Source organism: Eschrichtius robustus, chromosome 11 (assembly GCF_028021215.1).
Source record: "Eschrichtius robustus isolate mEscRob2 chromosome 11, mEscRob2.pri, whole genome shotgun sequence".
Lineage (NCBI taxonomy): Eukaryota > Metazoa > Chordata > Mammalia > Artiodactyla > Eschrichtiidae > Eschrichtius > Eschrichtius robustus.
The window spans coordinates 106,879,410-106,946,820 of NC_090834.1; the positions used below are offsets into that span (position 1 = coordinate 106,879,410).

Consider the following 67,411-nt stretch of genomic DNA (forward strand, 5'->3'; position numbering starts at 1 on the left):
TCACTGACGTGTTCCATGTGCCTAGAATAGTGTCCCGCACATAACTGATGTTCAACAATTATGTGCTGAATAAATGAACAAATACATTCATACAAAGGAGTGATTACAACAATTGACTGGAATTTAGGCTGTTTGAGGGAGGAACGTAAGGACATAAGAGGGATGAGGGGCTGCAAAAGCGTGGCAAAATCAATGGATTGTAGGTTCCAATGGGGTCAAAAGTTTACTGGAGTTGGGGTGCTAAAGTGAGCTGGAAAGATAGGGGTGTTGAATAGAGAGTAGGATGCTTGGGATTGAGATTATAGGGAGACGGTTGCTGTCATTATTGGCAGTGAAAAGATTTAGGGGACTTCTGTGGCAGTCCAGTGGTTAGGATTCCACGCTTTCACTACCGAGGGCCAGGGTTCAATCCCTGGTTGGGGAACTAAAATCCCACAAGCCAGGCAGCTCGGCCAAAAATAAAGATTTAGATCAGTGCTTCTGGTAGAAACCTAACATGAGCTGCATATGTAATTTTAAAATTTCTAGTAGCTACATTAAAAAAAGTAAAAGATACAAGTGAGATTAATTTTAATAATATATATCCAAAACGTTATTTCAACTTGTAATCAATATAAAAATTATTAATGATAACATTTCTTCCCACACTAGGTCTTTGAAATCTGGTATGTTTTTTTTTTTTTTTTTGGCTGTGTTGGGTCTTCGTTACTGCCCCAGGGCTTTCTCTAGTTGCAGGGGCTACTCTTCATTGCGGTGCACAGGCTTCTTACTGCGGTGGCTTCTCTTGTTGGGGAGCACGGGCTCTAGGCGCGTGGGCTTCAGTAGTTGTGGCTTGCGGCCTCTAGAGTGCAGGCTCAGTAGTTGTGGCGCATGGGCTTAGTTGCTCCTCGGCATGTGGGATCTTCCCAGACCAGGGATCGAACCCGTGTCCCCTGTATTGGCAGGCGGATTCTTAACCACTGCGCCACGAGGGAAGTCCCTGTATGTGTTTTATACTCACAGCACATGCCAATTCAGACTAGTCACATTTCTTTTTTTTTTTTTAGTTCCCTGACCGGTGATCGAACCTGTGCCCCCTGCAATGGAAGCACAGAGTCTTAACCACTGGACCACCAAGGAAGTCCCCAGACTAGTCTCATTTCAAGTGCTCATTGGCCACATGTGACCAGTGGCTCCCATATAGGACAGTGCGGCTCTCCAGTATAGCTATGGGAGTGAGTGACTGGGATGAGATGGAAGGCAAGATCATGGGAGAAGATGGGTTCAAGGAACTGAGAGGCCTGGCACCTGGATCATCCACATGTATATCAAAGTCTCTAAGAATTAAAATAGGAATAGGATGGAGAGAGTGACAGCAAGCCAGGAGCCAGAATTATCAAGAAATGAGCCATGCATGGGTTAGGAGATATCTGAAGCAAAGTGGGTGGTATAAGCTAATAACTTGAGCTTAAACCCAAGTATTTGAAAGGAGGAGGGAGGAAGATGTCTATCAGTGGCCATGGGGGAGGACCCCTACCCCATCTCCAGGCCCAATGGTGGGAGGGGTGTAGATAGCCTGTGGGACATGGGGCAGCGAGCAACAGTGATCCCAGGGAGGGCAGAGTTTCTGACAGAGCAGGAGGGTTAAGGACCATTTGCAGAAGGGGGCGAGGACACGGGAGATTTTGCTGAAGATGGACCATCAGCTCTAGAGCGCATGGTGAACAGCTACCAGCAGCTGAAGGTGGACATGGGATCAGCTAAAGGGATGGCCAGAGCCATGGAGAACCTAGAGGCTTCAGTCCCTGCGGTGAAACTGAGCAACAGGGACAAAGAGTAGGACCGGTTCTGATGGTCTTGAGGCAGGGGTAGGGTGGTGGGCCGGCTGTGAGTGTGATAGCACGGAGAGCAGGGCTTCCTGCCAAGGGTAGGAAGGGTTCTGAGGCTCCAACTTGATTCCCATTGATGGAGGCAAGGAGGCTGGAGGAGGGTGGTCCGTCTTGATGCCTGCCAGTAACATGTATGGGCATATATGGAACACTGACATAACTTTATGAGAGGAGGGCAGGGATTCAAAATGGGAATTCAGCCTCTAATTTACCAAAAAAAAAAAAAAAGTGTATTATTGTAATTAAAATTAATTTAAAATAGCATCTGCTATGTAATATCTTGACAAAAATATTAAATCTGACTTTAATGAGGAAACAATCAGGACAAATGCAAATTGCGGGTTATTCTACACTCTGCGCTTCCACTGCAGGAGAAGAGGGTTCGATCGCTGGTCAGGGCAGTAGGATCCCACATGCTGTGTGGTACGGCCGAAAAAAAAAAATAAAAAGTTAATATCATGAAAGATGGCCCAAAAAGGTGGGAGGAGAAAGTTGTTGTAGATTAAAGGAGATTCAAGAGACACAAGAACCAAATGCAACATGTGATCTAGAATTGGATGCTCAATTTTTTTTTTTTTAATGCTACAGAGAACATTTTTGACATAATTATATCAGAAACTGGGTGGCTTAAACAGAAATGCATCATTTCACAGTTCTGGAGGCTGGAAGTCCAAGATCAAAATGTCAGCAGGATTTGTTACTCCTGAGAGCTGTGAGAGAATCTATTCCAGGCTTCTCTCCTAGCTGCTAGCGGTTTGTTGGCAAATCTATGGCATTCCTTGGCTTGTAGAAGCATCACCCTGATCTCTGCCTTCATCATCACAGGGTGTTCTCCCTGTGTGTGTGTGTGTGTGTGTCTGTGTCCAAATTTCCCCTTCTTTTTTTTTTTTTCTCTTTTTTTTAAAATAAATTTATTTATTAATTATTTATTTATTTACGGCTGCGTTGGGTCTTCGTTGCTGCACGCAGGCTCTAGTTGCGGCGAGCGGGGGCTGCTCTTCATTGCGGTGCGCGGGCTTCTCATTGCAGTGGCTCCTCTTGTTGCAGAGCACGGGCTCTAGGCACACAGGCTTCAGTAGTTGCAACATGTGGGCTCAGTAGTTGTGGCTCGCGGGCTCTAGAGCACAGGCTCAGTGGTTGTGGCACACGGGCTTAGTTGCTCCGCGGCATGTGGGATCTTCCTGGACCAGGGCTCGAACCCGTGTCCCCTGCACTGGCAGGCGGATTCTTAACCACTGCGCCACCAGGGAAGCCCCAAATTTCCCCTTTTTTAAAGGACACCAGTCATATTGGACTAAGGCCCACCCTAATGACCTCATCTTAACTACTTACATCTGCAATGACTCTAGTTCCCAATAAGGTCACATATTGAGGTATTTGGGAATAGGACTTCATTTTTTAGGGGTCAAAATTCAACCCATAACAGATTGATACAGAGTATCAATATTAAATCTCTTGAGGGCTTCCCTGGTGGCGCAGTGGTTAAGAATCCGCCTGCCAATGCAGGGGACACGGGTTCGAGCCCTGGTCAGGGAAAATCCCACGTGCCGTGGAGCAACTAAACCCGTGCACCACAGCTACTGAGCCGGTGCTCTAGAGCCCGCGAGCCACAACTACTGAGCCCGTGCACCGCAACTGCTGAAGCCTGCGTGCCTAGAGCCTGGCTCCGCAACAAGAGAAGCCACCACAGTGAGAAGCACGCACACCGCAATGAAGAGTAGCCCCCACTCGCCTCAACTAGAGAAAGCCCGCGCGCAGCAACGAAGACCCAACGCAGCCAAAAATAAATAAATAAAATAAATAAATTAAAAAAAATATTAAATTGCTTGAGATAATAATAGTGACTTCTGGTTATTCCTTATTCTTTTTTTTTCTTTTCTTTTTTTTTTTGGGCCACACCATGCAGCTTGCAGGATCTTAGTTCCCCGACCAGGGATTGAACCTGAGCCCTCGGCGGTGAAAGCACAGAGTCCTAACCACTGGACCTGCCAGGTCAAAAAAAAAAAAAAAAAAATGACGTGGACTGCCAGGGAATTCTTGGTGGTTCCTTACACTTTTTTTTTTAAAATAAATTTATTTATTTATTTATTTTTGGAGGTGAGAGGGTCCTGAAATATGGGGTGGTTTGTTTTTGCTTGTTTGTTTTAATTTATTTATTACTTATTTTTGGCTGTGTTGGGTCTTCGTTGCTGCACGTGGGCTTTCTCTAGTTGCGGTGAGCGGGGGCTACTCTTCATTGTGGTGGCTTCTCTTGTTGAGGATCATGGGCTCTAGGCATGTGGGCTTCAGTAGTTGCAGCACATGGGCTCAGTAGTTGCGGCTCACGGGCTCTAGACTGCAGGCTCAGTAGTTACGGTGCACGGGCTTAGTTGCTCCACGGCATGATGGTTCCTTATTCTTAAGAGACGCCTGCAAAGTATTTAGGTGCAAAGTTCAGGTTGTCTGCAACTTACTTTCAAATGTTAGCAAAATACATGCTATGTATACACGTTTATATGGGTAAAGAAGTAGAGCAAAAGCAGCAAAATGTTAACAATGGTGAATCTAAGTGAAGAGTGTAGGGGGTTCATATTCTTTTTTTTTTTTTTTATATTTATTTATTTGGCTGTACCAGGTCTTAGTTGCGGCACGCGGGGTCTTTTAGTTGCGGCATGCAGGCTCTTAGTTGCGGCATGTGGGATCTAGTTCCCTGACCAGGGATTGAACCCGGGCCCCCTGTATTGGGAGCGCAGAGTCTTAACCACTGGACCACTAGGGAAGTCCCAGGGCGTTCATATTCTTTCAATCTTTCTGTAGGTTTGAAATTTGTCAACATAAAACTTCGGGAGAAAAAAAATTTTTTTAAGGTAAAACTGTGAAAATCTTTTGGCTAAATTATTGAGGGGTGCCAGGGAAACAGCCATTTCTCCAATTTGGTGAGGATGGCTGGAGGCCCTAGCTTGTAAGAGGCCTCAGTGTCCCTGCCCTGGGCCCTCTCTTTGGGCTTCTGCATCTCCATAGGCAAACATTTCCTGAGTGAGCTGAAGGCATTTTACACTCATTGTCTTGCCAAAGTCTCACCAGAACCTCCCATGAGATGGATGTTATGATCCCCACTTACAGATGGGGAAACTGAGGCTTAGAGAGGTCAGGTAAATTGCCCATGACAGCAGAACTAGACTGGAATCAAGGCTGCACTCCTAACCAGGCCCTGGAATTTCACGGGCACCCTCCAATCCCCATCTCTAACCAGGCCCCTTTCCCTACCTTTAGGGCCCTCCACGAGCCTTAGGGCACAGCCTGCCCTGATCCCAGCACGCAGCCCTTATCCTCCTGCCTCACCCAGCCCAGCCTCAACGCCTGGGTCCTGCCCAGTCATGGACACCCCAGATTAGAACACGTGAGACCCCTCCCAGACCTCCCCTCCCCCTACTCCTCTCAGCAGTCTCACCTGGGTGGGGCAGCAGGATGTGCTCTTCAAATCCACTTCCTCCCGTCTCCACCCTGCTCTGGACCCCAAAGGCTGCCCTCTAGACCTGCAGAAACTCAGCTCCAGGGGGCCTCTGGCTGCTGCTTGGGTTTGGACAAAAGGAAGCAGGAGATGGGAGGGAGGGAGGGAGGGAGTAGAGTGAGGTGGAGGAATTAATTTCCTGGGCTGCCTTCCTGCTTGGCCATGGCCAAGTGCTTCTACTGAGAGCCATAGCTCCCGCAGGGTAACACCTGCCTTTTCCTGCCTGGCTCCCGCAGAGTAACACCTGCCTTCTCCTGCCCGGCTGACCCGGGGGTGATACCAGCTCCTCACTGCTGTCGGGGCTCAGGGCGCCGCCACTCCTTGGTGGGTTCCTCTGATGCTGCCCACACTTCTGTAAACCGTCCCTTCGCTTTTTTTTTTTTAATTAATTGATTAATTTTTTGGCTGAGTTTGGTCTTCGTTGCTGCATACAGGCTTTCTCTAGTTGTGGTGAGCGGGGGCTACTCTTTGTTGCGGTGCGCGGGCTTCTCACTGCGGTGGCTTCTCTTGTTGTGGAGCATGGGCTCTAGGTGTGCGGGCTTCAGTAGTTGTGGCTCGCGGGCTCTAGAGCGCAGGCTCAGTAGTTGTGGCGCAGGAGCTTAGTTGCTCCGCGGCATGTGGTATCTTCCTGGACCAGGGCTCGAACCTGTGTCCCCTTTATTGGCAGGCGGATTCTTTTTTTTTTTTGTCAAGTCTTACATCTAATTTGGAATTATACAAAGTTTTAGCTTACTGATTTCCAGGACTTTTTTTTCTTTATTCATTCATTCATTCATTCATTCATTTATTTATTTATTTTTGGCTGTGTTGGGTCTTCGTTTCTGTGCGAGGGTTTTCTCCAGTTGCGGCAAGCGGGGGCCACTCTTCATCGCGGTGCGCGGGCCTCTCACTGTCGCGGCCTCTCTTGTTGCGGAGCACAGGCTCCAGACGTGCAGGCTCAGTAGTTGTGGCTCACGGGCCCAGTTGCTCCGCGGTATGTGGGATCTTCCCAGACCAGGGCTCGAACCCGTGTTCCCTGCATTGGCAGGCAGATTCTCAACCACTGCACTACCAGGGAAGCCCTGGCAGGCGGATTCTTAACCACGGTGCCACCAGGGAAGTCCCGTCCCTTTGCTTGTAAACTCTCCTCACTTACCCCCATGTGAACATCATCCGATTTGTGAAAATACAGGAAGACAACCTGGTCCTTAGCTGTCTCTGATGCCCCCACTCCTCCCTCCATTTTCTAAACCCCAGGAAGACAGATCCAGGCGGGGAGGCCAGCAGCTTACAAAGTTGTCTTTATTGGTTTCTTACTGCCTCACAGAGTGTCAGGGTCTATCCCTCCCGGGAATATGGCATTTGAGGAGATAAATACTTATTTTGCTCCCTACTCATCAGTAGGGGGAGGTTTAATAAAAATAGTAATATAATAACAATAATAATGACTGTGATCAATAATAAAATGCCCCTATGATCCCCTAATACACAGGTGGTTGAAGCTTTGAGAAAAAGGACCCCTCGCCTTTCTGCGAAGGGCCAGAGTGTGCCTGGAAACCCGTAGGGTGCCCATCTCCCACCAAGTAGCCCTTATAAATACCCCCCCATCCCATCCCTGGCTCGGAGTTATCTTCCTCCTGGACAGATTAGATGACAATGTCAGTTGGCTCGCGGAACCCCTCCCTCTTCCCACCCCCACCGACTCCCCCCCAGACAGAAGGCGCCTGCGCGTGTGCTCTCCCAGCTCCCTCTCCCTCCACCCCTCTCCTCTGGCCTCTCTCTTCTCCATCGCTCCTCCTTTACCCTTCTCTCCTCCTCTGGATGGCTTTCACCTCCTTCCAATCACTATCCCCTCCTCTTGCACTTCCTTTCCTCCCCCTTGCCTCTCTCACCTCCTTCACCGACATCCTCTCCCTCCTTCTCTACCTCTTTCTCTGGATTAGAGCCTGTCTTTCCTGCCCTGACCTTGAGCAGAGACTGGGATATGCCCCAACTCAACCTCCTTGAGGGTTAGACAGTCCACAGCCAAGACCCCAGACTGCTCCCAGGAACCCGGCCCCTCTCTGTCCCTCTTCTGGACTCTTGCGCACAGCACTCCTGGGGCTTGGCCCTGGAAGTGAGAGCTCTGGCAAAATCACCCCTGGACACTGGCGCAGAGGGGCCCCCAGGGCAGAAGGGGGCCATCCTATTCCCCATGGCTAGCACAGGCTGGGGCTGGGAGCAGAGCGAAGGGCGGGATGAGGGCTGGGAGTCAGATCCCACCCCACCCCGGCCCTGTCCTAGCAACCCAGGCCATGGCTGCCCAGCCCAGGCCCTCCCTGAGTCCAGATTTCCACACGTCCCGGACCAGCCGGAATATGGCGTTCCTCAAGCTCTTTGCTCCCTCACATCTCTCGGTCCTGGGATTGGGGGTTGGGCCCCGCCGGAGGGTGTCAAGGGGAGCTCTCAGATTCAGGGGCCGGGGGGAGGCTCCGGGGCCGTTCTGAGACCTGGAGTGGAAACAGAAAGAAGTCAGGGTAGAAAGAGGAAGGCAGGGGACTTCCCTGGTGCACAGTGGTTACGACTCCGGCTGCCAATGCAGGGGACACGGGTTCGAGCCCTGGTCCGGGAAGATCCTACATGCCGCGGAGCAACTAAGCCCATGCACCACAACTACTGAGCCTGCAAGCCACAACTACTGAAGCCCGCGCGCCTAGAGCCCGTGCTCCGCAACAAGAGAAGCCACCGCAGTGAGAAGCCCGCCCACCACAACGAAGAGTAGCCCCCGCTCGCCACAACTAGAGAAAGCCTGTGCGCAGCAACGAACACCCAATGCAGCCGAAAATAAATAAATAAATTTATAAAAAAAAAAAAAGAAAGAAGGAGGAAGCAGGACTCTTCCCTCACCACGTCAGTGCCTCCCAGAGGCTTCCCCAGGACACATCCCTTGCTGCGGCAGGGCCATCGGAGGAGGTCAGATGTGAGGTGGGGTAGGGGTACGTGAGAAGAGCCTGAGGAAATCCTACTGAACTCTGGAGCCCAAACCAAAGCCCCTTTGTTCATTCACTCCATTCTACATTCAATCAACAAATAGGCTTTACTCCAGGCAGAAGACAAACTTGACCCCCACAATCAAGGAACCCAGACGAAATTCACAGCACAGCAGGACCAACAGTTAGGAGGTGGAGGGAGGAGGGCGCCAAAGGTGGCGCCAGCCCCAGGGCGGCAGTGACCACGTGACCAGGCAGCCAAGTGGTCTCTGGAGAAGGTGACAGTGGTGCAGAGCCTTGAAGATGGCCTGGGCCTTAATCAGGTGGACGACAGGAAAGGGCATTTCAAGAGAAGCAGGGGAGACAGCAGGGGTAAGGGCCTGGAGGTGGGAAAGAACATGGTGGTCCCAGGGCTCTGAGTGGCTTGGTGTGGCTGCAGCGGGGGCGGCAGTTGGAGATGTGGCTGGAGGGGGAGTGGGAGCCTTCCCAAATCCTTAGATCTTCCTGGTCCCCAGCCAGAGTGGACTGCTCCCTCCTCTGACCTCTCACCCACAGGAACTCCTAGAGCGGGAAATCCCTGGCAGTCCAGTGGCTAGGACTCTGCACTCTCACTGCTGAGGGCCTGGGTTCAATCTCTAGTCAGGGAACTAAGATCCCGCAAGCCATGTGGCGTGGCCAAAAAAAAAAAATCCAAGAGCTCCCCTGTTGTGGTGCTCTCCCCTTGTGCCAGGTACCTCCTACAGGTCTCATAACAATAACCTCATTTTACAGGCGCGACAAGCTCAGGGAGGCTGGGCACCTCGCCCGGGGCCACACTGCTGGGACAGTCAGAGCCAAGACAGTCAGACCTAGGCTGACCTGCCTCCAGGCCCCTGCTGGGACCCACTAAGGGGCGAGACAGGGGAGAGTCAGCATCTCTTAGCATCCAAGGCAGGGATGGGCTCAGCTTGTTCTCTGGCCTCAGGTCCCAGCGCAGGGCCCAGCACGAAACAGAAATGCCTGCCTTTGAATGGGGAAAGGGAAAGCCCCCACTGGCTCACCTGTATCAGGGAGGCCACGGGGCTCAGAGATCCCTGGGGGCAGGACACCGACTCGCTGGACAGAGACGTCCAAGGCTTCCTCTTCACTGCTCCAGGAGCAGGATAAGCAAGGGGACAAAAATCCAGGATCAGGTCTGAAGGGTCCAAAGGGGATGGAAACATGGGGGAGGGACGCAGAGGTCGTGGAGGCTGTGAGGCTGTCCTTACTGTGGTCCGCGTCTCCAGCGAGGCCGTCACTGCTCATGGAAGCTGGGCGCCGCGAGGCCTCGGAGAAGCTGTGGGGCCGCTGCGGGCCAGAGCTGCGGGCACCTAGGCCCTTCTCTTCCGGAGCCTGTTGGGGACAGTGTGGAAGGCTGGAACCAGGTCAAATGAACTGCATACGGCCTGGACGCCCTGAGGTCCCGGGTCCCAGGTAAGCAGAGGCCGGTGATTGGCTCAGCCTCACCAGGGAGGCTTGGGATTGGCTCCAGAGGACTCACACTCACTGGGGGCAGGTCCCTGGCGCTGGGCCTTCCGTCTGCAGGGCCCACGTGCACCAGGTGGTTGAAGTTGGTGGGCGTTGAGATGAGCTTGGAGCGCACAAAAGGGTCCTTCAGCATCTCCCTACAGGGGGAAGGGGTGAAGGGAGGAAGGCTGCTAAGGTGACACCTCCCCGCCCTCTCCGGGACGGGACGAGGAGGCTCGTGCTTCGCCCCGCCCCCAAGAGTAGGAGGTCCCGCCCAGCCACCGCACCACGCACGCGCACCTGCGCTGCTGCTGCAGCTGCTCCTCCGACACGCGGAAGAAGAAGCGGCGCTTGCTCTTGGTGCGGAACAGCTGGCGCCGGCTGTTGTCGGTGAGGTTGGGGATGTCGAACTCGTCCGTATCTGCAGGAGAAGCAGAAAGCTGGGCGGTGCTCACAAGATCCCACGGCGCCAGTCAACTGGTGCTCAGGGTCACACCCCTTCCTCCCACCCCCACTCTCCCTCACCTGCCAGCGGGTTCCTGAGGTAGGTCAGGCGGACCTTCTCGGTGCCAAAGAGGAACAGGGAGCCCTCTGGGTTCAGGGGTCGCACCTGAGGCAGCAGGCACAGAGGTCACGCCATACTACCCGACCGCACCCCAGTCCAGCCCCAGGGATCTGAGCAGGCCCTCACCTTCTTGAGTGGCACCGTCTGGACCCATTCTGCTCTCCTCACATCAAACACATCGATGGCATTCTCGCTAAACACTGTCAGGTAGGGGGCTGCGTAACCTGTAGAGTGGGAAGCTGTGCTGTGCAGCCCCAGGCAAGTGAGGCACCTCTCTGGGCTTGTTTCCCCCTCCCTATCACAGGGAACACCCTGTGCACTGTCACAGCACCGTAACTTCCACACCCCACCAAAGGTCCTTCTTCTCCCAGGTGCCCCACCCAACCTCCATAGCAAGTCAGAGATAACAATCAGGGAGCACTCACTCTAAGCCATGTCAGGCCTAGTTCTAACCATGTTGCATATTTTTTCTCCTTTAATTCTCAAACAACTCCGGGCAGGTAGTATTATTGCCCCTAACTTACAGATGAGGGAATGGAAACCCCAGAGCTAAGTCTCACTCCGTGGTGAGTGAGAGCTGGGAATTGGCCCCCAGCAGTCTGGACCCAACCCACAGGCCTCACCCGAGACGGGCGATTGTTCATGAAAGGAGCGCTGTCCCTCTCTTCCAGGCTGTAGCCCATCACACCAGCTACCTGTGGACATTTGAAACTCCCCTGCTGCCCTGTCCATTCATTCATTCATTCCTCCAAACATTCATAGCCTCTGGGGTGCGCTTGCCTGGGCTGGGTGCTGGATGTGATGAAGAATTGCAGGCCCCCCACACACAAAAGGTGCAGAGAGCCAGGGCAGAGGTCTGAACAGAGGTGGGGCAGCAAAAAGGAGCAAAGGACCGATTGTGGGGGGGAGGGAGGGAGCGTGAAAGCTGTAATGATAATGACAGCAATCATGGGGGTCATTTCTGGAGGGCCTACCAGCTCTAGGCCCTGAGCTGCCACTGGGGCTGGACTCGGTTAAGAGTTTGCCAGGTACGAAAAGGAGAGTACTTCAGGCAGGGGAAGAGCATGAGCGAAGGCATGGGAGGAAGATCCCGTGCAAGCCACCAAGGGTGTGGTCGGGCAGGAGGACACACGCTGGCCTCCAAATCCAAGCTCAGGAGTTTGGGCAGGGCCCTGTCTTCCTCCAACGTGTGGGCTACACTGCAGGTGTCGGGCCCCACCCAGCCTGGCCCTCCAAAGGCCTCACCCCAACCCGTGGGCACTGCTGGCCACAGCAGCTCTTGGATGCGAGACTTGCGGCCGGCGCTGTCCACATAGACCCCGGCGGTGGTGAAGAGCAGCAGGAACTCACTGAGACTGAGCTCCACAGCGCCCAGGGCCTCACCCAGGCCCCCGCGGGATGGGAGCAGCTCCTCAGGCACCAGACTGGCTCCCAGCGCTAAGGGCGCAGCCTCGTTGAGCAGCGGGTAGAGGGTGAAGGTGCCGGCCGCGCCCACGCACAGCCGGTCACCCAGCAGCCCCAGGCTCTGCACAGGTGCTGGTGCCTGCAGCTCGCGGATGCGGCGCTGCCAGGGCCCCGGGCCTGGACCCAGTTGGTAGCAGAGCACCTGGCGCTTGACTGCGACACAGAGCACGGGGGTGCGGGCCTGCAGGATGCGCCCGGCTGCCAGGGCCTGGCAGCCTCGAGACTCGGGGATCTTGGCACCTGATGCCTCCACATTCTCCAGCTCGGCCAGGGCAAAGAGGCGCACGCTGGGGCCGCGGCCGCACAACACGACCAGAAGGCCCGCGGTGGGGGTCACAGCCAGCCGCTGCACCCGCCGGCACTCACCCACCTGGAAGATGTCTGTGGGGTTGGCGAGGAAGAGTGTCACCGGCAGGTCGGTGAGGAGCAGCCCGGTGCCCGGCCTCCTCTGTCCCCTGGGGCTGACGCGCACCCCGCCCACCCTGGTAGGTACCGTTGCTGTGCAGGTGGATCACAAACAGCCCCTCCTCAGTGCCCAGAGCAAGCCGTTTCTGGTCTGGTGGAGGGAGGGAGGGAGAGGGTCAGGGGTCCAAAGGCCCATCCAGAGGCAGGAGACTGGGCAGTTTGCCTGCCCTTGCTAAGCTTCGGTTTCTCCTGAGGACACTGCCCCTGCATCACTGGACCCTTCTGTCCCAGAGTCTGGACTGGCTCTAACAGGGAAGGGCCACGGGGACAGGAGTCAGGGTGAGAGGCCCCCCACCCCGAGCTGTGGGATTTGGGGTAAGTCTCGTCACCTCTTGGAGCCTTGGTTTCCCCTTATGTAAAACGGGGATAATAGTGGCAACCTTTCTCACACAGCTGCTGTGAAGTTGTGAAGAGATGAAGCAGTGCAGGGTGAGTGTTAAGCTCACAGCAATCCCTGCTCGATAAATGCCCTTGTTCCCCGGCTCCAGACTGACACAGGGGACCTGGAGGATGCGGGCAGTGGCTCCTGTAGCTCCCGTCCTGAGGGATGGCAGGGAGAGGTCCCAGCCCGCCGGGGCAGGGCCGGGGCAGGGCCGGCTCAGGGCCTGGCTGCTGGGGGAGGCCAGGGAGCCTCCTCTCCTGTTCCCCAGCTGTCCGACACGGAGGCCCCGCTGTGCACCAGGCTCCTGGCTGAACACAGCAGCCCCGCAGGAGACAGTGTGAGGCTCCCCCATGGTCACCTGGCTGCTGGTAAGAGTCAGGAGCGGAACCCTCCTTTATCTCTTCCTAAAGCCTCTGCTCTTTTTGCTCACTTGAGATTCTTTGAGAAAAAGCAGAAAGGAGGGCGCAGAGAAATGAAGCGGCAGAAGCCAGGCTCCCAACCCTCAGCCCAGGTCCCTCACCACACACACAGCCGTGTCCAGAGGAGTGGCGAGGAGGACACATGTGCAGGAGGGTCCACAGCTCAGGGCTGCAGGGGCTGGGCAGTGACAGCGGCCCTAGTGACCGTGGCAGGCCGGGACTCCTCCCCCGAGCCTGCCTGGGCGGCGCCCCCTCTGTGTGAGGCTCACCGATGATGGCGGCGCAGAGCGCGTGGGGCAGCAGCGGCAGCCCGTTGTCGTAGGCCTCCTTGAGCGTGTACACCGGCCGGGGCCTGGGCCGTGCGTCCAGCAGCAGCTGCTGCAGCTCGCCCAGCACCTGCAGCCAGCGCTCCCGCTCGCCCTCGCTCTCCGCCAACAGCAGCACGGTGCACGTGGCAGGCGGCACCGTCAGCTGGGAGGCCGTCACCTGTGGGCGGGGACTCAGGCTGGAGGGCAGAGGGCCAAGAGCCAGCCGTCCTTCCTCCCGTCCCTCTCTCCATCGGCTGATGCTTATTAGCACCGGCATTGGCTTGCCCAGGGCACTGCTAGGTGCTGTCTTGCAGCAGGTGATAAGCCAGGTGAGGTGGTCAGACAAGCATGGGGATGACTCCAGAGCCCGGGGACCAGTGCCATCGGAGGGGAAGGATGGGGCATTGTGGGACCACAGGGTGGGGCCCCCTCACCCAGGCTAAGCAGTGAAAGACGACTTCCCAGAGGAAGAGACGTTTCTGCCGGAGCCTGGGGGATGAGTGGAGTAACCCGGAGTGCTGGAGTCGGGGAGGGGCAGGGAGCTGGTAGGGTCAGAGATGTGGGGCCTCAAGGCTACGGTTAGGAGCATCCTGAGGGCGATGGGGAGCCGCAGAAGGGTCCTAAACGCGGCAGGACACAACCAGCTTCATATATGGAAAACTGCACTGCAGGATGAAGTGTAGCTACACGGACCAGAGCGGAAGCCACTGTAGCCGTCCATGTGGAGGCGAGGGGGGCGGGAGGAAGGGGGCAACCATGGAGATGGAGAAAAGTGGCTGGAGTGGGGACAACACAGAGGCAGACAGAGGTCTGGTCCATCACCCCACCCCCCCACCCCGAACTCACCCTAAAGATTCGGGGCAGGTCCTTGGATTGGGCGTGGATAACATCCGAGGCCAGGACAGGGGTGGCCGAGAACTGCGGGTCCCTGGGAGGTTCATGGAGCCGGTCAGAGGTCGCACGGCCCCGGCTGCCCCCTTGACCCACACATCCCCTGCCCCAAACTACCGCCTGGCACCCACCTCAGATCCAGTGCCTGCAGGAGGGCCCCGCTGGCTGGGCTGAGCCTCGGGTCTGGGGCATCAAAGAGCAGCAGGCGCGAGTCACTGAGGGCAGCAAACACTCGCTGCCAGCCCCGCCGGACACCCGAGGGCCGTGGCACCTGGGGGGAAAGCAGGCGTGGGAGGGCCTGCCAGGGCCCAGCCACCCACGCCCGTCTTCCCCCTCCCCCAGTGCTGGCTCACCGACAAGAAGCCCTCGTAGGCGGTGCCCGTGCCCGTTTCAGGGTGCACTCCCAGGGCCGTGTGGAGGAGGTCAGGGGGCACGGGGCAGGGTGGGGCCTGTGGGGCACAAGTCGAGTGACAGAAGTAGCCGCAAGCTGTGGGGAAAGCGGGAGCCGATGGGTGGTATGAGGTGGGGTGCGGGCAGCCTGGACCCGGGACCCTGGGCCCTCCTAGCCCCAGCTCCCCTCGGGCCATGGTGACCCCTGAGCTGGCACCGATTCCCCATAAAGTGAGAAAAGAAAAAGAAAACGGAGCAGTGGGAAATGCTGACCGGGAGGCGCCAGTGGCCTGGCCTGAAACTGCCTGGGTGTGGCAGGCTCGGGGCCACTTCCGTTCCCCCCACCTAGGGGCTGTGGCTGGCGCGTGGGAGGCTGGTGTGCAGGGGGGTGGAGTGGGTGAGGGTCTCACCGTCACAGCCCAGGCCCTGGCGGCCCAGGCCCAGCATCAGCGAGGTGCAGTGGAGACACTTGGTGGGGGATGGGAAGCTCCGGGGGCGCAGCGTGTGTGAGCCAGGCTGGGGAGGGGGACACGCCCATTACCCATGCCTGATCGCGGCCTCCGAGGGCCTCGCGCTCCCCGCCCCCCCCCGGCCGCACTCCCCCCCAACCCCGCCACCCCGGCCACCCTGAGGTTCGCGCAAGACCAGGGAATGAGCCAGGTGGCAGTGTGAACTCTGAGCCCCAGCGAGTCTGTGGTCGTACTCAAAACTTATTGCCGCCACCGCCAGCCCCACTGCAGTCTGCCAGCCAGGACGCACGTGGGGGGAACCCAAGCGGGTCCTTGGAAACCTGGCAGAATGGCTTGGTGCCCCCGCTCCGCCCCGCCGGGCACTGACCTTTGCAGGAGGACCTTCTGCAGGGGGTGTGGTAGCAGCAGGCGTTCTGGGGAACACAGTCTGCAGGGGAGGGCGAGCAAACAGGTGAGCCGTGCACAGGCAGAGGGTGGGGGCCCAGCCTCCCCCAACTGCGGGTCTTCTGTCGGTCCTCACCCCCAGGCGCAGGCTGCGGCGGCCCTCTGGCCTCAGCTCGGGCTCCAGCCTAGGCTTCAGGGCCTCTCCTGAGACGCCGGGGTCCTTGGTGGAATCCTTTTGGGGAATGGGACGGGGGCAGAGTCAAGGTCCCTGTGTCCTCCCCTGGGACTCTGCCCCAGCCAGCCCCGTACCCGTTCTTACCTCTGAGCTCCGGAAGGACAGGAAGGGAATCAGGGAGTTTGAGGGCTTGGTGTCTGCAAACAGAGGGCACAGGTCACTGGGACCAGGGACTCCACCCTAACACTTGTCACTGAGGAAACCAGGGGCCAGGGCGGGGACCTCAGTTTCCACCTCAGTAAAATGGGGAAATGACCACAGGCCGGGAAGGGTTGGGGGGCTGGCATACAGCAGGTGCTCAGTAAGTGCTAGCTAACAGATAGTGGGTTAGGCAGCAGAGTCTGGAACAAACTCTTGTCTCCACAGCCCGGCCAGGTTGTCGTGGGACTCCCTTGGTGACCTGGAGCAGAGGACTTGCTCTAGGACAAGGCACACAGACGGCCACTCACCCCCCGGCCCATGGGCCCGCAGCTCCTCCCGGAGGGTAGCCAGCTCCTGCTGCAGGCCCTGGTTCTGCCTCTCGACCTCCTGCAGACGGCTGGGGAGAACCAGGCAAGAGCTCGCCACAGGCCTCTGCATGGGTCCTGGGCCCCTCGCAGTGCCTGCCCGTGGTCTCACCTCTCAGCCCGCAGCTGGGCCTCCTGCACCTGCGTCAGCCGCTCCTGCAGGCCCTGCTTGGCCCGTATCTCGGCCTCAAGTGCTGACTGCAGCTCCAGCCTGGCTGACGCCTCCATCTTCTGCAGCCGCCGTGCCTTCCACTGGTGATCCTGGTGGCCAGGGGCAATCAACGTAAGATGCCCCGAGGGCCTGGCTACCTCAGAGGCCCTCTCCCGCCACACCACCTGGCCAGGCTCAAAGCCCCAGCTCTGCCCCTGACCCGGTGTGAGTTTAGGCAAGTCCCTGATCTTCCGTGAGCTAGTGTCCCTACCTGTGGAGTGCGGCTCCTGGCACCCCTCCCCCTGGGTGTCCCCGGGGCTCACCAGCGGCCGGGCAGGGAGAGTCTGGGTGCCCACGTTCCGCAAGGACTCCAGCTCCTCGGCCATCTTGGTGGCCAGCGCCTGCAGGTAGCCTCTTGACACCTTCTCGTCATTCACCCTGATTGGGAAGGGGGCTCAGGGTCAGGGGCCGCGCCCTCAGCCCTGCCTGGGCCCCGCCCCCGCCCCGCCCCTGCCCCGAGCCCCGGGGCCCCCACCAGCTGAGGATGTCCGCGATCTGGGCCTCCCAGTTGCTCTCCGTCTCCCGCTGCTCGCCCTCCAGTCTCTGCTTGCTCTGCTGCTCCCGCTCCAGCTCGTCCACCAGCTGGGGGCCGGGTGGGAGGGAGGGCTCAGCCCCCAGAGGCCCCAGCACCCCTGAGGCCCACCCGTGTCCACCCTCGCTCGCCCACTATGGCTGGCCTGCGGCCCTGGCAGCCCTGCCTGCCCGCCCTGCCGGCTCCCCGCCTCTGTCCCACCACTGGCCTGTCTCTCCGGCCCTCTGCCCGCCCTGCTCACCCGCTGCTGCTCGCGGCTCAGCTGCTGGTTCTCCTCCTGCAGCCGCCGCAGAGCCGCCTCCTTCCCACTCGGCCTGCGGGGGGGGAGGACGACTCCGTGACGCCCAGCTCAGGCCCTCGCCCTGTCCCCTGCCCCGGCTGCCCAGCTCACCCGTGGCCGCGGGCCTGCTCCAGCTGCACACGCAGGGCAGCTACCTCCTGCCTCAGCTGTGCTTCCTGAGGCCTGCTGCCCTCAGGCAATCCTGTGCCGTTGGTCTCAGAGGCGGTGTGGATGGTCTGCAGGACATGGAGAGGGCTCAGGGCAGGGGCCCAAGGAGCCATGGCCCACCCTACCCCTGGGGCCTGGCCCTGAGGACCCTGAGCGGGGTCAGGCCAAGAGAAGTGCCACTTGGCAGGGGGTAAGGCCCCACCACCTTGATCTGGGGAGCCTCCTTCTCCAGGCTTCGTTCCTGCTGTCTCTGGAGCTGCGTCACCTCCTGGCTCAGGGTGGCCACCTGGGCCTGCAGCTGGGATGGGGTGCAGAGGCAGCCAGTGCTGACCTTGTCCACCCCAACTCTTTTTTTTTTTTTTTTGGCCGCTCCTCGCGGCATGTGGGATCTTAGTTCCCCGACCAGGGATCAAACCCGCGCCCCCTGCAGTGGGAGCGCAGAGTCTTAACCACTGGACCGCCAGGGACGTCCCTGTCCACCCCAACTCTTGGCCTTGCTCCAGACTCTCAGGCTCTGCCGGCTGCAGCAGGAGTGGAGGCATTGGACCCTTGCCCACCCTACCTGTTCCCTCGCTCAGGCCTCGGCCAGCCACAGAGGGGGTGCAAAGGCACTTGGTGTTCCCGGCACCCCGAACCAAGCTCCCCAGCCACACCAGAGGTCCTGGTGGCAGGGCCCTGTTGCTGTCCCCACCCACGCCCATCACTCACCTCCCTCTGGGCATCCCAGGCTTCCTCCAGCTGGGAGTTCAGGGCCTGGGTCTCGCTGGCCATGGCCACCTCTCTCTCCTGGGCCTCCTGCAGCTTCTGGAGCAGCTCCTCCTGCCACCCCTGGGCCCTGCACAGCTCCTGCTCCTGCGCCCGCAGCCCTGCCCGAGCCTCAACCAGCTCCTGGGGTCCAGGTGGGGGTGGGGAGGGCAAGGCCTGGAGTCAGGGCACGGACCCCCTTAGCATCGAACTCTGGGCCACTCACCCACCTCACCAAGCCCTACCTGGAGGAGCTGGTCTCTCTCCTGCCGCAGGTCACTGTCCTGGCCTGAGCTACCAGCCGGGTGCCCGTCCACCTTGCTGTCCCTCAGCGTCTCTGCCAGGAATTGTCACTGAGACCCGCACACACTGAGAGCCCAGCCTCAGCCAGGAACTCTATGTGCAGTATCTCACGGAACCCTCACCCCAGCTTGGCCCATTTTCTACATGCAGACTCAAAAGAATCTAAGATACTTCCCTAAGATCACACAGCACGTACCGAGCAGGGGCAGGACTGGAACCCAGGTTGGACTCAGGTGTGCTGGGAAAACAGCTCAGCCCCCAAGCTGAGGGTAGAGGGGAAAGAGACGGGGTGCTGGGGGGTACCTGACAGCCTGTCCTGCAGAGTCTGCACTTCCTTCCGTAGCTGCTCCAGCTCCCGATGGTCTGAGGGGGTCTGCAGAGCCTCTGCAGTGGGGGGCACCCACAGGTGAGGAGCTCGTCCTGCAGCGGCAGCCCCCGGGGCAGACCCACCCTGCCCAGCCCAGCCGGCTCCCCCGTACCTTGGAGCTTCCGGCTCAGCTCCACCTTCTCCTGCTCCAAACAGCGGAGCTTCCGCTCCAGGGCAGCCAACTGCTCAGAACTGCTCTCAGGGCCCAGACTGGGGAGAGCAGGGCAACAAGAGTTGGCAAAGACCACCCCCCAGCCTCCTCCATTTTTCTGCATCCAAACATGCATTCACCTAAGAAACACCCACTATGCACCAGCTCTGTACCCAAGTTTGGGCTCTGTGCTGGGAAGAAAAACAATCAAGACCAGACCCTGCCCTTAGGAGGCCTCAGGCTGTTAGTGTGGGCAGCAGCCCGGAGCAGTGGTTCCAGGGTCCCCGGGCCCTGGTTCAAGCCCCAGCCCTGGCCCTTACAAGCTGTGTGACCTTGAACATATCAGAATCTCAGTTTTCTCACAGGAAAATGCAGGTGATGCTAGGGGCTCTTCCAAGGGCCGTCAAGAGGACTCAGTGATAAGGGTCCAGGGGACCCCACGCCCAGCACATAGTGAGCGCTCCACGAGTGAGGGTCAGACGCATCCGCATCTGCTTACACTTTGCAACTCCCACTCCCCCAGGACCTCGCTGCAGTCTCAGACCAGCCCCATAAATGGAACTGGGCTGAGAGCATCCTGCCCATTTTATAGGGGTACAAAGTGAGGCTTGGGGAGCAGTACTAGGCCTCTGGCTCTGAGTCCAGTACTCGCCCAGCCAGCCGTGGAGGGTCCTGTGAGGGCCAAATGCTGGGGCAGGACCCATAGGAGGCATAGCCCCACCAGGACCTTGAGGGCATGGGGGGGGTTGTCCGGCTGAGGGCTCAGAGCACACTTCCCGAGCACCTGTCTCATGCGGATACCAGGTGGGCCATTCAGTTACTTTCCCAGGGTCCTGATGGGCTACGCTCCTGGTGTTCTCCAGGCCAGCAGACCCCAGCTTCCCACCAGGTGTGTGAGGACTAGACTCACCTGCCTGAGGTATAGGTGAAACCCACGAATGGCAGGTGGTGGCCTAAGAAGGTCCCGTGGGAGGGTGGCGGCAGGGTCCCCTGCAGGAGGAGAAGGAGAGGTACAGCTCTGTACCTGTAACAGGTACAGCTCCAGGTGGAGGCTCGAGACCCAGGAGACCCCCTGGGACTGAGTGCCGACCTCCTCCTGCTCAGGTGAGAACCTAGAGGGATAACACAGCCCCCCCCCCAAAAAGACTACAACTCCCATAAGTCTTTGAGGTTCCAGCCTCCCAGGTGCTGCTGGGAATTTTCTTTCTTATATGATTTCTAATTAACAGGATGACACCTGTGATCAAAGGACCTTAACTTGGCACAACCCACCTCAGTGCAGGTGAACCAGCCCAGGTGAACCATAACTCCCATGAGTCTCTGGGGTCTGAAGGCCTCATCCCCAGCCCAGCAACTGCTTTGGGAAACTTCGCGGTGCGGGGGAGGGTCCCACAGCCACTGAGATTCAAGGCAGTTTCCCCACTGCTGTGGGCCCCTCCACTCACTGGATGGTTGAGGGTGTCGTCATCCACGTCGAAGTTGGAGGTGTCCATGGGCCCGCGAACCTCGGGGATGTAAGGGGCAGTGCTCGTCGCCAGCCGCTCCCAGTCCACACCTTCGAAGAAGGGGTGGTTCCGGAAGTCGTCCAGCCCTCCGTGGCCCAGACGCTCCTCCTGGCGGCACAGCAGCTGGCGGATCAGGTCTTGGGCACTGGCCGGCACATCGGGCGCATCTGGGGGGAACTGCAGGTGGTCCTGCAGGCCCGGGGGAGGGGTGCAGGTGAGTGTCCAGAATCCCACCCTTGCCTCCGGGCATCTCCAACCTCGCAGACTCAGGAGTCCCGCTGCCTTCCCAGAACCCCAGGGCCTGGTGGCCAGACCTCGTGGTTCATGATCTTGCCGTAGGTTTCCACCAGGGATTCAGCGTAGAAGGGCGTCTCCCCAAAGAGCAGCTCGTAGGCACAGACCCCCAGGGACCACCAGTCACACTGTGGGCCGTAGTGGCCCCTGCCCTCCTCCATGGCCTGCAGGATCTCAGGGGAGATGTAGTCGGGCGTCCCCACTGCCACCGACGAATCCACCTGTGGGTGGTGGTGTTGATGACGCCATGACCATAGCCTCAGGCTCGGCCCCTCACCACGGCCTCAGGTCTGGGCCTAGCACCCCAACTCCCTAGGGCTTGGCTGGCCCGGTGCCCCCACCTGGGCCCCAGGCCTAGCCCCTCCTTCCCCTGGGAGTCTGATGCCACCTGCACTAGGCCTGGTGCCTCCCGTTCCCCTAGGAGTTCTCCCAGCCAGGTCTCCTCCGTCCCCATCTAGGGCGGGGTCCCTTACCATGCCACTGTTGTTGAGCCGTAGGCAGGAGCCAAAGTCGGCCAAGCGGATGTGCCCGTTCATGTCCAGCAGGACATTGTCCGGCTTGACGTCCCTGGGGGAGGACAGGGAGAGTGAGGGGCTTGATCTGTGCATGTAGATGTGCATTTAGGCACATGCCTGGGTGTGCGAGTGTGTGTATGCTCGCTCATGTTCCTGCATCCACACGTGAGCAGTGTGTGTGCCCACGTGTGGGAGGGGGGAAGGATGATGGCCAGGCCTCCTGGCTCCGAAGAAGGAAGGTGGTTAAGTTGGGGAGAGGGACCCATAAGGACGACCCTTGGAGGCAGCTGAGTGTACCGTGGGGGACACAGGAGTCAGACTCCCCCAGTGCAACCCACGGCTCGGCCACCCACTGGCTGAGTCACCGTGAGCCAGGTGCTTACCTGTGCTAAGCCCTGACTACCTCCATCTGGAAAATGGAATGATAGCAGCTCCCATCACACAAGGTTTTGGGTGTGAGAATTCAAAGGTTCTGTGCATACGAAGCACCCAGCACAGGGCTTGGCACTTATGTGGTCAGCTGCCCCCAGAGCTGTCAACAGGGACTGAAAGTGCAGCAGGGGCTTTGGGGACCCTACCTGTGGACGTAGCCCAGCTGATGCAGCGAGTGGATGGCCAGCACCATCTCGGCCAGGTAGAACTGGGCCATCTCGGGCGGGAGACGGTCCTCAAAGCGGCTCAGCAGAGTGAGGAGGTCCCCTCCAGCGTAGTAGTCCATCACCAGGTACTAGAAGGTGGTGGGCAGGGGGCAAGAATCAGATGGCGGGGGGGCACCTGCCCCAGGGACCCATCTCCCACCCGCCTCACAGGGGTCCCACAGGGCTCTGGGAAGGCAAGGCTGTGTCTCCCAGCAGCTCTGGGGCAGCCAGCTCCCAGCCAAAGCTCAGGCAGGAGGCCCTAGGCCTGAGCTGGTGGGGAGTGGAAGCCTTTCGGTCCCAGTAGGAGGGTCTCTCTCTTCCTGGATCAGTGCTTCTGGCCCCCAAAAGCCTTCTCCTTTGTCCCCAGGTAACCCCCTCCAGCTTTGCTGAGCATCCTCACCAGGTACTCCTCATCTTGGAAGGCGTAATGCAGAGCGGTCACCCAGCGGCTGTCCCCCTTCACCAGAACGTCCCGCTCCTCCCGGAAACAGGCCGTCTGCAACAGTTTTGGGGCACAGGGGGTAAGGGAGGGGGGTGGGATCGGAGCCCAGGAACCCCACCTTGCCAGCTCAGGGGATGGAGGAAGATTCAGTAAGTCTAGGAATGTGGATCAAGGTCACCTGTGTGAGCCTGAGCCCGTGCTTTATGGCTCTGGGCCTCAGTGTTATCATAAAGAAAATGGGGGGACTTCCCTGGTGGCGCAGTGGCTAAGAATCCACCTGCCTATGCAGGGCACACGGGTTCGAGCCCTGGTCCGGGAAGATCCCACATGCCGTGGAGCAACTAAGCCCATGCGTCACAACTACTAAGCCTGTGCTCCGGAGCCCGCGAGCCACAACTACTGAAGCCCGCGTGCCACAACTACTGAAGCCCGCACGCCTAGAGCCCGTGCTCCACAACAAGAGAAGCCACCAAAACGAGAAGCCCGCGCACCACAACGAAGAGTAGCCCCTGTTCGCCGTAACTAGAGAAAGCCCACGCGCAGCAACGAAGACCCAACGTGGCCAAAAAAAAAAAAAAAAAGGAAGAAAATGGGAACAACTCTGCTTGTTCTAAGAAAGGCTTATTGTGTGGAAGGGATAGGAGGAATACGCGCTGCCGGGGGTGGATCCTCTTCCTGTTCGCAGCCATGCCCGACCGCTTCCCCTGCAGGTCCCGGAGGTCTGTAGCCACCCAGAGTTCCCCCAGACGCAACACTGACCTCGGCCCTCTTCAGCATCTCCCACTTGTGCAACATTTTCATGGCAAAAATCTGGCCACTGTCCCTCTGCCTCACCACAGCGACCTGAGGCCACAGAGAGCACTGGGATCAGTCCAGCCTGGGTGCAAACGCCCTCCTACCCCCCACCCCAAGGCCCTTTGCTCACCTCCCCGAAGGCCCCTCGGCCGATCACCTTCAAGATCTCAAAGTCATCTCTCTGCAGCTGCAGCTCTTTCACCTTTGCTATGAAGGGGCTGACTGAGGGCACACAAAGTGGGGCTCAGAGAGCCTGCAGGGAGGCTCTCTCTCACCTGCAGCTCCCACAAGGCCAGGGCAGGGATGACCTTCGCAGGGATGGCCTCTGGCCAAGGGGTTGACAGGCGCTGCAGCCCATTCAGCCACGGTCAGGAAGCATGGAAGGTGGGGTCCTGGCTTGGCTGACTACCTGGCCCTCCGGAATCCATGGTTCCCTGGACCCCTGTCCCCAGATTCCAGGTGGCCTCTATCCCAGGGGCTGATGGGATTTGTAGTTCTCCCCAGCCTGGGGGCTGACCATGGCTGGCCAGGTCACCCTGGAATGATGGGGATACCATTCCCACCTCCAGCTCACAGTTCTTGGCCCTTTAGCAGGACCAGGCCAGGGCCTGTCTTGGGAAACTGGACCGGCAACATTCCTTGTCCCCAGAGAGGCTTCTCTGCCACTGAGGAGCTGTGGGTCCCTCTGTAGGCACAGAGGTACCTGGCTGGAGTGAGGCCTGGGGCGGCCCCGGAGGATAGGTAGGGCACGGTTCTACGGGGCTCTGGGCGGGCAGGCTCTGTGCTCCCCGTGTGGGGCCTCCTCAGGCCGGAGGCACAGTGAGGTCTGCCCAGGTTCTCACAAGACTCAAAAACAGGGCCAAAACGCCTTTCCCTGGCGCCCGACGCTGGCACCTGAGGGTGTGAGCGCTCAGGATCTCCTCCAGGCCTGACCAGCCCTATGACTCTGAGCCCTGCCTCGCTCTCTGGACCTGCATCTGGCCACGAACCTCCTCCTTAGAGCCCCTGACACTCCCAGGAGGGACATGTCCAGCCACTCCCCGGCCCTTCCAGGCCTGGAGGAGCCCCAGGCCTGTGGGAGGGAATTGGGGCCTGGAAACTTAGGGAGGTGAGGGGGCGCAGCAGGGGTTGGGGGCAGCTACAGTCTGGCTCCTTGCCTCAGTTTCCCCCTGCCAGCAGGTAAACTCCCTGCCAGCTGGGCAGGTCTGTGGTTGGGACAGAGAGCTGCTCCACAGGTTTATCAGGCAGAACCCCCCCAGCATGGGTGGTGTGGAAACCTCATTACAGAAATTAATTGTCTTTTTCCTGGGTCCATGTGTGCAGCTGGGGAGGAGCAGCTGCAGGTCTGCAAGGGGGAACCTGAGGTGAGGGTGGCTATCCATCAGCCAGACAGGGGCCAAAACCTGGGGCCCATAGTCGGGAGGACCCAGGCCCCCAGGACAGGCTGCCCAGTCCCCTTGCCTTGCTGCAGGGATGGGGGCTCTGGGCAGGAGCAGGGACAAGTTGGGGCAGGAGCAGAGTGAGTCACTGCTCTGTGAGTTACCTGGGGAGATGTCAACAGACAGGCCCCCACGCTGGGGTCCAGGGCAGAGGTGCCAGAGGCAGGCAGGGAGGAGCACACGTGTGTGTGGGCATCACAGGGGGTGATGACAACAGTCAGACACACACACATAAGATGCAGGAGTACCGGGGAGACAGGTGGGCAGCAGAGGCAGGGGCCCTCCGACTGCCCTCACCCTAGAGGAAAGGGCTGGCACTGGACCCAACTCACTGGCATGTCTCACAGGCCCCTAACCGTGCCAGGTTGGGCCTCGTGCCTGCCCAGATCTCAGGAGTGCCAAGAATGCTAGTCGCCCACTGGGCAAACACTCGCCTCACCCCGCCCTCCAAGCCAGGCCCCCATGGCCTTCCCCCATGGCCTGGCCGGGCGTGACCAGGGAGCCCTGGGGGTGGCACCAGTGCCCACACTGGATTCAGGGTCATCCCGGGCCAGCCACTCCCAGTGACTCAGATGAGTCAACGCCAGGAAGGGGTGCAGACCCACCTCCATCCAGCCCCCTTCCCCAGCCCTGGGGAGCAGCCCTCAGGAGGCCTGGCCAGCCGCTTGCGCACAAAGGGTCTGAGGTTGGTTCCTGTGTCCAGTCTTGGGTGGTCTGGTGTGCAGGGAAATGGAAGCGTGGGGTGGGGTGGGCGGCGGATGCCTGCAAGTGTGCACTACCTATGGATCTGTGAGTGGAAGCAGACAAGTGTGTATCAGATCCAGCATGGGTGCGGGGGTCGGCAGGGTTCCCTGGGTCTCTCCAGGAGTTGCACGTGAGTGTCTCAGTGTGTCTGTGGAATGTGGGAGCCAGAGAAAGCATGTGTGTCAGTGGCTCACATGCACAGGGGTCTCCGTGTGAGAGGCTGTGTTCTCACGGGTCATGAGGTGACTGTGTGGAGCGTGTACTGTGTACATGTGTCTGGGGTCTACACCTGGGGCCAAGTTTCTGTGTGTCTGAGATGTGTGTGGTGCACACGTGCCAGGTTCTGGGAGTGGGAACAAGTGTGTGTGTGTGAATCTGAACGAGGGTAAAGTGTGCAGGTGACTGAGAGGGCCGGAGTCTGGTGGCACGTATCAGGGCCAGTGCGGGTCGTCTGGGAGCGGGGGGAACCTGTGGGAGTGAGGCTCCCCGCGGGAGGGTCTGTGGGCGTGGAGCACGGAGGGAGAGGCTCCTGGCGCGGTGTCCCTCGGGCCACCCCCCCACGGTCCCTCCCGGGCCACTCACCCCAGTTCAGGAACTGCGCCACGTTGCGCTCCCGCCGCAGGGGGGCGCTGCTGAGCTCTTGGTGCAGCCCCAGCAGCAGATCCAGGAGGCCGTCGAGCCCCGGGCCGCCGCCGGCCTCGCACCGCGCCAGCCGCTCCAGCGCGCGCAACCGCCGCTCCATGGCTGCGGCCGGAGCCCTGAGCCCGGGCTAGAGTCGAGCCGCCCGCATGCCCGCCCGTCGGTCCGTCCGTCTGTCGGTCCGCGCGTCCTCCCCCCACCCTCCCGCCCTCCCCGCTGTCACCTTCCTCCGGAGCCGCCTGCGCGCCCTCACCTGGGCGCCGCGCCCCACCCTCCGCCCCGCCCCCCGACGGACGGGCAGGTGTGCGCCGCCCAATGGGAGACGCGACTGGAGGTGAAGGTGGGAGGGCGGAGGCGCGCGGGGGCGGGCCCAACTCCCGGCCAGGAAGTGGGGGGGCGGGCCCCGAAGAGTAACTCCTGGGCGGGGCGGAGCAAAGAAGGCGGGGTGGGGTGGGGAGGGGGAGAGGGGTAGGGTGGGGGAGGGGGAGGAGAGGTGGGGGAGGGGTGTCCCATCGCGGCCCGGACGGGCGCACTTATCCTCTCGCGGCCCCAGGCCCAGGCCCACCATGGCCCTCGCCTGCCCCTATCCTAGGTGGGGGATGCGCAGGGCACTGCAGCTTCCCTCGCCCCCCTGGAGCAGGGGCAGCCTCTCCCTCAGCGCGGGGAGAGGGGCTGGGGACTCCCGCGGCCCCGGAGCCGGATGGGAGTTGTAGTCCGCTCCCTCCCCGGGATGCCGGCCTCTCGGCACCCCCTCCAAAAAACTGGCTAGTTTCTGATTTAATGTTGTTTGCATCGTTACAGCCGACCCGGGAGACCGGTAGGTGAGGCAGGTATGGTTACACCCATTTGGCAGATGGACACACTGAGGCTTGGGAAGGACGAAGGTGAATTGAGGGGCTGAGGGTGAGGAAGCCTCGCAGCTAGACCCTGGAGTGGGGCGGGGCTGGTAATGTCACCACAGGCTTTTTAAGCCTGGGAGGCCCGCCTGGAACGTGAGGGCCAAGGAGAGGTCGAGGCTGGGCTGGAGGAGGTGGGAGAGGGGAGGGACTGACTCTGTCCAGTGATATTTCTGACTTCTGTCCAGCTGCCTTCAGCTGGGCTGGACCAGACGCCATGGGGCTGTGGGGCTGTCCAAGAGGAGGGACCAAAGGGTGGGGCATTTTAGTGGCTTCAGACAACAAATTCTTCCATTAAAAAATCTCTTTGGAGATTTGCCTCCTGCCTCAGATGGGGACCTTCTTGAGTCCGTACAGGGTTAATTTGCCAGTGTTGAGGGGGGAGGCGCTCTATGAAGTTCTGAGGAGCTGAACTGAGCATCCCTAGCAGCACACTGGGGGCTTCCCCCAGGGTCTCCCATTTGATCTCCTCAGAGACCTGCGCCGTGGCAGCACCCAAGTTCTGTGCAATGGGCTGTCTCACCCAAGTCAGTCAGGTGGCGGGAGGGGAGCCAGGATTCAAACCCAAATCTGAGGATGCTGTCATTGCCTCTGTGTCTCCTGGCAGGGGGTGAGGGACAAGGGTCGGGATGGTGTGTTGAGCCCTCCCGGCTCTCACCTGAAGCGTTCTAGGCCCTCCTTAAGGGGGCGGGGCAGGGAAAGGGCCCACAGGAAGGGTTCCCACCCTCCGCAGCCACAGGAGGGCGCCAGAGACCAGAGGAGGGCCAGGTGCTCAGGACAGGACCAGGTTCCATTTCCTGGGGAGCAAAAGGTAGGGAGAGGGTCCAGGGTGGAAGATGGGCCATTCCTCCTCTGCCCCTCTTGGACACCCTGATCCCCCGCCTCCACCCTACCATGTCCCCCAGGATCAGCAGTCAAGGGCCAACTGGAGAGGCCTCTGGGTCCCAGCTCACTCCCTGTGTGACCTTTAGCCTCTCTGAATGCCAAGTTCTCAAACAAGTCCATCATCCCCTGGCCTTTCAGACTCTGTCCCCACATAGTGCAGCAGAGGGAAAACAGAGCCCCAGACAGCAAAAACTGTGTCCTGCTGGGGTCTTCATGGGGCGGAGCTGGGACAGGCCCTCGGCACTCCATGCCCATCTGGTACATGATTCTATTTGGTCCTGTATTCGTTTTTTGTCACATCCTTGTTCCAAGCCTCAGTTTCCTTGTCTGTAAAAGGGGGTCGGGTCAGACTCCCTACCCATTGCTTTGCAGTTGTAAGGCCAGAATGCCCCTCAAGACTCATTCTGTTCCAGCCTCGACAAGCAGCCAGTCCTCCCCCGCTGTCAGAAACAGCTCCGGCACTTGGGCCTGCTTTGCTGAGCAGATCTGTTCTCTGATCCTGTGTGTGGGGCCCTGGACCAGCGGGTGGGTGCTCCAGGGATGAGTGAGTCTGAGCAGGAGACCTCCACCATCCCCTTCTTCCCACCGCGTCCTTATTCACACTCCTCTGGTCACTGGTCACTGCTTCCTGGAGGGTCACCTCCTCCATAACCTCTCTCCCCTCTGAGCCCCTTTGGCATTGAGGTGCTGGCACTAGCTCTCACCCAGCCCTGAGGGCAGCAGACTTGCATTCCTACGTGCCTCTTAGCATTTCAAAGTGAATGCAGATCTGTTATCTTCACAAGGGCCCTGCCAGAAGGAGGAAGTTATTATTTCCCTCCCTTATTAACAGATTAATACCTTGAGGATGGGGAGGTGGGAGGTGGGTGGTGGGTAGTGCCGGCCTCAAGCTCCTCACCCAGGTTCCAGGTCTAGGCCAGTGCCTGGCAGCAGAAGGGCAGCGTGTGGCATCTGGACTCTGGGGACAGGGGACAGGGGAAGGCCAGACTGTGGTGGACTTGATGTATGTAGGCTTCGGAGGAGGGTCTTAGATGGTGAGAAAAGGGAACTGTCAGTTTAATGACCCAGGCCTGGCAGAAGGGAAGGACGGTTCAGATGAGGGGGGACCCCAAAGAGGAGGAAGGTGAGAGCCCAGGGGAAAGCAGGGAACCCAGGTTTTCTGACCCCCATAGCATATGCCTGTGGGTCTGGGAGGGGCCCAGACACAAGGCAGGCTCCAGGGTCTGTCACATCCGCACCCACATCTTAGGCCTCCAGACCCTGGTCTGTGGCTCCCCTTTCCCAAAGGTCAAGGTTCAGCCCGGGTGGCTGAGGATGAGCCTCTCCCAGCCCTGCCTCCCGAAGCTGCTCTCAGCATATAGTCCCGCAGGGCTAACTAGAATGGCAGGCCGCCCCTGACCTTGGCCACACCGGAAGTGCAGCGCCCCACTCCTGGCCCAGGAGCCAGAGAACAAGGAGAAGCGGCTGTGGGATCCTACAGCCCTGCCTACTGTTGAGTGACTTCTGTCTCTCTGGGTCTCTGTCTCTGTACGCAATAGAGAACTGCCCCAGCTCAGGAGTGGGCGGCAAATGGTACAGGGAGCGGCCTGCAGTAGTGGCTGGAGCTTGTCTCTCTAGGAGGAGCACGTGGTTGGAGGGTCGGGAGCTCATGTAGAGTTGCACTGCTGCTCAGGCCTCCAGGTTTGACTGAAATGTGTGTATTCCCTGGCGGTCCAGTGGTTAGCACTCTGCACTTTCACTGCCGAGGGCACGGGTTCAATCCCTGGTCAGGGAATGAAGATCCCACAAGCCGCGAAGAGAGGCAAAAAAAAAGTGTGTCTGCTGGGGTGGCTTGCGGGAAGGGGCTGATGCAGACGGTAGGGTTGAGGGTCCCCACTCCCCACGCTAGTCCTTGGCAGCCCCCCACGCCCACTCCCCGCTCACCCCAGCACACCAAGGATGTGTCCTTTGAAAGGTCCACACTCCAAATGGGTGGACATATGGTGATTTCATCATCCTGGCTTTTCTTCCAAAAACCTTCTCTGTGCTGCTCCAACACGCCATAGGGGCTCCCAGGCTCCACGGCCACAGCGGCTGCAGCCCCATGTGGTTTTATAATTATCAATCCCTCTGGGAGCACAGGAAGCCAGGCCCAAGCCCCCTCGGCCACCACCCCTCTGGCCCTTGGGCGCCACCAAGTCTGCAAGTTGCTTTAGGGAAGGGTGGGTCCCGCCTGCTTTGTTCTGGGAGTTGGGCGGGGAGCTGGGCTCCCTGCACCGACCCTCACCCCCACCCTGATCGGCCTCCCTGAGGTGCTCAGGAAAGGTGGCCACTTAAGTCGGGCATCCATGGACCCTTCCTCTGGGAAGCAGGGGTCACTGTCTGCATCGGACACCTGAGGGGAGAGGAGAGGACGGCTGAGCCCCAGCAAGTGGCAGAGCTGGGATTCGAACTCCTGCCTGTCTGCCCTGAGGTGCTGCTTTGAATGCTGAGGGGCAGGACTGATGGGTGGGCTTCCTAACCTTGCCACAGCCTGGTGGCCTTGGGCAAGTCCTCTGACCAGCCCACGTGAGATAATAAGAGGGCACTGGGTGGGAGTCACGATTAACCCTTTGTTTATCAAAGAGCAGAAGAAATGTTTATTGCTCTCACCTGGAACCTCCAGGTGTAAAACAGAGCTGCTGTGCGGGGGCCCGGAGGCAGCGGGTGCCCCCCTCCCGCCCCGTGTCTCCTGGGCCCTGGGATCTGAGGGCCCCGGGGCTCGCAGACTTGGTGGCGCCCAAGGGCCAGAGGGGTGGGCAGACTGCCCCAAAGGTCTCTGATGCCAGGAGCGCTGGCAGCCGTGTGGAGCCCTGTCCTGACCCCAGACCAGCCTCTGAAGAGGGGGCCTTTCACCCAGGGCCCTGGCCAGTTGGGAGCTGGGGAGGAGGCAAGGGGTGCGGGCTGGTCCCCGGGAGGGTGGTCACACCTTAGTGCACCCCACTGGCCCTCCTGAACCCCCTTACGGCCGGGAGAGGACTTCCCCTCAGACTGTAAAACCCCAACCAGGCCACGAGCTCCAGGGCTGCACGGGGCGGGGCAGATGCCTGCCCTCGGCCCCTCTTCCAGCCTCAGACCAGCAGTCACGGGCAGCCTTAGGGGGTTCACCGCCCCCTGCCACCCCACGCTGGGACGTGCGGGGGTGGGGGGACCGGAAGCACGGTCCTGTGTTCTCTTTGTGTTCTAACAGCTTCAACAAGCATCTCCCTGTCTCGGGTGACCCTGGAAATAGAGGGGTCTGCCCCAAGCTTTCAGGCCCCCGGGCTGGAGTGACGGCATTGAAGCTTCAAGGTGTGTTTCTCAAACCTGAGTCTACAGCTGCAGACTTTGGGGGACGAAGTGAGCCATCAGCTTTGTTTTTCCTTTGAGAGGGTATTTTCTATTAGAAACACGGCGGAGCGCCCCATCTGGGCTTGAGCTGACCCAGGTTTCAATCTCCTCCTGCTACCTTCGCTCTTTCAAGCTCTCCCGAGTCTTAGGTTCTTGGCTGTGACATGGAGAGAACGCTGACCTCCTGGGTCACGAGGATCAGGGTGAACCATATGAGTGGTGCCGGGAGGGTGGGGAGCCTCTGCGGCCATCAGGCCGGACGCCCGCCACCTGGGTTAGAGCACTCAGCCTGGCCCTCAAAACCCGCAGGCACCTGTTCACGTCCTGCCTTTTGCCACAAGTGTGCCTGGAGCAGCAGTCTCCCCCGCGACTGCACCTCAAATCTGCACCCTTCCACGGCGTCGGCTCCCAATTTGTCACCCTCCCCTCTGTGGGTACGAACAGTCCCCTATCTGCCACATCGGCCGGCCCCACCCTTTGTAGTTTTGTTGGTGTTACCTGCTTGGTCCGCCTTCAAAGTATTGGCTTCTCTAAACGACCCTGGGGCCAGCACGGAGCCCAGGATATATACCCTGTCTGCCTGACCCCTCCCAGTGCCCTGAGCCCCATGGGCGCCCACCTGTCCGTCCACAGCTAGGGCGGAGCCCAGGTTGAAGGAGATGCTGTGAAGATCACGGGGGGGGGGGCGCCTGCTCCCCCGACCCCTGGGGGGCACAGCCTAGTCCCTAGTCATCAGAGGCTCTCCCAACTTCCTCACCCCATCCTTCCCCCAAATAAAACCATTCCTGCTCAGCCCCCATCTAGCACAAGGAAGGGGGGTCGTCAGCCCCCTTGCAGGCCTCACCCTGCCAGGCTCGCCAATCTGTCTCCGCTGGTATCTTGGCCCCCCGAATGCTCTGCCAGCGCCCCCGCAGGCGCCGTGGGGAGCAGGCCCCGGGAAGAGACATCTCAGCACCAGAAGCCAGCTTCAGCAGTTAAACTTTTTTTAATGCAAGAAAAAAAAGTCCTGTCTTCAGTTTGCTTTTCCTTCCCACAGGCTAGCGTGCTTAAGCCACTGCACCGTAAACAGTGAACTCCCAATGAGGACACAGTGTGGGATGGTGGGCCGAGGCTGCAGGGAACATGGCCAGTTCTTGGAGACTCGGACCCAGCAGAGGCCTAGAGAGCAGCACTAGGAGGGTGGGCCGGGGTCAGAGGTCAGAGTGGAGGAGTCCCTGAGACCCCCGAGGGCGTGCCTGGTGGGAAGCCTGCTCCCGCCCGCCACAGTGGCTCTGTGATGACGGCTCCAGGCCCTGGTGGCTGACCACTGGCCGGCAGGGATGTCCAGGCCCCCGACAGCCCAGCCGAGGCAAAGCAGAGTGGGGCGGCCTCCGCTGGCCGCTGGCTGGCTCGGGTTTCGAGCTGCTCAGCCTGGGGGCCACTATACTAAGGACACCCACGTGGAGCGCTGCCCTCCTTTGCTCAACGGGAGGAAGTCAGGCGGGAGAGGGAAGGGGCTGGGCTGTCCCTGGTCTCTCTGTCCGGCCACCAGGCCCGGGCTGGAGCACCAAGCCACACCAGGTTCGTGAGGACCCGCCGCCCACCAATGGTGGGACAGAGAGGTGTACCAGAATGTCCTAGGAAAGCGAGAGGGTGAAGCAGGAAACACTGCCTCCGGGGTCTCTGGCAGGGTGTGCTCTGCATGCACCCCACGTCTCATGGCTCCTGAGTGGAGCTGTGCCCTGGCTGGAGCGTGGGGAAGGAGACAAAAATCACAGCTTCTGAACAAGTGGCTGGGAACTTACTGGAAAATTCAGTCAAGTATGAAAGGTGTCACTTTACAGAACAAAAACTAGCTTATGTATTTCTCTGGAAGATGTTCTCTCACACCCACCTGTCCCCCGGACTCCCCGCAAACAGGCAGCTGGGCCTGGCTTCCGTGACTGCCGAGCCAGGGGACACGAGAGCGAAGGCAGGGCCTGTGGACAGGGGGCCGCTGCGAACGGAAGGAGGAAGGCACAAGAAGAACCAACTGAATCTGGGAGCAGAGGGAGGGGGCGAGGCCGGGTGGAGAAGGAAGCCACTGGCCGAGCGACTCAGCCTGAAACAGACGGGACCCGCGTCCCTGTCTACACGCGGGCCGCAGCTGCAGGAGGGGCGAGCCAGGCGACTTCCCCGGCAGGAGGTGAGGACGGGGAGGACAGAGGCTGTGCGTGCGTGGGGCTGCTGGACGGAGGAGGAGGAGGCAAGAAAGAACGCTGCCTCTAACGTTATATATTAAAAATATCCATGGTTCTTATGCACAAAATTCCATCGTTCACCTACGAGTATCACCCCTGCCTCCCCAGGAGCAGCCTTAAGATAAAGATGGTGGTTTTCCTTTGCGAGCTGAGGAAATATTGCTCAGTCTTTATGGTCTTGGGAACTGCTGACCCTCCCCTCCCCTGCAGCCTCTGCCTGGCCGGCCGGTGGGAGTAGGGGTCGCTCACTCGTGCCTCCGCTTGGAGGGCGGGATCAGGTGTGGGGGCAGGTCAGCGGGCAGCTCGTGGCCCTCCAGCTTGACTTTGATGAGGTGGTTGGCCAGGGCGAACTCCTCGTCGTCCAGCAGCCCGTCCCGATCCACGTCGGCCAGCTTCCAGATCTTCCCCAGCACCGTGTTGGGCAGCTTGGACTTCACCATCTCCTTCTTGGCGTTGGCGCCCGTGATCTTGCCATTGACGGGCGACAGTGTGTAGAAGATCTCGTCATAGGTGGGCTTGTCCTTGCCCACCACCCACTCGACGTCGTCGATGCCCTCGCCGGCCCCCTCGCCGTAGCCGTGCCCAAAGGGCCCGTCCATGGTGCCGTCGAAAGCACCGCCCTTCACGGCCTGGGCAGGCATCAGGGACTCCTCCTGGCGCACGATCACCATCAGCCGGGCGATGTCGTTGGCCAGCATGTCGTCCACCGTGTCCAGCAGCTTGGGCTTCAGGGCCTGGAACTTGCTGAAGTCCTGGGTCTGCAGGAGCTCCTGTGGTGGGAGTGGAGGAAGGACGGGGTTGGGTCGGCCCCTCCCGGGCTCCGGCACCGAAGGTGCAGCAGGGGTTCCCGAGCAGAAAGATGTGGCTCCGCGTCACGGCCCCAACCACTTCCCATCTTGGCTCCCCCTCCTCTAAGTCGGAGGTAAAAACAGCCCCCTCCGTGCAGGACTGTGGCGAGGATTAACTGGGAGGAGGCTGGGGTGCCTGGCACAGCCCCGCCCTCCCCCTCCCCCTCCCCCTCAGGGTGAGTCACCACATTCCCCTGTGAGGTGTCACGGCCTGGGTCAACTTCTCCCATCGGGTGGGGCGCTGGTGATTAATCGGGCTGCTTCCACTTTGGGAGGCCCCGCCCCATGGAGCTGGGGTTCCCTCCAGAAGCACTGCCCCAGTGCCGCGAGCCGCCCTCATTCCCATCCCAGGGGCAGCCGTACCTGCATCTTGCGGAGGCTGGGGAAGTCGCCGGGGGAGATCTGATGCTCCCGCTCGATCTTCTGGTAGATTTCGCCCAGGTTGCTCACCAGCTCTTTCTTTTTGCTCTCTTTACCGAAGACGTTGGGCATCTCCTTCTTGAGGGAGCTGATGATGTAGGCGTGGACCTGTGAAGACAGAGAAGGGGTGGGTGTCAGGTGCTTCCTGGGCACCTTGTTGGGAGCGTGGCCTGCACCTGTGCTGCCCTGGAAAGCTGGACCGTAACCCGGGACAGCTAACCACAGCCGCAGCCCAAAGCCCGTGCTCCTTCCATTTCTCGGCACGCACACCCCTCCCCGGTGACCCCTCTGCACGTCAGAGACACCGAGCACATTCCTTCCAAGCCAAGCAGAGCCGTGCCATCCTGCTTACACAAGTCTGTGGATGCTGGTGCCATGCGCTCCAACACAGCCTGAGTTATGCCCCACTTTTATCATCCTGACAGCCTCGGGGATGACTAAGGATTGGGAAAATCCCGCAAGGCTTTCCCCAGATGTTTCAGGGTTTACGCAGTACCTTGGGTAGACATCTGCCAATGAAGGGTGGCACATCCTTCCCTTCCCCACAGCGGGCCAGTAACTCTGGCAACCTTGCAAAGGCACAGCCCTCAAATCCCTCTGCCTTGCCAAGCAACGTCCTGCCGAGGAGGGCTGCAGCCAGCCAGCCTCACGCCCCCTTCTCCCAGACTGCCAGCTCCACCCCAAAAAAACCTCTCCACTGGCCTGACCTTGTCTGCCGGGGGCTGAGACCTGGCTGAGAACTGCCCCAGGGAAGCAGGCTGGTCACAGAGTCACAGTCACAGCTCTGCCCATCACAGGCCAGCAGAGAGAGCGACTCAGGCCAGGAAAAGGAAACAGTCTCAAAACAGCAGGTGCAGGACAAGATTGGAGAGGCTGGGGCTTTCCAGGCAGGGTGACTCAATGTGCCCGAGGGCCACGCGATTACACACCATCTCTGTAAATGAGCAGGCAGGGCCTGAAGTCTGCCCTTTGTTCTGTCCTGGAAGGAGGCTGAGCGAGAGCACTGGAAGCCCTGCCAGGAGAGGGGCTGGACGGGGAAGGAGGGGAGCTGCCCCTCCCTGAGACTGAGCAGAGGCTGGACTGGAAAACAGGAGGCCAGGTCTCTCCTCCATTCACCGCCTCTTCCCCTTCAGCTCAGGGCACTGCTTGGCCCTTTGAGGCCAGGAGCCAGGTATGTGGATTTTCTCATGGGCTCCTTCCTCAGAACCAGTTCCACTCATCAGGAAGCTTCCAGAAGTGAGACATCTACAGAAACGTGCAGCCCTGTACCCTCCAGAGCAGGGTGCGGGCATCTTTACTTTGCATACAGGTCACCAGGGGACTGTGTCCAAATGCAGATTATGGTTCAGTAGGGCAGAGGTGGGGCCTCAGAACCTATGCTTCTAGCAAGTTCCAATCTGCTGGTCCTGGAGCACTTTGGGTAACCAGAGAGGAGACACAGCCGGGGGTAAAGGATGCACGGTCGTTTCTCATTATTCAGGCCAGGGAGCACCCAAAGCTACCTGACTCCAGACCTCAAGACAGTGTAGGGTGCCCTGGGCCACTGTGTCTGGCCCATGGCAGAGTCCCAGAGCCTCTGGGCTACACAGAAGGGAGCCTCACGATGCGGTACTATTCAAAATCGTGTCCTAAGGGGACGTGCTCTGCTCCTCAGCGTTTGAAGGGCCCACTGGCGGCATGACCCTTCCTTCCCCAGCCCCAGCCACCCCGGGGTCCCGCTCAAGTGCTCGGCCAGGCACTGAGACTCCAAACTCTTGAGCAATTCAGATGCTGTCCACAGGTGCCAGCAGGCCTTGTGCTTCCATGGAAGAGTAGGGATGGTTTACAAGGCCTCTGGGGCAGAGGCCATCAGCGCTCTCCCTGGGCCCGCGGGTTTGCGCCCCGTCTCTCCACTAACTACCTCCTGTCTCGGCCTAAGCATCGTCTCCCGCCCGAGGCCCCCCAGTCTAGCCCGCCCTCCCAGGTCAGCTCATCCCGGGCCGACCCCGACAATACAAATAAATCGTACTTTCTTTTCCTTTATGTGTTCTGCTTTCCCCTGTACGGCTGACAAGTGCTAGGAGGGTGGGGACCTGTCAGTCCCCACTGCGTCCCTAGCACCCAGCACATGCTGCGTGCACCCCAGTGCTCAGCAGACCTGGGGGGAAACTGATGAGCCCTCGAGCAGCGTCCTCACCCACTCTCCACCCCCCAGGCTGCCCCCGGCACAGTGGTACCTTCTTATTTGATGTTTATATGTGTTAAAAAGAATCTCAGGAAAAGGCTGCTCCCACGGGGGCACAAGAGGACAGGTTCAGACAAGGCATGGCACAGGGCGGCCACGGGTCTGCAGGGCAGGGTCTTGGGCATCCTATCCCGGGGCCTCGAGTGGCCATCCCAGAGGCCCCTGGGGCTGCGTCCCCACCCTGGGTTTACCTTGGCCAGCCGCGCCCGCTTGATCAGGTCATTGAGCTTCCTGAGGGCGGCGTTTCGGGGCAGAGACTGGATGTCTTTGAAGAGGTCCTGCTCCTCGGCCTCGAAGAGCTTGCGGTTGTCGGGGATGAGGAGCGGGTGGGACCAGAAGGAGCCGATGTACACCCTGACCACCTCGGGGGTGTTGATGATCTTCCCCAGGGACCACATGAGGGCCCCGTAGACCCGCATCAGCTGCTGGGTCTCGATCTGGTCGGCCTTGTTCAGCACCACGCGGATCTTGTCCTCATGGTTCTTGAGCGCCTTGATGACTTCCGAGAACTCGTCGGAGATGTCCAGCTTGTGGGCGTCAAAGAGCAGGATGATGCGGTCCACCCGCTCAGCGAACCACTCGAGGACGGCCGCGAAGTCGTAACCTGCGGGAAGAGAAGGGCGAGTCAGGGGCGCCAGGGGCCAGGTGGTCTGATGGCTCTCGTCCCTGACTTGGCCTGGTACTTCTCAGCCTGGGGTCATTTAAATTTCCAGAATGTACTTATGTGGACAGCACAGTGCCCTGAGGGCAGGTTCATCAGGCCTCCCCTACTTCCGTACCCACCATGGTAACACCCGCACCCATGCAGCACCTGGCACGAAGAGGCACTTAACAAATAAATAGGGCAAGGGAAGTCACAAAGTCCAAGCTCTAAAGTGGGTCGAACTATGGCAAGAGTGAGGAGGAGACCCCAGCAGCACAGCTCAACGCCGGGCGGCAAGAACAGATTTGGGGGCTGTTGGCTGGGTGCCCCTGCACAGCAGCGACAATTACAGCAGTGAGACCTACAGCTGCTGCTTGTCCGGTGCTATGTGCTGGGCTCCCTGTTCTGCAGGACTCTCATTCGTTCCCTGCAAGCTACAGCTCGGGGGCCAGATCTGGCTCACTACCTGTTTTCATAAATAAAGCTTTACTGGAACACAACCTGCTCATCTGTACTCTCTGGCTGCTTCTGAGCTACAAGAGCAGAGCTCAGTTGTGGCAGAGACCATGAGGCCCCCAAAGCCGAAAATTTAACACTCTGACCCTTAGAGAAAACGTTTGCTGACCCCTGCTCTACAGGCCTATTAAGTACTGCAAACCACCTCCCCTTTCTAGGTCTTAAACGCTTCTCTAAAATGAAGCGACTGGACTAAGCTCCAGCTCCCAACTCTATTCTGTGCTGTTTCCTGCCAACAATTAAGGCCGTTGGTGAACCGTGCCGTCTGCAGCAGGACTGCTGACAGAACTGTCTAGTTTTAGCTCGATTCACGGCCCCCTCAGCTTAACACTGCATTTCCCAGCCCCTCTGCAGCAGAAATGAAGAAGCAAAGAAAAGGTGCACCAGCCCTTTGTCCTCTTCTCCCTTCCCAAGGACTGGAATGCAGGTGTGAGGGCAGGAGCTGGAATAACCACCCTGGGTTCAGGATGGCCTTGGACTGTTGTATTTCACACAAACTATCAGACACCTGATTTAAAAGCCCATGGATTTGTGGGTCTCTGCAATAGCGGTTTAATTTGTAGCCTATTTTACAATTATGCCACCTCAAAATGTTTCCACTTCGGACTTCCCTGGTGGTGCAGTGGTTAAGAATCCGCCTGCCAATGCAGGGGACACAGGTTCGAGCCCTGGTCCAGGAAGATCCCACATGCCGTGGAGCAACTAAGTCCGTGCGCCACAACTACTGAGCCCGTGAGCCACAACTACTGAAGCCCGCGCGCCTAGAGCCCGTGCTCCGCAACAAGAGAAGCCACCGCAATGAGAAGCCTGCGCACCGCAACGAAGAGTAGTCCCCGCTTGCCGCAACTAGAGAAAGCCCACGCGCAGCAACAAAGACCCAATGCAGCCAAAAATAAATAAATAAAATGAATTAAAAAAAAAAAAAAAAGTTTCCACTTCTTGCACTGTCCCCGGAGGAAGCGAAAATTCTGTTTCTTATCTTTTTAGACTACTAAGGAATAGCAGACCATGTGGAAACGATGGCCCAAGAGTCTTTGGGAAGCTTGGGTCCCAGCCCCCGAGCCGCCATCTCTCTGGGTGACTCCGGGCAAGTCCCCTTGTTCCTCACCGGCAGGCCACAGGCCACCCCCAATGCAGGCTGGCCCTCTTAGGAACCGCTGTGTCCTTCCCAGAGCACAGTCACGCCCCCGAGAAGCCAGAGAAGGCACTCCTATAGAGAAGAGCCTGGGACGCTGCCCAGAAACAGGCCAAAACCAACCCCCCACCGCCACCAGGCTGGGATTTAGACATGCCTTCTCTAGATGGCAGGAATCAGGAAAGCAGCAGGTAGAGGGCAGACCAAAGAAACGGACCAAGTGTCAACAAAAGGCCCAGAGTGACTCACGGTGCCACGGGGAGGGCAGCCCTCACCGCCCCTCTTGTAAGGCGTGGGCTGAGCTGTCCCGCCAAGCCTCCGGGGCTGAATGGGAGTCCACAGACAGCGCACGAGGCCACCTCCACTCCGGCCGGAACACCCCCTGGGGGCTGGGGGTACTTTAAGATAGAGAGCGCCGTGCGGGGCGTGCCTGGGGTGAAGCTGTGCCTGGTTAGACAAACACTCCAGCCGCCCCATCCCCAGGTTCAAGTGGGCTCCAGAGCTGTCTGCGCACCTGAAGCCGCAGCCTTGGCGGCCTCTCCCCGCACCCAAGCACTCAGAAACAACACAGGTTTTTAGTAAGAAAGCCCTGGATTTAACTCCCGGCTCCAGCCACTGACTCTGTGACCCCAAGTTCTTAACTTCTGAGTTAACACTTTTTCATCTGTAAAAGTCAAATAACAATTCCTCCTCCTAAGATCACAGGGAGGATTAAATGAGGTGACGTGTTGCGTTCCCAGCACAGGCCCCAGCACCAGAGCGACACCCGTGGGTCGGGCAGGCCCAGGACGGGAAGAGGCAGGGCCCCCTAGAACGAGGGCTGAGGGGCTGGGGCTGGATCACTGATCAGAAACTAAGGTGACAAATGATCAGCCTGGCTCTGAGGCTGGAGGCCAGTGTTGTCCTCATGGCAAGACACCGAACCTCAAAGAAAACCCCAAATGCATAGCTTCTGTGGATCTAGCTTGCGGCCTCGCCAGGGCAACCTGTTCCCACTGCAGCACAGGGGGAAACAGCCTGCTTTTTAAAAAATATTTCTTTATTTTTGGCTGCACTGGGTCTTCATTGCTGCGTGTGGGCTTTCTCTAGTTGTGGCGAGCGGGGGCTACTCTTCCTTGCTTTGCCTTGTCTTGTTGCAGAGCACGGGCTCTAAGTGCGTGGGCTTCAGTAGTTGTGGCACACGGGCTCAGCAGTTGTGGCTCGCGGGCTCTAGAGCGCAGGTTCAGTAGTTGTGGCACACGGACCTAGTTGCTCCGCGGCATGTGGGATCTTCCCGGACCAGGGCTCAAACCCATGTCCCCTGCATTGACAGGCGGATTCTTAACCACTGCGCCACCAGGGAAGTCCCTAGCTTCTTAACAGCATAGCAGTGGAGTTGGTGGCAGCAAAGCCCCTGTGAACCTGAACTTGAGCCTGGGCAGGGGAGCCATCAGTCTTCCAGAGGCCCATGCAGACAAAGGAAAGGGCCGGACTACCAGATTCCCCACGCTCAGAGGACGTGGGAAGGCCAGGAGCAAGGGCCAGGTTACTCCTACGCCCGCCACCAGCCACCACCAGGCTGCTGGTTCCAAAGTACAAGGTCCCTACGTCCCCGGACACAAGGAGCAGGCCGAGGGACACGGGCAGGGAGTGGGGCCAGCCCGGCCTCGCCGCCACCGCCTTTTATGGCCGGCTCTGGGAACGGCAGGTCGGCGCTGAAAAAACGATGACTCAGGACTGAACTGCTGCTCTCTCAGCAACAATGAGGCTCAACTTCTCCCCTCGTCAGACTGTTTGTCCTCAGACCGCCGCAAGTTCAAACGACCACAGATTCACACAGCTGGGGAGGCGGCAATGCCGAAACCGAGGGACTGGGAACAGGGGGGCCCTGATGGGCTGGGCTCGAGGCCAAGTTAGCTTTGGCCAGGGAGTGAGGACGGCATGCAGGGAGCCGAGGTCACCCCCGGACTCCACCCAGTGTGGCCTCATTCCTCCCTTCCCCCAGTGGCAGCGGGAGCGGGGGCAGATGATGGGGGGAGAGGAGGAGGAGGGGGAGGAGGGGAGAGAGGAGAAGCCTATGAATGAGGCACCAGGTCCACGAGCCCCCAGCCAGAGCGAGCGCCCCGCACGGCCCCGCCTGCAGACCCAGTTACTTGCCAGCACCTCAAGTTGGGAGCCAACAGAGCTAAGCCCATTTTTTTGTAGGTGAATGAAATTTCCTGTTTATATGGAAAGTGCTCACACTTTTGGTGAGAGAGAGCCGGTGGCTGGCCAAGCACGCCCACAGGTCATGCAGAGGGTCACAAGGCTCAGGCTTGTGCGATGTCATCACAGGTGGAGGACCACGTCCTACCACATGGCCGCAGCCTCCCCAGGCCCACCTGACACCCCCCAGCCCGCCAACCCCTCACTCAGCCCGCGTGTCTCCACAGGCAACAAGGGCTGGACTGACCCACGTCTGCAGTGCCGAGAGCACTGACCGAGTCCCCGCACTGGCCAGGCAGCCCAGCGGCCACCATCAGCCTGGGGCTCGGCGGCAGGTGACAAGTGCAGGGACCAGGGACACATCCAGAGAGGAGCACTCTGCCCCCAGCACTGCCCCAGGCACTGGGCCTTCAGGCTCTGGGACAACCTAGAGGTCGGCCTTGGCGGCAGGACCAGGCATCAGACATCACCTGATGCACGGCAACTCCTCGGCAGAAGCAGGAAGGCACGGGCGCCCGGTGAGGAGGACACCACGGCCCACGCGCCAGGTGCGAACACAACGCTGCAGCTTCATCCGCCTCAGGAGGGACAGTCGTGAGGTGCTGACCCCCACAAAGGACACAGACAACACAGCCGGAGGGGGTGAACTGGAAAGAAAGGGCTGACCCTGCGATGTGAGTAAAAGCCAGCACTGATAAGAGACAAGCTCTGGCTCGGAAAGTTCTGGGACCTCGAAGACATTATGAAATGATGAAATAAGCCAGTCACAGGGTATGATTCCACTGGTATGAGGTGCCTAAAGTCAAAGCCAGAGACAGAAAGTAGAACGGTGGGGGCCAGGGGCTGGGGAGGGGGAAAGGAGTTGTAGTTTCATGGGAACAGAGTTTCAGTTTGAGAAGAGAAAAAAAGTTCTGGAGGTGATGGTGGTGATGTTTGTACAACAATGAGAATGTACTTAATGCCACTGAACTGTGCACTTAAAAATGGTTAAAATGGTAAATCTTACGTTATGCGTATTTTACACGGGCTGTGTAGACAGGAGGCCCAAGCCTGCCTCTCACCTTGGCTCTGTTCCCACCAAGCCTCCTGCAGGGCCCGGGTGCTCCAGGGGTCCTGCCTCTGCAGTGCTGGCTGCCCTCCTCACCGGGTCTGCCTTCCCACCCTCCGACACCGAGGTGAAGAGGGAGCAGTTGTGATGTGTCCTCACCCTAGCCCAGCACCCTCCAAACACAGGTAGTTGCAGTAGCTGGGGGAAACGCTGCTCCAGACACTCCAGAAGTTTCTAGAATGCAAACAATAGAGGGTTTGTCTCCAATCGACTTTTGTTTCCTGCCATTCAAGCTACGTGGGCCTCCACGTTTCTTGCCATGGCTCCCATCACCACGCTTAACCCGTGCCGGGGCCGGGAAGGGGTGCAGGAGCACGGGAGAGATTAAAGAGTTAAGAATCTACACCATGAGGACTTGTTCTGAGCTTCCTGAAGCTAAAGTTCTTAAGGGAAGGACCCTTCCAGAGGCACAGAGGTTGGGAGAAAGGGGCCTCCCACGTCTAGGCGTTTACCCGAGAGAAACTGAGAAATTGGGACTTTCCTGGCGGTCCAGTGGTTAAGACTCCGCGCTTCCAATGCTGGGGGGCGGGTTCAAGCCTTGGTCAGGGAACTAAGATCCCACATGCCACGAGGCGCGGCCAAAAAAAGAAAAAAAAAAGAAACAGAAATTAAAATTTGTACTCTACACGAAGGTTTATAGCAGCTTTATTCAAAACTGCCCCAAACTGGAAACCCAGATGCCCCTCAATAGGAGGATGGATGACAAGTTACGGTACAGCCGTATCACGGGGTACAACAGCTACAAAAAGGAATGAACTGCAGACTCTCAAAGAAATGATGAACCTCAAAAGCACATGCTAAGTGCAAGACAGACACAAAAGGCTTCACACTGTATGATTCCATTTCTGACATTCTGGAAAGGCACAACTTTAGGGGCAAAGATCAGTGGTTGCCTGATGAGGGACTACAAAGGGGTGCAGGGGACTTTCTGGGGTGATGGAAACTCTGTATCTTGGTCGTCGTGGTGGTTACACGACTGGTGCATTGGGTGAATTTTACCGTATATAACACAGATCTCAATAAATCTGGCCTAGAAATCAGCAACAAAGGACGGGTTAGGGGGGCAGCGGCAGGGGAGACCAGGGGGAAGGGCAGAAGGACTCTGGAATCAGGCCTGAACCTTCTACTCTCCGAGCCTCTGTTTCTTCAACTGCAACGTGAAGACAGCAGGTTTCCGCTGTGTGAGCGAGTGAGCGCCTGGCCCGCTGTAAGAGCTTCGTAAATGTTTGCGGTCCTTTACTCACAGGATTTGTATTTGGGCCCAAGAAGCTCAGATTCCGATGGGTGTGTAGGCAACGACTGCTTCGAACGCGTGAAGAATGCCTCGTACCCCAAATATAAACCGAGCATTTGCAGGCGCTCAGGCAGCTGTCGGGGAACAGGTGGGGCGCCAGCAGGGGCTGGTCCACTCCCCCGCGGGCAGAGCGGCCAAAAGCTGGACAGGGGCAGTGGGGGTGGCTGGACGGGCGGGTGGGGAGGCGACGAGAGGAAGGCCCCGAGGAGGGTAGCTGTGCGGAGGCTGGGCCCCCACCAGAGGAGGTCCTGGAGTCTGAAGGGAAACTCCTGCTGAGTCAATGCTTCCCCCTCTCCCAGCCTCCTCGGGCTGTTATTCAGAGAAAGCTCTTCCTCATCAAAGTCTGAGAATCGCTGGTTTTTCAGTGTACTTTTACTCAGCTGACATTTGTTGGACACTGAACTGGGCAGCGGGCACTAGGGTAGGAGCTTAACACACGTAAATTCGTGCAATCATCGACAAGAACCAAGAAGCTGGTACTGCTATTCCTGTTCTACTGATGCGGCTCCCAGGGGTGCAGCAACTCCCTAGGGCCCCCAGCTCCTAAGTATTGATCTGGGACTCGAACCTCTGTCATCATCTGTGCTGAGGGTGCTGGGAACCCAGGAGGGACGCAGGGCTCAGCTTTGTGCTCGGCCTTGCACAAGGCTTTTGGGGCAGCCTCATGGAGCCATTCTCTGGGGTGCAGAAAACCCTCGTGAAACGCTGGCATGGAGGGCTTTTAGGGCTGGGGCATCTCAGGAGGTGGTCAGCAGGAAGGGACACCGTGGGTCAGAGGGCTCCAGGTTTGGGCCAGGGAGCCCCTACCCGACTGTTCAGCCAGATGGCTCCTGAGCTTGGATGGAGCCTGGGATCCAGGGATAGTCAGCAGGGGGGACAAGTGAGAACCCGGGGGACAAGTAAGAACCCAGGGGACTGGCCAGCCATAGCCAGGGCTCCTAAGGCCTGTCCCTGGATGGTTGGGAGGGCAGGGGTGGGAATTTCCAGCTGGAGGCAGAGAATAGGGAGAAAAAAAGCAGGTCTCAGCACTGCTGTTCAAAGCCCTGAACCTCAGGCCCATTTCTGGACTGGGAGTCCGATCTCGGGCGGGGAGAGAAGCAGTGTGGCCCCTGGGCACTCCGGGAGGGCTGAGCCCAGCACAGCACCGGCCTAGCAGGGCTAAGGGCTCGTCCGAGCCAAGCTCTCAGAGCTCCTCAGCCCCGAGCACCGGTCTTCAGCACACCGCGGCGTGAGCAAGGACTCTGCTGGGTTCGAATCCCAGCGCCAACTCGTGCTAGCGTATGTCCTCTTGGGCTACTTAACTTTGCTAAGCCTCCGTTTCCTCATCTGAAGAGCAGCAGCTTCCTCACAGATGCAGCTGCTGCGATAAGCGAGTGGGGCTGGTTCCCATGGCAGAGGCCAGCAGAGAGCCAGGCATGAGGCTGGCCGGGCTCCATCTCCTAATCCAAGCTGAAACAACTCGACCTTGCTGACTCGACTCCCACGGGGGAAAATGAGGCCCGAAAGTTACAGCTCAGCTCACAGCCTCGCAGTGACAATGGCGGGGGTGCCCTGGCCAGGCCCCTGACCCCCGGGCTGAGGCTTCCACCAAAGCGCCTCCGGCCGCTGCCCACAGAGGACCCGCATGGGAAGACCTGCTCCCTCCCAGGTCCTGCCACGACTGTGCCGACGGCCAGCAGCCTGGGAGCCCAAGGCACCAGCTCCGCCGGGCCCCAGATGCCCTCTGGAATGCCCTTTATCAGTCACACGGGCAGCACCCAAGAATGAACACTGTCCCCGCAGGTCACCTTTCTCTGCTGACACAAGAGAACTTTATCTTTAAAGGCACTCAGGAGATTAGCACAACAGGGAGGCGCAGCCCAAGACCCCCCAGAGGCTCCTACTCTTCCCTGGAGCAATTCTCAGGGGTCTCTTGCAGAGCCTTGGGTGTATCCTGACTGCTTTGGGCCTGCTCAGGCCTTACCTTATCTTTCCACACAGTATTTCCTGCACACGTTAGGCACCATGGGGAAAGGGGAAAAAGTCAGGAGGGGCTAGGCAGAGAGGGTGGGAACTGGAAGTAAATGTAATTAGCGACACTAACGTCTATGCAGCCTCCAGAAGGATGCTCTGCTTCCAGGGAATGAGGTTGACAGACCACGGAAATGCATGCCGCTTGCCCGGGACACACATTTTCTGTTGGCCCAATCTTTTTGAGAGGGAAACACCTATTTTCCACACCACCAGCAAAGGGAGCAGAGAGGTGGCCGCCAGGGAGCCTGGAACACACTGTCCTACTCTGACTTCCTCTGCCAGGTGACATGGGACCTTTGCAATGACAGATGAATGGGGTCTTCAAGAAGGAGAAACCTACCCCTTCTGCGTCCACCTGGAGAACACCACCCCAGAGGTCACACCCACCACGTATAAGAGGTACCGCCCGATGGTCTTTCTTCTCCACTGGTAAAACGCTGACTCCAAACACATCCCACGGTAAATCCCAACTTGGTAACTGTTAGTAGAATACTTTAAACCAAGACCTCTAGGGTTATGGAGGGAAAGATCTCTATTTCACAGGAGGAAAGCCCTCCTCCAATGAGAGTGATGCACTTGTCTTTAAGCCAACCTCCTCCTTCCTGCCCATGATGGGTGGGGGAGGGTCCCTGGCTGCCCAGGAACCCAGAGGGGCCACACTGTAAGGAAGCGGGGTTGGGGGGAATACAGGCAGTCTCCTGCTGGCTTCCTCCCCCAAGCATCTGCCATCTACATGGGTAACTTGTGGGCCAGGACTGTCTGGTCCCCACCAGTGAGATGCACCCTGCGCCTGACTGGAGAGCACGCTGAGGCACTGCTCTGGTGCCTGTGTCCCACAGAGAGCAAGTTTGGACACCACTGTCTGCCTTTCTACTAATGCGGTAAGGAAGCAGAGGGAAGGGGAGGCAAGGGAGGGAAACACCCCAGCAGGCAGGGCCAGGATACTCTTTGCAGCAAGACAGTGTTAGACACTCCCAGCTCCTCAGTCTGCTGAGACTAAGGCCCCAGGCTGAAGTGTCAAAGATAGCCCAGCAGGGGAACTTCACAGCACTGGTGGAAAACTGCTGTTTCTGAGTTCAACAGGGGCCATAAGAACCCTAAGGCTTTCCCTCAAATACCTTTATTTATTTATTTCTTAAATTTATTTTTGGCCACGTTCGGTCTTCGTTGCTGTGCGCGGGCTTTCTCTAGTTGCGGCAAGCGGGGGCTACTCTTTGTTGCGGTGCATGGGCTTCTCATTGAGGTGTGTGGGCTTCTCATTGCGGTGTCTTCTCTTGTGTGGAGCATGGGCTATAGGCGCACGGGTTTCAGTAGTTGCGGCCCACGGGCTCTGTAGTTGTGGCTCGCGGGCTCTAGAGCGCAGGCTCACTAGTCGTGGCGCACGGGCTTAGATGCTCGCGGCTTGTGGGATCTTCCCGGACCAGGGCTCGAACCCGTGTCCCCTGCATTGGCAGGCGGATTCTTAACCACTGCGCCACCAGGGAAGACCTCCTTCAAACACCTTAACTGCCAGCTCTGAAGGTTATAAGGAGTATGGCATTTGGGGGAGAATAAGCCTCTTTTTCTGAGCTATTATTGTCCCTTATCCAAAGATGCGTTCACATCAACTGACCTATCTGATCTGATAGCTCCCAGCTGGGAGAACTCCTCCCCAGCATATTCCACCAGGTCATTAAAGACATAACTCTACAGAGCTTCAAAGAAAGTCCCTCCAGGATAGCTCAGTCCTGGAGGTAGATGGAGAATAAATTCCCTTTTGTGGGTCTTTCTCTTTAAGAGTAACTAATTCAGGGACCTCACTTGTGGCGCAATGGTTAAGAATCCGCCTGCCAATGCAGGGAACATGGGTTCGATCCCTGGTCCGGGAAGATCCCACATGCCGTGGAGCAACTAAGCCCGTGCGCCACAACTACTGAGCCCACGCGCCACAACTACTGAAGCCCATGTGCCTAGAGCCCACGCTCCACCACAAGAGGAGCCACCGCAATGAGAAGCCTGCGCACTGCAATGAAGAGTAGCCCCCACTTGCCGCAACTAGAGAAAGCCTGCGCGCAGCAATGAAGACCCAATGCATCCAAAAATAAATAAATAAAATAAACAAATTTATTAAAAAAAAAGAGTAACTTGTTCAGATTTTCTAGCCTTGCTCTGGCAAATGACAGGGCAAAAGCCTTGTTTATCAGGCATTTTCTTAAAACCAGGTTAGAACAATAACAGCAGTAAGAAAGAAAAAACTGGCCCTTGCCTCCCCTAGAAGTGTCATTATCATCGGGGTGGAGAACGTAAAAGTTTAAACCAGATTGAGGGACAGAGAGCAGTTTCAGTATGCTCTGATGCAATCCCGTACTGGCAGGGGCCCACGAGCAGGGAAAAAAAGAGAAGCAGGGCTTCTCAGCACTGAAAATGGGGCCCCCACCCCCTCACAGCCTCAGCAGAGACACACTGCCTCCCAAATCTCAGGCTGCTGGCTTCAACTGCAAAGCTCACTAATGCTGGGCGGCCCGGAGGGAAAGCGGGTACAGGAGAGATTTGCAAGTTAATGGTAAACAAATCTGGCCACTTGTCCTCAACCCCCTCTGAGTCTGATCTTGTTTCATTTTTACATTTGCAGCTGCAGCCTCCACTCTTAGCCGGCCCCCATGCTCCTCCCAGAGAGCATTCAGGCGTGAGGCTCCCCTCCCTTCTACAAAAAGGGGCAGCGGCAGAAATATAACCCAGTTCAGGTGCATCCTGAACCAGATCTTTAGAAAAGCTTGGCATACTCAAGACAGGAGTTTACACAACTAGAATGGGCCTGGTGCACTAATACTCCGCATGAAAACCTTATGCCACGTGCGGCACCCAGGGAGGCTACTGATGACCAACATTTAAGCAAATTTAAACACATTTCCAAGGCCCAACGTGTTTAACAAATTCCTGCTAGCTTCTCCTTTTGGCTGGCTCTTTCAAGTCAAACTGTTCTCTCACAGTCCTGCTGGACCCACTAGGAATTTATACAGCTCTGGGAGGCAAAGCTTTTAAACACAAGCTAAGGTGAATGAGCCCCAGGGGAGCCAGGGGCTCATTCAGAACAGCAATGCTGGCTGAGGTACCTGGAGCCCAGGCACGGAGCAATCTCCTGGGACCTCACAGCCAGCCAGGATCCTGTCTTCCTTTCCAGAAGGCCCCAGGGGCTGGGAAGCTTGAAAACCACATGAAACTGGCTGTTGTCTCACCCTGACAGCTCTTGTAACCTCAGCAAAGGGAACCAAGGAAAAAGCAAGCTCCGGCCCCCACTGGGCTCGGCGTACCATGCAGATACAAGGCTGATGTAAAATGGGTTCTCACTTGGGCTGGGAGAGACTTGGGCAGCATTTGGTCCATGTCACAGACGTCAGATGGAAGTCGTCTGACTACACCAGGTGCCCTGGGCTGTGTCAGAGCCTGTTTACCTCTGCTGATGCGCTGCTTCTCTCCAGACAGGATCCCGGGAGTGTCGATGATGCTTATGCTGTCCAAGACCGGGTTGGGCAGCTGGGCGCACATGAACCTGCACGAGAGCAAGAGCCCAGAAGAGAGATGTCAAGACTCGGGTATCGCTGCTCTAGATGGGACAGCAGTGATTTCTGTACTCCTTCGTCTCCGCCTCTGGCTTCCTTTCCAGAAGAAAGGAACGGAAAGGAGGTTTTCTATTGTCTTAAGTTTCCAGGGGTGGGAATTCCCTGCGGTCCAGTGGTTAGGATTCTGCACTTCCACTGCAGGGGGGCACGGGTTCCATCCCTGGTCGGGGAACTAAGATCCCGCAAGCCACGAGGCCAAAAAAAAAAAAGTTTCCAGGGGTGGCCAGCAAATTGCACATATTGTCTTAACCGGGAATCCAACCAGCAGACTCCAACTGACCCACATCAGCACTTCCCTCACTTAGCTTTTCTCCCAGAGTTCGAGAATTCAGCTTTCAAGTTGCTGACGTGTTAGTGAAAACTGCACAAGCCTAGGGTCACCATTCAATTCCGGAAGGAATAGAGAAGGGTGACAACTGAGACCTTGGAATTCCATATTAAAATTTTCAACCACTTGGCTAAATTTCCACACTGCAAGAGATGGTCCTGTCCTACTGCTGCTGGGGCCAGCCCTCCCTTCAACCCAGCTGCTCGGGTGAAGGGACTGCAGTGGGCAGCCGCTGACAGCCAGGGGACCACGCAGGCTGGTGCATGGTGGGGCAGGGAAGTACAGACACCATTCTCTCAACGTCAAGGCAGAATGAGGAAGAACAGAGAGGCTGGCAACTCACGGACCACGACTCAGCTGTGTGTGCCCGACTTCCCACCGAGCTTAGAACAGCCCAGAACAGCAAGGGCTGTCCCAACCGATAGCAGAGATTCTTGACTGGACACAGAAAAGCCTCCTTTAAAAACTTCTCTGGAAAAGGTATTGTGAGCAGAGAAAATACTGGCCCATTGTCTAGGGATCTGCCATGATTAGCTTCCCCTTTTGGTCCCACCCCACAAGTGACCCGCGGCCCAGAGGCGGGGGCAGCTGGCCAGGGTGAGAGGTACTGCCTGCAAGCACAACAGAGCAGAAGCAGCTGACCTGCAGGATGAAGGAACCTTGGACCTCATCCTCACCGTGCCAGCAGCAGAGCACACGTGCTGTAAAGAACTGCACGACCTGGGGCTCCTGCTGGGGAAGGAGTCAGCGGAGAGAAAACCAAAACAAGACGACTTCCAGTCGAGTTGGCTCTGAGAAGCAATATACATAAAAATGCCTTGTGAAGGGCCTTGTAAGTTAACATCTCTGCGGATCGGGCGCTCTGCAAAGCCCGGGGGGTGAGGCCGAAAATACGAGAGGGAGCAGGCAGTACAGATGCATCCAATCCTGTTTCCTCACCAACAAGGCCGCACAGATTTCATCTTGAGCTACAAGTTACCAGTTACGCAATGAGTTTGCGCAGGATACTCTTAGGATACCGTGGCTGCGCCTTGCCTCCTGCTCTCTCTGATTTTAGCCTTAGAGCAGCCACTTAGGGGGAAGAGGCCGGAAAGTCCAGTCCATGATTCAGTGAGTCTCTTTAAGAGTGAGGGAGAGGCTGTGTCAGCCACTGAAAAGCCCCCTTTGTGTGCCCTGGCTGGCTGGGCAGCGCTGGTGTACTACACAGGCTGACACAGCTGGGGGCCTCAGCTCCAGTGCAAACCCACACCCCAACCCTTGGCTGATGAGGCCCCTTCCGGCAGGGCCATTCATTACTAGTGTTCTGGGACCCTCTGGAGATGAAGTGGTGGCAGAAGGAAATAAAAGTGTGGCTCTCGGATCCTGCGGCACTGGCATCATCAGGTTGCCTCTCTTCCCGGCACTCCTGAACTGCTCTTTTTTTCAGGGAGAAGTAGCAGGAGGTGGTAATTGGCTGCACAAAGGCAGACAGTTGGCACTGCATTAACCGGCTCGTGAAGGCTCGTGAACTTGGCTCTCGGAGCCGCGGTTTCCTGAACGAGGTAGGGGTTGCCTAGCTGATGTCTAAGATCCCTCCCAGCTCTGAAACTTCAGGTCTCCAAATTCAGAAAACAGGTCACACGCCCATTTCTCCTTACAAAAAAGGTCACCTCTCACAATCAAAAGTGGACACTGAAGGACAGCAGCAGGAGATGTAGCTCCTTCCTTCAAGCTTCCCAAATTTCTCCAGGAAAGCAGACCTAATAATGCTTGGAATTCCCAGCACAGCAGCCAGACTTTCCACTGGACCGTATGGCCCCCACCAGCTGACAGCCAGCCAATCGCCTACCTACAGGCACAACAATTCTCAAACCCCAGTATCCCCTGAGGCGGGCTCCTGGCTAGGAGGGCCGTGCCTCTTCAGGAGTCTCACCCAAAGGGCTTTACTCTGGCCCTGACTCACAAACGCCATCAGCCGTGAAACAGGAAGACAGGTTTAAATGCCTGAGAGAGGCAAAAAGACAACAGAAGACTGCCTGTCTTCTCCGTTAAAGGTCAGCTCTGCGCACAGAGGTAGGCCTGGCCACTGGCCTGGATCGAGGGCAAGCTGGTCTACCCTGTGCGGCTGGACAGTGTCTGGAAAGGAATGCGATCATACAGGGCGGAGACCTTCTGGAAGGCAAGAGTCAAGGATTCTTTCCTAGGCTCTTCCCCAGACGAGACTTTGAAAGGCATGTGGAGTCACTCCTTGAATGGGGTTTGGCAGAAATGACAAATTTGTGAAGTCCTTTGGTATGTCCCCTGGGGGTGGGGGGAGGGATTTTAGAATCCCCATTGGGTAGGACCTTGGAGTTCCATTAGAGAAAAGTGAACTTGGCTGTAGCACTCCTGAGAGAGGAGGCCAATGCCTTTCATTCATAGCATCGTGAAGGTTAGAACCTCGGAGAATTACCCTTATCAGGGTTTTACCCATTTAACTGGGGAAACTGAGGCCCAAGTAGGTTAGGGAACATCCTAGTGAGTCTAAGCAGCCGGAATCTCATTCCAGGGCTCCAGGGCCCACCGCCTGGCAGCACAGACCCTTACCCCTGAAACCCCTAAAGCAGCACAGGACCTTCAGAACTGCCCCTGGGAGAAGTGCTGGTCCTCGCCCTGTCTGCTGCTTCTGCAGGCCGCCCCAAACTCAGCAGGCCACAGCAGATCCTCTCCCACCGGTCCCTGGGGAGGCACAGCACAGCACACCAGCAAAGGGAATGGCTAAAAGTTTCACCGTAGTTTTCCGTGACACTTAAGAAACAGACCCGTGAAGGGAGGGGTGAAGGGATTGGTTTGAATGAATTAGGTGCGTCCAGTCTGGGGGAAGGTGGTGGAGACCAAGACTGAGGGTAGTTGAGTCTGGGATCTGCCAGGGGGGTTGGGAGTTAAACCGATAACCTGGAAAATTCTGGGGGGGGGAGGAGGTGACAGAGCCGGGGGAGCCGGCGACGCCCACTCGCAGACCCCCTCGTAAGGGTTTTCTATGGGAAGCGGCAGGGGACCCAGTCCCAGGGAGTGGTCGCTAAGGGTCTCGCGGGGGCCTCGGAGACAAAGAACAGCGGGGGCGGCGGTCACAGGACGGTCGGGACCCCGGCCACCCCCTTTGCCCCCCGGGTCAAGGGGTGGGTACCTGTTGAGGAAGGCGTTGCCGAAGGCGTTGAGCTTGCGGAAAGGGCGCCGCGGGTCGACGACGAGCGCGTTGCCCGGCACCACGCCCTCGGTGGGGCCATGCATGACCGCGATGAAGGAGTCGGTGGTGGGCTCGGGCCCGATGCGCATCCCGGGGAAGTCCTGCTCGATCAGGTGCCGGATGAAGGTGGTCTTGCCCGTGCTGTACTGGCCCACGAGGAGCACCATAGGCTTGTTGTCGAAGTCAGCGTCCTCCAGCGCGGGCGAGTGGAACTCGTGGAAGCGGTAGTGCTCCTCCAGGGGCAGCAGCTTCTGCGCGTATAGTTGCCGCAACCCCTCGGCCACCGTCTGGAAGAGCTCCGGCTCCTTCTTGCGGCGGGCATCCTTGCTGACCCAGCTGAACATGCTGCCGGAGGCCGGGCTGGCTGCTGCAGGGCAGAGCGGCGGCTGAGAGCCGGGCGAGGGCGCGGAGCCGAAGCTGGGCCGGGCCTGCCGGCTGAGGAGCGGCGGGGCAGGGGGCGGGGAGTGTCCCGCACTGCGCAGGCGCACGGCACGGCCCACGGAGCACCCTCTGTGCAGTGGAGCGCGCGCCTCGCCGTGCTCTCTTTATAAGGCCGAGCCGCGCGTTCGGGCGCGCGCACCGCAGCCACGCGGGGCCGCGGGGAGTTGGGAAGGGGTGAAGGAGGAGCCCCGCCCACGCGCTCCGCGCCACGTCTTCCCCTCCCCCGCTTCCCATTGGCCGATTTCAAATCTCGCGAGCGCCGGTTGTTCCGCTTGCCCCGGCCCGGGTGCCGTGGCAACCGCACCTGTTTCGCCCCGCCCCTTGTGGGGCGGCTCGTGGGAGTGCTGCGATTGGGAAGGCTGGAAGTGGGAGTTCGGAGCGAGGAGGTCCCAGGGTCTGCGCGCCTTCCATGCCCGGCGAGACCCCCAGTTAGACGCCCCAGTACCCTGAATACGCGCCCCACCCGCAGTTCCCCCAGGAACGGTCCTCCTCCTCCCACTGGCTCAGAACCCCCAGCGCCTCCTGTCTGCGCTGCCCTTCCTTGCCTCTTCCTCTCGCCCCTGCTTCTCTGACACTCCCTCTCATTCCCTCATCTTTTATCTGCTTTGGGAGAGGGAGAGACAGGAATGAAGTAGTGGAGAAAGCTGAGGGAGTAGAACATCCAAGGCGCGGGGTGGTGATTGGGGAAAGAAAAATGGGAAGGGAGGAGGCCGATGGGGAAAGACCAACCAGCAGCAAGAGGTCTGAGCTCCCCTCAGGCCAAGAATTGGGAGATGGACACTAGCAGTGGAGGACACATATGACATATAACATGTGGGGGAAAAGAGATGGCCTCCCTAAAGAGGCTGCATCTGTGGTGGGGATGTGAAGAGGAAGCCGAGGCCCTCCAGCACTTGAGTTTTGAGGAAGTGAAATCGGAAATTCCCTATGTGGGGTGGAGGGGAAACACGGGGCAACAGTGAAATCTTGTGGGAACTTAGGGGGAATTAAAAAACCCAAATACTTCTGCTTTCCTCTCTGGGTCACCACCAGTTACCATGCTTTACTCTGACCTGTGCCTCCTGCCCTTAACCAGTTCCTGGCTGTTCCATTAGGCTCATTCCCCCACCATCATTCCCAGCCACACGTAGGCCCCCTTGGCTGTCCAGGATGGTGAGACTCTTCAGTGGGTGATGTCAAAGCTTTGGAGACTGTGATTGTTATGTAACCAGTATCAGGACACCAAAGTGCCAGGGGTGGGGGTGGTGGGTGCTCCTGGACAGATCTAAGGTGCACCTGGGAACTTGGAGACCTCATGTCCAACTTTCTGGCTTCTGGGAAATGTGGGAGCCTTGAGGGCTTGGTGCCTGTTATCAGAGAAGAAAGCAGGCTGGTAGTCTAAGAGGACAGAGGCAGGAACTCAAAACTGAGAATAAGCAGAGTATTAGGGGAGCTGAGTCAAGAGGGCGCGAGATGAGAATTTTGTTGTTGTTGTTTTAATATTTTTTTGGCCGCGCCACGCAGCATGTGGGATCTTAGTTCCTGGACCAGGGAGCGAACCCGCGCCCCCTGCAGTGGAAGCGTAGAATCTTAACCACTGGACCACCAGGGAAGCCCCAGATGGGAGGTCTGATCGCCCACCCCTTGTAGGATCAGGCCTCAGTGCCTTCTGAGGGAATAAATCACATTAAACCGATTGCCTTCCCTCCCCCTCCCTGACCATTGGAGAGCAGCTGAGTAATTCCAGCCCTGTCTGCAGTCTTAGGTCCCTGACTTACTGCTTTTATTTGGGATTTCATTAGTATTCTTTTCATCAATCACAGTAAAACACAGAAGCCATGAGACTCTTTGGCTTTCTCCTTAAAAGGGGATATTGAGACCCCTAGGCAGGGCTGTCACCAGAGGCTATGTGCCAGCTGATGACCAGGAGCCTCTGGCAGGCCCAGTCCAGACTTCCAGGGCCAGCCTTTGAAGCCAAAGGACTTACCTCCTACATGGCACTTTGAAGGGTCCACCCCGGAGATGTAATTTCTGGGATGTTCCAGGGAAGGGCCCGAGGCTGAGGATACTGAAAGAGGTGGTTGTCTAGTGGCCTGAATGAGGGTTCCACAAGCTTGTCCCAGCAGCTCTCATGTTGACCTGCCATGGTTTTCACATCTCCCTAGAGCCTTGTGTGCTGGGAAAACGCAGCCCTAAAAAATTGAAAACAACAAAATGTTCCTGGGTTATTTATAAATGAAACCAGCCCCTGTTGGTTATGTATGGCTGCTTGAGTTTCTCCAAGGACTCAAGGACTGGAAGAAGGGATTTCTCTTCCTCTGAGACTCCAGTGGGCAGAAACTCGTTTCCCCAATTTCGCAGAGCTGGCACCTCGGTCCTGGGCAGCTTCCATATCTAGTAATGCCCCATCTTGTGAAAATGTCCTAACTTACTTTCTTTCTTGTTTTTTTGTGTAGGATAGATTCTGTTGGGTGGGAAAGTTTCATAAAACATGAATGAACCATTTCACTTTTGGTGTCTCCTCATTGTTTTTGGCTGGTTCCCTGGCAAAAGGTTGAAGAAGGGTTCAAATATTTTCCTTTTCCTCAGAAATGATGCCCATTCCCCCACTCCCAGTGTTTTCTTCCTTTAAATTCACATACATACATACACTGCCAAACCCTGCCTTGGGTGCCACTAAGTCTCCTTGGAGACTGCTCCCAGCTAGCAGAAGGGGGTCACCTGCTTGACCTCAAAGCAGTCTGCTCAGCCCCATAATGGCCTGGTCTAGAGAAGTGTCTACATGCCCCCTGAAAACAACTTAAAAAGAAAAGAAAAGAAAAACAGAGTTTTCCTCTAAATATGGCAGAAATATCAGGCTGGGAAAAGCCAATAACACATAGGTTTGTCCCTGGGATGAGGAGTGGTTCATTCTTTCCACCGAGAAAGTTTTCACATAAGCACAGTTTTCGTTCTTACAGTCATGAGTAAGAGATTTGGCCAACAGATCACTTTTGCCAGAACAAGGTAAAGAACCAGGGAGTTCTGTTCCTTTGCAGCCCGGGGGCTCCAGCACCAGCCAGAGGGCATCCTTCCATCCCATGGGGCCTCTCTCCAGAAGATGCACAGTTGCTGGGCTCCAGAGGCCTCTGCAGGTGTCCAGCTTGGAGGTGACTGAGTGTCAGGGCTGCTCAGGATCTCTGCCTTCAGATCCCAATAAGAAAAAGCCCAAGGCCTGGGGATGTTGAGTGGCTTGCTTGAAGTCACCCAGGTTGAATGAGAAGCTGGACCTTTGGAATCTTAACACTGTGCTGTTTCCACAATCAAACCATTTGAAGTTGCAAGGTCGGGCTGGTAGCAAAGCAAGAGGGTTTGAAGAGCCTCTTTCCCAAGTACGGGCTGGGGTGAACTCTGCCCTGAAGCAGCAGCTCCAACTCTGTAGCCAGGGGGGGCCTGCCAGGGTGCTGTGTACATATAACCACGTGGTGATTTGCAGAGCTGAGCTGCAGAGGCCTCCGAGCACTTTTGATAGAAACTATACTGCAGGGTCTTCCCTGGTGGCGCAGTGGTTAAGAATCCGCCTGCCAGCACAGGGGACACGGGTTCGAGCCCTGGTCCGGGAAGATCCCACATGCCACGGAGCAACTAAGCCTGTGCGCCACAACTACTGAGCCGGCGCTCTAGAGCCCGTGAGCCACAACTACTGAAGCCCACGTGCCACAACCACTGAAGCCCGTGTACCTAGAGCCCATGCTCCTCTACAAGAGAAGCCACCGCAATGTGAAGCCCACGCACCGCAACGAAGAGTAGCCCCCGCTCGCGGCAACCAGAGAAAAGCCCGCACGCAGCAATGAAGACCCAACGCAGCCAAAATAAATAAATAAAATAAAATAATAAAATAAATAAATTAAAAAAAAAAAAAAGAAACTATACTGCAGGGCTGGAGGAGACCACCCCCTGCTGGGCTTCTAAACGCGTGTCTCCGTCCTGGTGGCCTCTGGCCCCATCTTGCAGGAGCTGCTGAGGCAGGAGCTGCAGCTGAACTCAGGGTACAGTCTTTACCTAAACTCCCTGGAGAGCTCAGGCACCATTCCAACCCTGCCCTCCAGGCCTTTGCTGTGGACACATCACATCTGGGGACTTCCAGAGAAGTGGTTTATCATTTTCATGTGAGAATTCTGCCTTCTACAGCGATACCATTAGGGGTCCCTTGGCAGGGTCTTGGGATCCCCTTACTCTACACTGATGGAAATAGTGGGTGTAACCCCGATGTCCCCGTGGTCTCAGAAGCCTGAGAGTACACACGAGGCATGTGGATGTTGCTGCCTGAGTGACCACAATCCTAGCCCCCCGTGGGGGAGTGCAGCCACTTGCCTTCTCACATATTCTCCAAGCATGTTCTTCTGCTCCAGCTTCCTCTCCCTCCCCATAGCCTCTCTCCCCTGTTCCCCCATGACTGGCGGCTGCCCTGAGCCTCACCATGGGCCTCGCAGGCTGGGGGCTGGAAAGTAAGTCTGGGGCTGGAGAGTAAGTCTATCTCCGGTCGTGTGTCACACTCAGCCACCAGGGCACAGAGACCAATTCATCTTTTCTTTTTTTTCTTTTGGTCACGCAGCACGGCTTATGGGATCTTAGTTCCCCACCCAGGGACTGAACCCGGGCCCTCAGCAGTGAAAGCATGGAGACCTAACCACTGCACTGCCAGGGAATTCCTGAGACCAGTTCATCTTTAACAAGCCCAGCCCCTCTGGTCCCTGGCCCAGCGCCTCACACCCACACCTCATCGGGGGTCAGACGTTGTGTGCAAGGCCACCCTCCAGTCCCTTCTGCTGACCTAACACCTTTCTCCTCCTTCCCCCAAATCAGTCTCCACCCAGGTCGCTCGGAGCTGGGTGGTCTATGCAGCTGCCCCAGCCCACCTACCCTGCCAATAGTCAGTGTCTCACCTCCCTTTTGGCCCAGCTAGAACATTCCCCTGACCTATCCTTCATCCTGACCTTCAGTACAGGTGATGGGGATGGGTCATCTGAAAAGGGACCAGAAGTAGGGGAGATGGGAGGGCCCATGGCTGCCCAAGCTCCATGCTCACTCCCAGAAGTACATGTTGGGGCTTCTCGAAGGGCAGGAATGCAACGGGACCCTTCCCAGAGTTGCTCATCCAGCCTGGCCTGCTACCCTTTACCTCCCAATACCTCCCCCTGAAAGGCCCCCCGCTTGCCCTTTGGTAATTGTGGTAGGCAGAATTCTGAGATGTTCCCAAGATTCCCCAACCTGGTGTACACACCCTGCATAATGCCTGGGACTGTGAATATGATGCATATGACTCGTGACAAGTCATGTTTGATGGTACAGTTGACTTCAGATAGGAGATTATCCGAGTGGCCTGAGCTCTTTATTTTGTTTTTATTATTTATTTATTTTTGGCCGCGCCACACAGCATGCAGGATCTTAGTTCCCGGACCAGGGACTGAACCCGTGCCCCCTGCAGTGGAAGCCCAGAGTCTTAACCACTGGACCACCAGGGAAGTGCCGCCCGAGCTCTTTAAAAGCAGAGTTTTCTCTGGCTGGTGGCAGAGGAAGTCAGAGATTCAAAGCGCAAGAAGGATTTGATGTGCCATTGTTGGCTTGAAGTTGGAGGGGGACCATGTGGAGAAGAATGTCGGTGGCCTCTAGGCGCCTAGAACAGCCCCCAGCTGACAACAAGCAAGGAAATGGGGACCTCACTCCTACAGCTGCAAGGACGGAATCCTGCCAATGCCTGCCAAACAATAAGGATGAGCATGGAAGCAGATGGCTCCCAGAGCCCCCAGAAGAGAACTCAGCCTGGCCAACACCTGATTTCAGCATTCGAGACTCTGGACTTCTGACCTACAGACCTGTGAGCTAATAAGTGACTATTGTTTTAAGCCACTTAGTTTGCGGTCGTTTGTTGTGCGGCAATAGAAGACTCCTACAGCAATGGATTTGTCTTTTTGTCAATCAACAATTTATTTGATTGGCAAGTCCTGGCAACAGGAGATGAGAAGAAAATGAAAGGAAACTAAAGTGATCGTGGACTACCAGTAACTGGGAAAGCAGATTTCAAACTGAATACGGTGTCACGTGGCTTGATACACACACACGCACACACGCACACACACACACACACACACACACACGGGATTCTCAACTGGAGGTGACTCTGCTCCCCAGGGGATACTTGGCAACGTCTGGAGACATTCCTGGTTGTCACAACTTAAGGGATCTGCTGGCATCTAGTGGGTAGAGCCCAGGGATGCTGCTAAGATCCTTCAAGGCCCAGGACAGCCTCCCACAGCCAAGAAATATCTGGCCCTGGCCCAAAATGTCAGTAGGGCAGAGGTTCACACACACGCACGCACACACACACACACACACACACATACACACACACTACCAGCCACTATGGAGAGACAGCATAGCATAAGGGCCAAGTGCACCGTCAGGTGCCAGTCCTACCTGTGTGATCTTTAGCAAGACTCAGGGTCTCTGGGACCAGCTGTAAAACGGGGCTAAGGAAAGCACCTACTTCCTGGAAGTAAATGTTAATGTACGGAGTGCACAGAACAGCAAAGTCGACTAACTCGAGTGGTTATGAAACAGGAGGGAAGGGGGCAGGGCACCCTTTGAAAGAATGACGTAGCCCAAGGACATGACATAACCTGATTAGAACCAAATGGTTCAAGATGGCGGACAAGTCGACTTCCACTAGACGTTGAGCCTCAGTATACCTCACTGTAACACATCAGCACGCTAAATGACACACCTACAGGCACCATGACAGTTCCAAGGCCGACCATAAGGATCAAAAAGTGGGCGGTGGCCCAATTCCTGGAAATCCCCGCCCCTTCCTGAAATAGCTGAAATACTCCTCCCACTCATTAGCCTATGAAATTACCCACCCCTATAAAAACTGACAACCCCATACCCTGGTGCCTTTTCTCACCTTCTGAGGTGGCCCACGCTCTTTCCGTGGAGTGTGTTTCTCTCTAAATAAATCCACTTCTTACCTATCACTTTGTCTCTCACTGAATTCTTTCCGCATTGAGACGTCAAGAACCTGAGCTTCATTAAGTCCTGAAACCAGGTGTATGGCCTCAGTTGGAAGAGCGTGGGTTTTGGCCGGGTTCAAGTCCCAATCAGGGTTTTGGCCGGGTTTAAGTTCCAGCCTCATGGGTTCAAGTCCCAATCTGAGGTGCACGGTTTCAGTTACAGGAAATGTCTAAAGGGTTATCCTTACGTCAAAGGAGCTGGGGAAACTTTGGTTTACTTCTCTATATTGTCCAAATTTTACATAATGGACATATTTGACTTTCTTAATTTGGGGGGAAAAGGGGAAAAAGAAACTGAGGGACATTCTACAAAGCAAGTGGCCTGTACTCTTCAAAAACGTTAAGGTCTTAAAAAACAAAGTAAGGCTGAGGATGGTTCCAGATTAAAGACTGAAGAGCCCTAACAACCAAATGTGAGGCGCGATCCCAGCTCACTGGGACAATCAGAGACACGAAAGGGGGCAGCGTATCAGATGCCAGGGTTGCATCAGTGTTGGCGTCACTGTTACCAGGCCTAAATTTGGTAACTGTACCGCGGTTGTGTAAGAAATGTCATTTTTCTTAGGAGATGCATGTTGAAATACTTAAGAGGGAAGGGTCATGACCTATGTAACTTCCTGTCAAATGGTTCAGAAAAAAATGCATGTGTGTGTGTGTGTGTGAGAGAGAGAGAGAGAGGGAGAGAGAGCAAATGGGGCAAAATGTTAACTACTGGTGAATCTGAGTGAAGGGTATATGGATTTTTTAAAAAAATAAATTTATTTATTTTATTTTATTTTTATTTTTGGCTGTGTTGGGTCTTCGTTGCTGCACGCCGGCTTTCTCTAGTTGCGGCACGCGGGGGCTACTCTTCGTTGCGGTGTGTGGGCTTCCCATTGCGGTGGCTTCTCTTGTTGCAGAGCACAGGCTCTAGGTGTATGGGCTTCAGTAGTTGCGGCACACAGGCTCGGTAGTTGTGGCTCGCAGGCTCTAGAGCACCGGCTCAAGAGCACAGGCTCAAGAGCACAGGCTCAGTAGTTGTGGCGCACGGGCTTAGTTGCTCCGCGGCATGTGGGATCTTCCCGGACCAGGGCTCGAACCCGTGTCCCCTGCATTGGCAGGCGGATTCTTAACCACTGCGCCACCAGGGAAGCCCCCTAGATGGATGTTCATTGTACTTTTCTTGCAGCTTTTCTGAAGGTTTCCTGATTGTCAAAAACAAAAAGAAGGGAATTGCCTGGCGGACAGCCGCGGGTTCAATCCCTGCTCGTGGGGGAACTAAGATCCCGCAAGCCAGCTGCCTGGTGAGGCCAAAAAAGAAAAAAAAGAAAAAGGCCTCTAACAAGGTACCCCTCCTTCAGGCACCAAGCGGCCTGGTCCAACGTTACACCTGCTGCCTCATTACCCAGTAGTGCCAAGGTCCATTTACAGTCTACTGGATAACTCAGCTGGATTCTACTCATAAAACAGAACATCGTGGGCAGTGAACGAATGGGAACAAACCGCAGCTCCAGCAACCACCGGGAGACCTCCGGACACAGCCGCAAGATTCCATTGATGATTAAACAACAACAACCCCAGGCAAAATGAACACAAACTGTTTTGGGCTACGTACCTGGGGGTAAACCTCAGAGAAAGGCAAGGAAGTGGTTACCGTAAAGGTCAGCATTGCGCTTACCTGGGGAGGGGTCACCTGCAAGGACACATTGGGGGGCTCTGCAAGGCGGATTTTCTTACCTTGAGTGGTAGTTACGCGGGGATGCATTTTATACTTATTCAAATACACACATAACAGCTGTAAACTTCCCACCAGGAACCCCACTTCGTGTGAGCTGCGCGTTGAGCATCTGGGACCTGCCGCTGAGCGGAGGGCGCTGAACGTACTCCGCCGGCCAGGAGGGGCCCAGGAGGGGCCTAGGCGGGGCGGGGCCGGGGTCGGGGGTGGGGGATGGGGGAATGGCTGCAGGAATCAGGGCTGGGCGGGGAGGAGGGTGGGGAGGATCGGCCCCGCCCAGCTCTGGCGGGATGCGGTCCGGGGCGTCCCCTGCTGGTGGCCACTGGGAGTAAGGCTTGCAGAAGAGCGGGCTCCCCGGCCCGCCGAATGCCTACTTCCCCTTTCTGCACCTTTGTCCCTGTCACTCCTTCCCCCTCCAGTGCTCACGACCTCTTCCTGGGCTTCACCTCAGCAAAAGCTGAACTCAAACTCGCCTTTCTCAGGGAGCCTTTCCCGATCAAGGCCACCCAGCTCTGACCACTCCTTCCCCCATCGTCCTTTCTTTGAGGTTGGAGCACATTTAATTTGCATGTACTTTCAGTGGCCTAGTCAGCATCGCCTTGTTTCACGGACGTTTGGTGACGGTGATGAAGACCACGGCTGGCATTTACTGAGGGCCTCCTACCTGCGGGCACTGTGCTGACAGCTCCAGGCACCTGCTGCCCCCCTCCCCCCAAGCATCTTCATTCATGGATGTGGTCAGTCCTTCGGCGTGCATTTATTAAGCACCTACTCTGTGCCACTCTCTGAGGCCACAGGAAACAAAGTCAGTGGCCACTGCTCCCAGGGGTTCACAGTCAGGGTGGGGCGGGGGGAATAGCCAGGTTTTGCTGAGGGGGTGTGATGGGAGTTCTAAGAGAGGCCACAGAGCATCATGGGGGCCAATGAGTAGGGAAGAGGGTGAAGCCGGCTCTCGTGGTGAGCAGGGAGGTGCCCTGGAGGTGTCCAGGCTAGGCAAGATGTGCACAGGCCCAGGGCCTGCTGGGAAAAGGCCACAGGTCAAGGAGCCAGTCAGAGAGAGTTGGGTCTGCCTTGCACGAGTTGTTACATGGTCTCTGAGAGCTGTCAGGGGCTCTGTAGAGGCAGATGGAGGAGGAAACCCAGAGCAGGAGGCTGCCTGCCACCCGCTTCCACCCTAAGCCAGCACTCTAGGCCTGGGACCTGACAGCCCCGAGAGGGTCAGAGTTCAGATGCCCTCCATTCGGCCAGAGTATGTTGAACACCTACTATGTTGGGCTGCCTGACCAGGGAGGATGAGTGAGTCCTGGACTTTGCCCTCAAGGAGTCTGGGATCAGCACAAGGATAAGATAAGCTCGCAGAGCTCTCAACCCTGCACTGAATGAGATAAGGAGGCAGTGGGAGAGGCCCACGGAGCTGGTGCAGGTAGAGGAAGGGGAGCAGATCCTTCAGTCATGGGAGGGTCATCCCAGCTGGGCCTCAGCCGAGGGGATGGGGGCCCAGGGATCTGGAGCTGACAGTGCAGTGAGAGCAAAGCTGCACGTGGGAAGGGGCAAGGGAAAGAGCAGGGGGCTGAACGCTTGTCGGCCGCGCAGAGTCCTCGGAGGGAGAAAAGGTCGACTTGCTCTGTGACTTTCGCAAGATGCTCACCCTTTCTGAGCCTGAGTTCTCATCTCCCAAACAAGTTCACAACAGTTACCTCACAAGGTTGCCGAGATGATTCCAGGCGATTGATGTATGCAAGCACCCAGCAAGCAGAAAGGGCTCAAGAACCAGCTCCTGTTACTAAGCAATTTGGACTTTATTCCTAGGTCTGTGTTTTCAGGGTTTAAATTCTAAATTTTTAGCAGCAGAAACCTTTTTATTCAAATGAAAATGCTCCCAGAACCCCATGTTATAAAAACCAGGCAGGAGCGAGGCAATTGTGGGAAGCTGGAGCAGTGGTGGGGGCCGCCGTTCTGTCCACGGCTGGGCCAGGGCAGCCTGGGGAGATGAGACTGGGAAGAGAGGAGAACGGGGCGAGCGGAGGGGAAGGCTGGCTTAGGGTCCCTGTCCGGGGTGGCGGAGGGGCTCCAGCACAGACTGGAACCCAGGGTCCTTGGCTCCCCTTGGCCACACTGGATGTTGGTGGTGCTTCCTCAGGGTGCAAGATGGAGGCTCAGGGTCTGTTCAGACATTTATCGAGCACACACCTGGGCTCGGCTTGGGCTGGGGGCTGAGTCTAAGGTGGTAGGGAGAACGGAAACCCTGGGAGAATGCAGTGCTTGGGGGAAGCACAGGGTACTGGGGGTGCCCGGCCAGGCACTTACGATCAAGTGGGCTTTAAGAAGGCTTCCTGGAGGCAGCAGGTGCTTGGGCAGAGCTTGGAACGGTTAGTAAGAGTGAACCTGGCAAAAAAGCTGGGAAGGGTGTTCCAGGCAGAGGGAACCGCATGGACTAAGCACAGAAGCATGCTGCAGCACAGTCGGTACAGGTGGAGACCTAAAGCAGTTCATGCTCACAAGAGGGAAAATGGAAAGGTGGGAATGGGACAGAAGGGAGCTGGGCTTTGAGCGTTGCACTGTGATAGCAAGTCTTCAGTGCCCACCAGACATCCCCAGCCCCACCCCTTCCCCCGCAGGTCCTGGAGGCTGGCATTGAGGCGAACATACCTGTGACCTATGGAATTGGCAGCCAGAGGGGAGACGAGAGCACTGGCTGTCAATTCATAGGTCAGAGCCCTGTGCACTCGGTCTTGGCAGCCTGCTGACAGCCCACCACCCTTTGCCATCCTGGGCCTGGGAGCATGGCCATGGGGGTCCCTGCTGGTCTGTTGGGCAGCAGCCGCCTCTCCTCCTCTGTGGACACTGACCCCCACCCCAGATAACAGCAGCCCCACTGGAACTTGTGGGCACTTCCACATGGAGTTGCTGTTACAGGGGGTGGGAACCGACCGGAGGCCTGGGCCCTGCCCTCCTGGCATCTCCCCTCGGGCAGAGGTCTGGGGAGTATAGCATGACCACCCACCTGGGCCCCTTGGGTCATCATGGCCCCAGGTCTGTGGTCTTTTTATTGAGGCTCCTTATCATCCAGGCCCACACCCGGAGTCTGATGCCAGCACTGCTTCTCTGGGCGAAGTCCAGTCTCAACCCCAGATCTGCTCATAAAGCCGGGAGTGGCTCCCATTTACAGCTCCTGGGCAGCCTTTGCCCGTTCTGACACCCGCACACCCTCTCTCCCCAAGTTCCTTGTTTCCTCGTTTCTTTCCCAACCAGACCTGGGCCCCAGTTTCAGGTTTGGCCACTGTGGCCTCCATTCTCTGCCCTTTGCCCACCGTTCTTGCTGCAGCCGCAGGGCAGAGGGACAGTGAGGGACAGCTGGGCACCTGTCCATCTCCAGGGACCTCTGAATGCCCAGATTCCTGAGGATGGCCCCAGATACGAAGCAGAGATGAGACAGAAAGGAGAAGGGTGGTGGAAGAAGTAGAGACAGAGAAAGTGGGAGAGTGAGACAGAGAGGCCTAGAGAGAAAGAGATGAGAGGGGTAGGCAGAGAACTGGAAAGGGACAGAGGAGAGAGTGGCAGGGGGAAAAGGGCAAGAACAGGGAACTGGAAAAGATGCTGATACACAAACCTGCCACAGAATGCTAAGAACAGGGCTATAAGCAACTGCCAATCTGGAAGAGCACTTAGCACCTCAGTGGCCTGAGAGCCAGCAGGGTCCTGGGAGCTGGGTGACCTTGAGCAAGTGGCTTAACCTCTCTGAGCCGCTGCTGGTTCCTCATATGCAAATCAGGGCTTGTGAGGCCATCCTGGCCTGCGCTGTTGGGAAGCCACCTTCCCTTCAACCTTTGAGTCTGTCCCCTCAGTGGGGAGAGGAAGGAGGTGTTGTCTGGGGTCCCTGAGCTGGCCCAGGACCCCTGGGGGAACAGACCTTTTGCCTGCAAAATGTGTTCTCATCCCCACCAGACAGGCTCTGGCCCAAGAGACTGGCCCAAGTTACAATGCCAGTCCTGCTGAGGCCTAGGGGATACTTTGGAGACCCCAAATTGGGCTATGTTCCCCTTTCCCAGCAGTGGAAACCGGCCCTGACAGGCAAAAGAGGCTGCCCAAGGTCACAGATCAGGGCCTTGGGGATGCATCCTGCCCGGCAACCTCCCTGAAGTGGTGTCCTCCCTTTTGGGATGCAGTCAAGGTGAGGTGAGGGCAGGAGTCCTCTGCCTGGGAGGATGTGCCTGTGAATGAAGACACTTTAGTTGGTGGCCCCCAACCCCTACCCCAAAAGCCCGGCAGGCCCTTCCGAAGACCCCCAGGCAAGACTAGGTACCTGGTCTGGCAGAGGCAGTAGCAGCAGCAGAGGTGCTGCCACTCAGTCAGGAGTCCTGACCCCCTTACCCCACGGGTGGAAACTGAGGCCCAGGGGCTGGAAGGGACTTGCTTGGGTCACTCAGTGGTTGCCTAGGTCCCTTCCTTTCTTCCTCAGAAGGGCTGGGCTCAGGAGCACCCCGGGGCAGAGAGGCTGCAGGGGTCTGACCACCCGCGGGAGGCTCTTACCTGGGTGCCTGGCTGGCCCTCGGGGCAGGAGGAGGAAGTGGGGCCACCCTGAGCCCAGCGCCTTTTGAGCTGTTGGCCCAGCCCCTGGCTGCAGTTAATGATTATCCTGCCGCCTGTCAATACCGATCACAAGTGAGGTTCAAAGGGCATGAAACCCTGGACTGTGCTCGGGCAGGGTGGGGCGGTTCCAGGAAGAATCAGACTGGGCCCCCGCCTGCCCCTCCGGGTGGCATCAGACCCCAGCCATCAAAACCCCTCTCCCCCGTCACTGTGTGACCGTGGGCAGTGAGGACCCTGGGGTCCACAGGACAAAACTTCTGCCCTGCTCACTTGGTGCCCAGATCTCCCTCACTGAGGAGGGGCCACCAGGCACACAAAGGGGGAGCTAGGGGGCTTTGCTGACACCCCAGCAAGGTGAGGGTTCTCTACGTCCATGCCTCTTAACCTGGGCCTCAGTTTCCTCACAGGCCCTCCCATCTCAGCCCAGTGCTACTGGGGAGCGGGGTGGGGAGGGGCATGATCAGAGCAGCCCTTTCTTCGTCGTTCACAAGAAACAAGGTACGGGGTGTTGGGGGAGGGGGTGGACAATAGCAATTTCCCCATCCCATGTAAGTTTCTGTGCAAACATCACTGTCAGGACCCCTTCCAGCCACAGTGCCGCCCCCAGCGCCCCTCCCCCTCCAGTGGCCTGGAGCTGGGACCCCAGGGCAGAGGTTCCAGTCACCTGAAAAACTTCTGCTAGGGAAGGCAGCAGCAGCCTCCAGAAGGCCCAGCCTTCCAGGAACGGCATCACTGA

The 67,411-nt window shown here is 57.7% G+C and overlaps 2 protein-coding genes across 6 annotated transcripts; both read right to left on the minus strand.

Annotated features, from left to right (window-relative positions):
• Positions 1-7,116: 7,116 nt before the first annotated feature.
• On the minus strand, positions 7,117-26,173 carry CDC42BPG (CDC42 binding protein kinase gamma). 5 transcript variants are annotated; one of them, XM_068555295.1, is made up of 38 exons: positions 25,981-26,173; positions 23,346-23,437; positions 23,180-23,263; positions 22,379-22,474; positions 21,919-22,067; positions 21,299-21,392; positions 20,846-21,046; positions 20,472-20,720; positions 19,937-20,016; positions 18,988-19,085; positions 18,812-18,892; positions 18,451-18,542; positions 18,170-18,349; positions 17,667-17,759; positions 17,405-17,529; positions 17,255-17,327; positions 16,957-17,063; positions 16,745-16,859; positions 16,383-16,531; positions 16,214-16,302; positions 15,849-15,901; positions 15,666-15,761; positions 15,513-15,572; positions 15,086-15,191; positions 14,639-14,772; positions 14,417-14,556; positions 14,241-14,322; positions 13,356-13,572; positions 12,314-12,376; positions 11,602-12,201; positions 10,980-11,051; positions 10,483-10,580; positions 10,317-10,401; positions 10,092-10,212; positions 9,832-9,949; positions 9,554-9,677; positions 9,347-9,432; positions 7,117-7,826 (listed from the first exon to the last, which is right to left on the minus strand). In XM_068555295.1, the coding sequence occupies exons 1-38, from the start codon at positions 26,138-26,140 to the stop codon at positions 7,770-7,772; spliced, it is 4,719 nt and encodes a 1,572-aa protein (XP_068411396.1). In that variant the 5' UTR covers positions 26,141-26,173; the 3' UTR covers positions 7,117-7,769. The 5 variants fall into 5 exon arrangements, with proteins under 5 accessions (XP_068411396.1, XP_068411395.1, XP_068411400.1 ...); XM_068555294.1 differs by having other exon boundaries at positions 9,826-9,949; XM_068555299.1 differs by lacking the exon at positions 17,667-17,759 and having other exon boundaries at positions 9,826-9,949.
• Positions 26,174-32,132: 5,959 nt separating this feature from the next.
• On the minus strand, positions 32,133-53,439 carry EHD1 (EH domain containing 1). Its single transcript, XM_068554825.1, has 5 exons — positions 52,843-53,439; positions 49,202-49,299; positions 37,069-37,481; positions 34,597-34,761; positions 32,133-34,155 (listed from the first exon to the last, which is right to left on the minus strand). Exons 1-5 carry the CDS (start codon positions 53,244-53,246, stop codon positions 33,631-33,633), a joined length of 1,605 nt encoding a protein of 534 aa, XP_068410926.1. The 5' UTR covers positions 53,247-53,439; the 3' UTR covers positions 32,133-33,630.
• Between the last annotated feature and the right edge of the window lie 13,972 nt (positions 53,440-67,411).

What these genes read in the sequence shown, in the direction of transcription:
- CDC42BPG (XM_068555294.1), bottom strand. Translation starts at nt 26,140, where the DNA reads ATGGAGCGGCGGTTGCGCGCGCTGGAGCGGCTGGCGCGGTGCGAGGCC. An exon ending in GCCCAGCTGCGGGCTGAGAG is followed by an intron (nt 16,303 to 16,382) that starts GTGAGACCACGG and finishes GGTTCTCCCCAG; the next exon opens with CCGTCTGCAGGAGGTCGAGA. An exon ending in AGACGGTGCCACTCAAGAAG is followed by an intron (nt 10,402 to 10,482) that starts GTGAGGGCCTGC and finishes CTGCTGCCTCAG; the next exon opens with GTGCGACCCCTGAACCCAGA.
- EHD1 (XM_068554825.1), bottom strand. Translation starts at nt 53,246, where the DNA reads ATGTTCAGCTGGGTCAGCAAGGATGCCCGCCGCAAGAAGGAGCCGGAG. An exon ending in GGCAACGCCTTCCTCAACAG is followed by an intron (nt 49,300 to 52,842) that starts GTACCCACCCCT and finishes GCTCTCGTGCAG; the next exon opens with GTTCATGTGCGCCCAGCTGC. An exon ending in GAAGCAGCGCATCAGCAGAG is followed by an intron (nt 37,482 to 49,201) that starts GTAAACAGGCTC and finishes CTCTTCCCGCAG; the next exon opens with GTTACGACTTCGCGGCCGTC.